Source organism: Lolium perenne, chromosome 7 (genome assembly GCF_019359855.2).
Source record: "Lolium perenne isolate Kyuss_39 chromosome 7, Kyuss_2.0, whole genome shotgun sequence".
NCBI classification, from domain to species: domain Eukaryota; kingdom Viridiplantae; phylum Streptophyta; class Magnoliopsida; order Poales; family Poaceae; genus Lolium; species Lolium perenne.
In genome coordinates this window covers 259,694,036-259,765,713 of record NC_067250.2, presented here as the reverse complement: position 1 = coordinate 259,765,713, position 71,678 = coordinate 259,694,036, and the positions used below count along the sequence as shown (strand labels likewise).

General features: G+C 46.8%; 3 protein-coding genes across 5 annotated transcripts; 1 reads left to right on the top strand and 2 right to left on the bottom strand.

Annotated features, from left to right (window-relative positions):
• The first annotated feature begins 28,812 nt into the window (after positions 1–28,812).
• On the top strand, positions 28,813–33,031 carry LOC127313089 (uncharacterized). The gene is made up of 2 exons (XM_051343629.2): positions 28,813–29,166; positions 30,401–33,031. The coding sequence occupies exon 2, from the start codon at positions 30,700–30,702 to the stop codon at positions 32,614–32,616; it is 1,917 nt and encodes a 638-aa protein (XP_051199589.1). The 5' UTR covers positions 28,813–29,166; positions 30,401–30,699; the 3' UTR covers positions 32,617–33,031.
• Positions 33,032–34,166: 1,135 nt separating this feature from the next.
• On the bottom strand, positions 34,167–37,846 carry LOC127313091 (glucan endo-1,3-beta-glucosidase 14). Its single transcript, XM_051343635.2, has 3 exons — positions 36,967–37,846; positions 35,784–36,820; positions 34,167–34,440 (listed from the first exon to the last, which is right to left on the bottom strand). Exons 1-3 carry the CDS (start codon positions 37,037–37,039, stop codon positions 34,372–34,374), a joined length of 1,179 nt encoding a protein of 392 aa, XP_051199595.1. The 5' UTR covers positions 37,040–37,846; the 3' UTR covers positions 34,167–34,371.
• Positions 37,847–39,693: 1,847 nt separating this feature from the next.
• LOC127313090 (uncharacterized) lies at positions 39,694–48,381 on the bottom strand. 3 transcript variants are annotated; one of them, XM_051343630.2, is made up of 11 exons: positions 48,059–48,380; positions 47,449–47,516; positions 46,785–46,942; positions 46,214–46,397; positions 45,593–45,895; positions 45,419–45,496; positions 45,150–45,227; positions 44,001–44,474; positions 41,324–41,759; positions 41,079–41,167; positions 39,694–39,771 (listed from the first exon to the last, which is right to left on the bottom strand). In XM_051343630.2, exons 1-11 carry the CDS (start codon positions 48,282–48,284, stop codon positions 39,709–39,711), a joined length of 2,157 nt encoding a protein of 718 aa, XP_051199590.1. In that variant the 5' UTR covers positions 48,285–48,380; the 3' UTR covers positions 39,694–39,708. The 3 variants fall into 3 exon arrangements, with proteins under 3 accessions (XP_051199590.1, XP_051199593.1, XP_051199591.1); XM_051343631.2 differs by lacking the exon at positions 39,694–39,771 and adding an exon at positions 40,799–40,967; XM_051343633.2 differs by lacking the exon at positions 45,150–45,227 and having other exon boundaries at positions 48,059–48,381.
• Positions 48,382–71,678: the final 23,297 nt, after the last annotated feature.

Here is a 71,678-nt window from a genome sequence, read left to right as displayed (position 1 = left end):
ATTCATCGGATCCCAACAAACACAACATGTAGCATTACAAATAGATGATCTTGATCATGATAGGCAGCTCACAAGATCTAACATTATAGCACAATGAGGAGAAGACAACCATCTAGCTACTGCTATGGACCCATAGTCCACTCACACATCAATCTGGAGGCGGGCATGATGATGTAGAGCCCTCCGGTGATGATTCCCCTCTCCGGCAGGGTGCCGGAGGCGATCTCCTGAATCCCCCGAGATGGGATTGGCGGCGACGGCATCTCTGGAAGTATTTCCGTATCGTGGCTCTCGGTAATAGGGTTTTCGCGACGGAGAGTTTAAGTAGGCGGAAGGGCAGGGTCGGTGGAGGCACGAGGGCCCCACACCATAGGGCGGCGCGGGCCCCACCCAGGCTGCGCGGCCCTGTGGTCTGGGCGCCTCGTCGCCCCACCTCGTATGCTCTTCGGTCTTCTGGAAGCTCCGTGGAAAAATAAGACCCTGGGCGTTGATTTCGTCCAATTCCGAGAATATTTCCTTTGTAGGATTTCTGAAACCAAAAACAGCAGAAAACAGCAACTGGCTCTTCGGCATCTCGTTAATAGGTTAGTGCCAGAAAATGCATAATAATGATGTAAAGTATGTATAAAACATGTGAGTATTTTCATAAAAGTAGCATGGAACATAAAAAATTATAGATACGTTTGAGACGTATCACTTACCGGCTTAGCATCCTTCCGGACATTTAGAGAGTGCTCAGCCAGCTCCCTCGGAACACCTACCAAGTCATTAGTAGACCAGGCAAAGATATTTCGATTCTCACGGAGGAAGCTGACGAGCGCGCTTTCCTATGCCTCACTTAGGCCAGCACCGATATGAACGGTACGGTCAGGGTATGCCGGATCCAGCACAATGTCCTTTGTTTCCTTGGTTGGCTTCAACGCCGGTGTGCCCAAGTTACCACTCATTGCCGCTAAGCTCAACTGTGAGGACTGAGCCAGCGCAACCGCCGTTTGCATCCTTCTTTTTTCCTCTGCAATCACCAGCGATTCTGCCAGATTTGATCCGGCGGAAGCAGTTTCCAGTGAGATTTTGTAGTTTCTCACCACAGTTAAGGGTCCACGAGGTGCCGGCATCTTCATCTTGAGATACGCCATATGAGTTGTGGCCATAAACGCTGCCAATGCCGGTCTCCCCAGCAGCGCATGGTAAGGACTGTCTAGGTCCACCACTTCGAACTCAATGTTTTCAACCCGGCAATTGTCACGCCCTCCGAATGATACATCCACCCGGACTTTTCCCACTGGCACGCAGGACAGGCCCGGAACGATTCCGTGAAATGTTGTGCGAGTTGGTTGTAGCATTGTAACACCCCAAATTTCAAAACAAAGCCAAAAATGAATTTCCTTTTTCCAAAAATGAGAGCCAACAAAAAACTTTTCTTATATAAGGTATCATGCTTAGTGCTCCTACCTATTACTTGTGTTTTTGCCTTGATGAGTGTAGTATACTTATGTGATAAACCCTAAAACCCTAGAGTGATCATGTGAAGATCACAAACCAAATAAAATTAAAAAGGGAAAGAAATCAAATAAGAAGAACCCTAAACCCTAACCTTTTCGAAAGACATTTGGATCTGTTTTAAGAAACCTAAAATAAAGGAAAAACCATATGTGGGCCTATAGCCCTAATATGTGAAATCTGAACCCTACCTTTTCTTTTTGCTAATGGTGGTGAACCCTTGCAAAACTTATTAAACCCTAAACCTCATCCTTCTTGTCTTTAATCTGTGAGAAATAAAATAAAAAGGAAAAATCTTATTTGAGAAAGAGGCAGATATGCCTATGGCTACTTTGTAAAACTTTCCCTAGGCCTTTCTACTTTATGTAGAGAAATGGGAAAACCTTCTTAAAACTTATCTAGTACTTTTCCAACACAATACCAAGTGGAACAAAAGTTTTTCAAAAAGAAAGTAATAATGCCATAGAGGCATATGAGAGCAAAATATTAACTTTGTGAAATTGAGGATCTTGATCCTAGACTTGAAGTTGAATGGTTGGATCACCCCTATATACAATTTCAACTCTCAACAACATCCTTTGGGTCAAGCCTAGTCAAATTAAAAATCAAATGCCACATATGCATAGAGGCATATGTGATCCATAGCCATTTTCACCAATTCTTGTCCTATGCACTTCTACCTTTACCCAATGGTGTGAAACCATCTCTGAACCCAATCTAACCCTAAATTGACCCTCAACCTTGCCCAAGTAAAGCAAGGAGAGCACCTTACAAGAATAAGAAATCTTGACATATCACCTCCCATGTGTGTTGGCCAATTTTACAAATCTTTGAGCTAGACCTTTTGGAATGGTTTCAATGGTTTGAAATTGTTTCTAAATTAATAGGAATGACATTAGAATCAAGACAAGTCCAATCAAAGGGAGAGAAATCCAAAAGTGGGATAATTCCATTTTCCCTCACATACCCATAGGGCCACTTTATCAAATCTTGACCTAGGCACCAACCTTGTCTCAAAATGGTTGGATCCTTTCATCCAACTTCTTCTAGCACCAAATAAACCTCACTCTTGTCTTCTTGCAACCAAGAGGGATAAAAGAATAAAAGTTAGAATTTTACAAAACCCTCACATTTGGCTTATGCCATTTTTCTAAACTTTGACCCTAGACCACTTTGGCCTTCACCATTAGTTGAATAATGTTACTAAACATTTATTACAACTTTTGGAATCAAAGGGACCCAACTCAAATCAAATTCAAACTCAATTGGGGATCACATGTGATAATGGTCAAATCTGCCATTATTATTCTGGTCACTACTTTGAGCCCCTCTAATTCAAGTTTTTCAAACTAAACTTTCCCAACTCCTTGCATGTCATCCAAGAGGACATCAAGATGAACACTTTTTGTAAAGACCAACTTACCAAAATCCTTCTTGATCAATTGCTATGCTCCTCTAAAGTTGGCACTTTTAATTAAGTGGAACAATCTCCCACTTAGTGAAAATTGCCATATTTTGAAATTCTAAATTCCACCACCCCCTCTCTGTGCCTCTGGTCATTTAGAACCAAACCAAACACACCCTTTTCAAATTTGTCAACCTTTTTAGCTAAATCAATTTTGGGCAAAATTTGATGAAACATAAATAGGGAACAACACACACTATTTAAAATAGTGTTCTATCCTAACTCTAACCAACCCAAACCAACCCTACATGTTTCCTTGCCCCCTCTCTGCCTCACACCACCACAGAAACCCTAGGGAAGGGCAAGACATGGCCTAGCCATGGCCATGCACACACCATGCCGGCCATGCCGTGCTCCCCCTCTCACCCTTGCTCTCCACTTCTGGCCCTGGTGCCCAAACCCGCCACCATGCATCCCTACCCCACCCTAGCTCCTCCAGTGTCGAGGTGAACGACGATCCTCGCCGGAATTGGCGCGCCCTGGTCGATGCCGTGGACGTCGTGGGCGCGTCCACCGCCAACTCTGGCCACGCGCCGTCCTCTCTCTCCACACCTCCCCCGGACCCCCTGGCTACACGTTGAGCATCACCACCGCACCCTGAACCCACTGGACACGCTCCGTTGCTCGCGCGAGGACCACCGCCGTCGACCACCTCGCCGTTCACCCGCTCCCCTGTCGCCGGACATTGCCGTCGCCCGCGCGTAACTGGCCGTCCCCTACCTCGCCATCACGCGCGTTAGCTTCGCCTAGATGTCGCCTACACGACGCTCTCCCTAGTTTGCCCCTTCGAGCGCCGGAGACGCCGCCCTGCTGTCGCCCTCGCCGCACACCATCCGGCCATCCCGCCATTATAAATAGAGCCCTCCACGAGCCTTCACCTCCACACCAAACCTGCTCGCCTCCCTCTCCTCGATCTCCTCATCCAGTCCTCCTCCTCGATTGCTCACCGGAGCCCTCCAATTTCATCGCCGGAGCCCGTAGAGGACCTGAGATCGCAGCCGACGAATCCGAGCACCATCGGCGACACCACCGGTACCAGCGCACTCGCCGTCGTCTACAACGTTGACCTGCATCAACGCCGCCGCTCGCCGACGTCCCAGCTCGCCGCCGACCCCCGTGCCTCGCCGTGCCAGCACCGCCCTCACGTCGTCGATGACGACGACCACCCGCCGTTGGATCTTGATCTAATCGCACGGCCACCACTCGCGCGTACCATTTCGGTAAGCCTCCCCCACTGACTAGTGGGGCCTGTTGTCAGCTGGCCCGCTGCGCGCTGGATGCACTGCTGGGCCGGCCCAACTCTGCCCCGGGCATTTTCAAATCTTTTGGCCCGTTTAGTTTCCCGCCAGCCCGCCTAGTCGATTCTATTTAAATCCAATTCAAACTTCTCCAATACTGCCTCCACTTTGAAATTTAACCATTTCAAATTGGCCAAACCAAATCTAGTGAATTTTATACCGTTGGAAAGCTTAGGAAAAGATCTATCCAATGCCACTGGTCCCATCTCAAGATCTTGTGTAGAATTAATCTGACAAAAATAACAAGACAGGGACTTTTCTGCCTTAGAATAATTCTTAAAAATCAACCAAAATAGATATTGAGTCAATTCCAACTCCTTTAGCTCACATTTGACTTGCACTAATTGTTTATGCAATAAAATGGTGTGGTCACTTTGCATGATCATGCCCTAGTTTAAGTAGTGTGAAATATGGCTAGTTTAACTAGTTGATATTGTCCAAAACTATTAAGTAATTCATATGAAGTCTTATGCTTCATTTAAATCTTGTCTCAAATGAATTCATGTGATGTTTGGACCCCTGGCCCAAACTCACTTATATGAATTACTTAGAGATTTAAATCATATATAGTGTTATTAAATGGTATGAGGTATTTTTACCTCATTTAAATCTATTCCTCAAATGATGTTGAGGAAGGGTTGACTTGGGTCAACATGATTTCATGCAGGATTGTCTGAGAAATTAAATCTTAAGAAGTTTTCAATAAGAGAAAAGTATTTCTCAAGAACCACTGGGAAACTATCACCTACATGTAGGGTGAGGAGATTATTTTCCTCAAGCAACACAACCAATGCACTCTAAGTGTAGTATTGGTGTGAGTGCAAGTATTGTTAGTTTAGCCAATGAATTGTTGAGGATGTGCCAACCCATCAATGATAGTGGTTAACTTGGTTACCACTATGTGTTAATCATATGAGAGGTTTCCTTCTCATTTAAATCTTGTTCTCAAGTAGTTCAACATGAGGTATGGACCATGGTCTATATAATCTCATATTGAGTATTTGGTGACCTTAAATCATTACCCCTTTTAGTATTAAATTGTATGAGGTATGGAACCTCATTTAAATCTTTTCTCAAATGAGGAGTATGAAGAGGTTGACTTTGGTCAACCTAGGTCATATATTGTTCATAAGAGAAATTAAATCTTAGTAAGATATGTGAGGAAATTATTTTCTCTAAGTAATTAAAAGTAACACCTTAGTTAGTATGAGAGGAAATTATTTTTTTCTCAAAGAAGAAGAACACATCCACCCACTTAATCGTAGTGTGAGATGCTAGTTGAAATTGTGTAAAACTTGTGTGTGCTTAGTTAGTATGTAAGTTTGGTATGATGATTGTGCACCCCGTATTCGTATTTTAGACGCTAGTACCGGAGACCATCAGGAAGAGGAGGACTTCTACAACAAGGAGAAAGGAGAAGAAAACTTGGACCCTCACTTCATACCAAGGCAAGCTAACACTGATAGAAACTACCCCTGCAAGCTTTTATCAATGATATTGTTTGCAAGCTACAATACTTAGTTTGCAAGTAATATGCTGATAAAGTGCAAAGCCCCCTTGGGGCAAGGCACCATGGATTTTACCCTTCCCTTACATGAGCCCATCCCCATTTTATACATTACCAGTTTTTACTTGTTTTCTCAACAAGCTGCTTTTATAGTTAACTTTGGTCAAAGTACAAGTTGGTTACTAAAAGTTGTAAAGTTAGCAAGCTACCACCAATGCAAGCTAGCTTGAGGAAAACCATTTTTGGGTTGCACGATAATACTCTTGCAACTTGCTAAGCTCTCTATGAGCAAAGCATTCCCCTGTTTTACTTTAGGCTTATGATCCTAATTTCCAGTTCTTACTTCATAAGCTTTATTTACCTTGGTTTTATCAAGGTACCTTTTTGATTCATGATTTACTTGGTTAGTATGGGATTAGTACAAGAGTATCAAACTTAGCCTAGAAGCAAACCAAATACTTAGCACCCTCATACATAGATGCTAGCGCTGATTTGAAAGTGACTCCTCCATGTGGGAAACTGGGAACTGAAAGGATTTCGAAAACCTTGGAATGACGAGTCATTCGATTGAAAAGATTTTTGAAGGAGTTTTGAAACCTTGGAATGAAGATGCATTCCATTGGATGATTTTTGAAGGTGAATATGACTGGTGAATGACTTGGTGAATTTTACAAAAACAACGATGGTTGGGTTCGGATGCGATACCATTCCAATTTCTTTGTACCCCCACAATACCTGAATCTGGGTAGGGCTTAACTGGAAGTTTGTGTGTCTTAGTATGGGTTCCCTCTAAACAAGCATCATCGGGGTTATGCCGAAAGCTGCCTCTACCACAATAGAAACGATACGATATGATGCGAAATGAGGTGAATGTCCGGCCCAAGCACTATGCAGTTCCCAGGTTGACTGTCTGTCTTCACTGGGAGGCCAAGCTCATGGGGAGAGGTGCCTATACTAGGGTATGTAAATGAAAGGTTATGATTGGTAGTTCGCGTACTGCGTACGATAAATCAGGGCCAGTTACCCCTGACGAGCTATTGCAATTGTTGTGGCACAAGTGTACAACCTCTGCGAGTTAAACCTATTCGAATAGCCGCGTCCTCGGTTATGGACGATTGGAAAGGCCATACTGTTCCGTCATCAGTATTTTTTTGAAAACTATGAATGGTGAAGGGTGACTTAGGATTTTGAGATTGAACAGAGACTTGGACTGGAACCACAACGAGTTGTGGGGATGACACTAATGTTCCCACCTGAGTTAGTTAGCAAGGAAAAAGAGTTGTTTACAAAAATATTTGTGAAATAAAAATTGCTTTATGCAAAATAAACTAGAGCTTAGCACCCCCTTACTAGAATTGTTAGCACTTACCTTAGTATTAGTTTGCGAGTACTTTAAAGTACTCACGGCTGTGTCCCTGGCTATTCAAATGGCCAGATTACGACAGAACAACGGTATGAAGAAGACGACCAGCGGGACGCCCACGACAACTAGGGAGCCTTCGACGTCGGACGTTGGCACGTGGACTAGAGAGTCCCTTCTACGTTACGCTTCCGCTATGAAACTGTGAACCTTGTGTATGTTGATCAATAGATCAACTATTTGTGTAATATGGATCATGAGATCTCTATTTGTAAGACGACTATGGTATGTAATGAATGATGACTTATGATATTCAACTGTTTTGTCTCGCAACAACAATATTCCTGGGATTGCGATGTACGGCATAACAGGCATCTGGACTTAAAAATCCGGGTGTTGACAAGTTGGTATCGAGCCATTGTTTGACCTTAGGAGACCCTAGTTAGAATGGACGTACGAAAAACTTAGTTTCAAAAACAAATGAAGGGAATATTTGTGAAAACTTGTTCTTACTCTTACCCTTGAGATCCTTTTTCAGACAGATGGGAAATCTATAATCTACTCTCTTTGCCAGCCTACATAAAATTTTGCGCACTTGACTACTTCTCTAATTTACTCCTCTTTGCTCACAGATGACGTACCAATGGGAGTCCTATCAGCTTGGTCCCGAAGGCGACCTCAAGTTCGAAAAAGAGTTGAAGCAACTAGTGGATTATCTAGGACACCCGTACCCCAAGTTCTTCGGAATGCCACTCAAGGCTAAGTCAGGAGAACCACCTCAGTGGGACGTTTCTACTGATCTACGAAGGAAGCTTGATGCCCCGGTATGGGAAACCATCTGGATTTGATAACGGGAAACACTTGGAAGGAAGGGCTAGCCAAAGCTATGCAAGAAGCAATCTTTCGTCTGTGTGGACAAAATAAGGACAAGATCAAGAACACTCGCTTCATCTACTACCCAAGACACGACCCCATGGGAAAACCGATGACCATGCCCCCACCCCAGCCAAAGATGAACCCCTATGAAGCACCTCAGGACTTCAGGCAGTACCAAACCCGCAGGGATTTGGACAACGCCCTCGCCTCTCGCCAAGCACCTCACCCGTGAAGAAGAAGATTCCACCCGGAAGAGTAGTATCATTCCAGCACTTAAGTAGGTGTGAGTTGTATCAGGATCCCCATGTATCGTAGAACGAATGAATGGTTCTTCCAACCAACGGTGTGTTAGATTTGTAATGTGTGATGTTTGGTATGAATGAAAAAAGTGTTGCTGGTTTTTACCCCCTCAACACTACTCAAGTTTCAAGTTTTAAATTTTTAAACTTTGACTCAAACAAAACCATAGAAGTTTCCCTCTTACCTTATCATCCACTTTCAATGTTCAGATGGCCCCTCCTACCCGCAACAACTCCCGTGCCCAGGCCAATCAGATACACACTGAGCACGCCAAGATGACTGATGCCATCAACATCCTTGCAATGGAGCGCAAGGCACTTCGCCATCAACACGCCAAGAAGGACTACCTCATTGCTCGCCTCCGCGTGAAGATAGCATCACTGGAACAGCTCATCACAATACCCCACCATGCTCCCAGAGGCAAGTTCAATGTGACTTGCTATGAATGTGGTGTTACTGGTCATTACTCTAACAAGTGCCCGATAAAAGCCGCCAACAATGCCCCAAGGACTGGAAGCAACGCTGTACCCATTACACAAAACGACAAGTCAACGGTAACCTGCTATGCATGTGGAACTATGGGTCATTACTCCAATGAATGCCGCAAGAAGCTTGCCAAGATCGCTGCCAACCCCGCTGCACCTGCACAAAGCATAGCGCCAAGCTTTCGCAACTAGAAGAAATTTTGCTCCAAACTACCCGAACAACCGCAACGGTCGCTACTACAACCTGAAGACCACCGAGGCACAAGAAGCATCTCAGAATATGCCAAGTATGTTTCCTGCTAAATCATATCACCCAATCTCTCTTAGGAACCTAACTCCTCTTAAAATCTCGGGACGAGATTTGTTTAAGGGGGAAGGGTTTGTAACACCCCAAATTTCAAAACAAAGCCAAAAATGAATTTCCTTTTTCCAAAAATGAGAGCCAACAAAAAACTTTTCTTATATAAGGTATCATGCTTAGTGCTCCTACCTATTACTTGTGTTTTTGCCTTGATGAGTGTAGTATACTTATGTGATAAACCCTAAAACCCTAGAGTGATCATGTGAAGATCACAAACCAAATAAAATTAAAAAGGGAAAGAAATCAAATAAGAAGAACCCTAAACCTAACCTTTTCGAAAGACATTTGGTTCTGTTTTAAGAAACCTAAAATAAAGGAAAAACCATATGTGGGCCTATAGCCCTAATATGTGAAATCTGAACCCTACCTTTTCTTTTTGCTAATGGTGGTGAACCCTTGCAAAACTTATTAAACCCTAAACCTCATCCTTCTTGTCTTTAATCTGTGAGAAATAAAATAAAAAGGAAAAATCTTATTTGAGAAAGAGGCAGATATGCCTATGGCTACTTTGTAAAACTTTCCCTAGGCCTTTCTACTTTATGTAGAGAAATGGGAAAACCTTCTTAAAACTTATCTAGTACTTTTCCAACACAATACCAAGTGGAACAAAAGTTTTTCAAAAAGAAAGTAATAATGCCATAGAGGCATATGAGAGCAAAATATTAACTTTGTGAAATTGAGGATCTTGATCCTAGACTTGAAGTTGAATGGTTGGATCACCCCTATATACAATTTCAACTCTCAACAACATCCTTTGGGTCAAGCCTAGTCAAATTAAAAATCAAATGCCACATATGCATAGAGGCATATGTGATCCATAGCCATTTTCACCAATTCTTGTCCTATGCACTTCTACCTTTACCCAATGGTGTGAAACCATCTCTGAACCCAATCTAACCCTAAATTGACCCTCAACCTTGCCCAAGTAAAGCAAGGAGAGCACCTTACAAGAATAAGAAATCTTGACATATCACCTCCCATGTGTGTTGGCCAATTTTACAAATCTTTGAGCTAGACCTTTTGGAATGGTTTCAATGGTTTGAAATTGTTTCTAAATTAATAGGAATGACATTAGAATCAAGACAAGTCCAATCAAAGGGAGAGAAATCCAAAAGTGGGATAATTCCATTTTCCCTCACATACCCATAGGGCCACTTTATCAAATCTTGACCTAGGCACCAACCTTGTCTCAAAATGGTTGGATCCTTTCATCCAACTTCTTCTAGCACCAAATAAACCTCACTCTTGTCTTCTTGCAACCAAGAGGGATAAAAGAATAAAAGTTAGAATTTTACAAAACCCTCACATTTGGCTTATGCCATTTTTCTAAACTTTGACCCTAGACCACTTTGGCCTTCACCATTAGTTGAATAATGTTACTAAACATTTATTACAACTTTTGGAATCAAAGGGACCCAACTCAAATCAAATTCAAACTCAATTGGGGATCACATGTGATAATGGTCAAATCTGCCATTATTATTCTGGTCACTACTTTGAGCCCCTCTAATTCAAGTTTTTCAAACTAAACTTTCCCAACTCCTTGCATGTCATCCAAGAGGACATCAAGATGAACACTTTTGTAAAGACCAACTTACCAAAATCCTTCTTGATCAATTGCTATGCTCCTCTAAAGTTGGCACTTTTAATTAAGTGGAACAATCTCCCACTTAGTGAAAATTGCCATATTTTGAAATTCTAAATTCCACCACCCCCTCTCTGTGCCTCTGGTCATTTAGAACCAAACCAAACACACCCTTTTCAAATTTGTCAACCTTTTTAGCTAAATCAATTTTGGGCAAAATTTGATGAAACATAAATAGGGAACAACACACACTATTTAAAATAGTGTTCTATCCTAACTCTAACCAACCCAAACCAACCCTACATGTTTCCTTGCCCCCTCTCTGCCTCACACCACCACAGAAACCCTAGGGAAGGGCAAGACATGGCCTAGCCATGGCCATGCACACACCATGCCGGCCATGCCGTGCTCCCCCTCTCACCCTTGCTCTCCACTTCTGGCCCTGGTGCCCAAACCCGCCACCATGCATCCCTACCCCACCCTAGCTCCTCCAGTGTCGAGGTGAACGACGATCCTCGCCGGAATTGGCGCGCCCTGGTCGATGCCGTGGACGTCGTGGGCGCGTCCACCGCCAACTGCGGCCACGCGCCGTCCTCTCTCTCCACACCTCCCCGGACCCCACGGCTACACGTTGAGCATCACCACCGCACCACGAACCCACTGGACACGCTCCGTTGCTCGCGCGAGGACCACCGCCGTCGACCACCTCGCCGTTCACCCGCTCCCCTGTCGCCGGACATTGCCGTCGCCCGCGCGTAACTGGCCGTCCCCTACCTCGCCATCACGCGCGTTAGCTTCGCCTAGATGTCGCCTACACGACGCTCTCCCTAGTTTGCCCCTTCGAGCGCCGGAGACGCCGCCCTGCTGTCGCCCTCGCCGCACACCATCCGGCCATCCCGCCATTATAAATAGAGCCCTCCACGAGCCTTCACCTCCACACCAAACCTGCTCGCCTCCCTCTCCTCGATCTCCTCATCCAGTCCTCCTCCTCGATTGCTCACCGGAGCCCTCCAATTTCATCGCCGGAGCCCGTAGAGGACCTGAGATCGCAGCCGACGAATCCGAGCACCATCGGCGACACCACCGGTACCAGCGCACTCGCCGTCGTCTACAACGTTGACCTGCATCAACGCCGCCGCTCGCCGACGTCCCAGCTCGCCGCCGACCCCCGTGCCTCGCCGTGCCAGCACCGCCCTCACGTCGTCGATGACGACGACCACCCGCCGTTGGATCTTGATCTAATCGCACGGCCACCACTCGCGCGTACCATTTCGGTAAGCCTCCCCCACTGACTAGTGGGGCCTGTTGTCAGCTGGCCCGCTGCGCGCTGGATGCACTGCTGGGCCGGCCCAACTCTGCCCCGGGCATTTTCAAATCTTTTGGCCCGTTTAGTTTCCCGCCAGCCCGCCTAGTCGATTCTATTTAAATCCAATTCAAACTTCTCCAATACTGCCTCCACTTTGAAATTTAACCATTTCAAATTGGCCAAACCAAATCTAGTGAATTTTATACCGTTGGAAAGCTTAGGAAAAGATCTATCCAATGCCACTGGTCCCATCTCAAGATCTTGTGTAGAATTAATCTGACAAAAATAACAAGACAGGGACTTTTCTGCCTTAGAATAATTCTTAAAAATCAACCAAAATAGATATTGAGTCAATTCCAACTCCTTTAGCTCACATTTGACTTGCACTAATTGTTTATGCAATAAAATGGTGTGGTCACTTTGCATGATCATGCCCTAGTTTAAGTAGTGTGAAATATGGCTAGTTTAACTAGTTGATATTGTCCAAAACTATTAAGTAATTCATATGAAGTCTTATGCTTCATTTAAATCTTGTCTCAAATGAATTCATGTGATGTTTGGACCCCTGGCCCAAACTCACTTATATGAATTACTTAGAGATTTAAATCATATATAGTGTTATTAAATGGTATGAGGTATTTTTACCTCATTTAAATCTATTCCTCAAATGATGTTGAGGAAGGGTTGACTTGGGTCAACATGATTTCATGCAGGATTGTCTGAGAAATTAAATCTTAAGAAGTTTTCAATAAGAGAAAAGTATTTCTCAAGAACCACTGGGAAACTATCACCTACATGTAGGGTGAGGAGATTATTTTCCTCAAGCAACACAACCAATGCACTCTAAGTGTAGTATTGGTGTGAGTGCAAGTATTGTTAGTTTAGCCAATGAATTGTTGAGGATGTGCCATCCCCTCAATGATAGTGGTTAACTTGGTTACCACTATGTGTTAATCATATGAGAGGTTTCCTTCTCATTTAAATCTTGTTCTCAAGTAGTTCAACATGAGGTATGGACCATGGTCTATATAATCTCATATTGAGTATTTGGTGACCTTAAATCATTACCCCTTTTAGTATTAAATTGTATGAGGTATGGAACCTCATTTAAATCTTTTTCTCAAATGAGGAGTATGAAGAGGTTGACTTTGGTCAACCTAGGTCATATATTGTTCATAAGAGAAATTAAATCTTAGTAAGATATGTGAGGAAATTATTTTCTCTAAGTAATTAAAAGTAACACCTTAGTTAGTATGAGAGGAAATTATTTTTTTCTCAAAGAAGAAGAACACATCCACCCACTTAATCGTAGTGTGAGATGCTAGTTGAAATTGTGTAAAACTTGTGTGTGCTTAGTTAGTATGTAAGTTTGGTATGATGATTGTGCACCCCGCATTCGTATTTTAGACGCTAGTACCGGAGACCATCAGGAAGAGGAGGACTTCTACAACAAGGAGAAAGGAGAAGAAAACTTGGACCCTCACTTCATACCAAGGCAAGCTAACACTGATAGAAACTACCCCTGCAAGCTTTTATCAATGATATTGTTTGCAAGCTACAATACTTAGTTTGCAAGTAATATGCTGATAAAGTGCAAAGCCCCCTTGGGGCAAGGCACCATGGATTTTACCCTTCCCTTACATGAGCCCATCCCCATTTTATACATTACCAGTTTTTACTTGTTTTCTCAACAAGCTGCTTTTATAGTTAACTTTGGTCAAAGTACAAGTTGGTTACTAAAAGTTGTAAAGTTAGCAAGCTACCACCAATGCAAGCTAGCTTGAGGAAAACCATTTTTGGGTTGCACGATAATACTCTTGCAACTTGCTAAGCTCTCTATGAGCAAAGCATTCCCCTGTTTTACTTTAGGCTTATGATCCTAATTTCCAGTTCTTACTTCATAAGCTTTATTTACCTTGGTTTTATCAAGGTACCTTTTTGATTCATGATTTACTTGGTTAGTATGGGATTAGTACAAGAGTATCAAACTTAGCCTAGAAGCAAACCAAATACTTAGAACCCTCATACATAGATGCTAGCGCTGATTTGAAAGTGACTCCTCCATGTGGGAAACTGGGAACTGAAAGGATTTCGAAAACCTTGGAATGACGAGTCATTCGATTGAAAGATTTTTGAAGGAGTTTTGAAACCTTGGAATGAAGATGCATTCCATTGGATGATTTTTGAAGGTGAATATGACTGGTGAATGACTTGGTGAATTTTACAAAAACACTGATGGTTGGGTTCGGATGCGATACCATTCCAATTTTACCGTACCCCCACAATACCTGAATCTGGGTAGGGCTTAACTGGAAGTTTGTGTGTCTTAGTATGGGTTCCCTCTAAACAAGCATCATCGGGGTTATGCCGAAAGCTGCCTCTACCACAATAGAAACGATACGATATGATGCGAAATGAGGTGAATGTCCGGCCCAAGCCCTGTGCAGTTCCCAGGTTGACTGTCTGTCTTCACTGGGAGGCCAAGCTCATGGGGAGAGGTGCCTATACTAGGGTATGTAAATGAAAGGTTATGATTGGTAGTTCGCGTACTGCGTACGATAAATCAGGGCCAGTTACCCCTGACGAGCTATTGCAATTGTTGTGGCACAAGTGTACAACCTCTGCAGAGTTAAACCTATTCGAATAGCCGCGTCCTCGGTTATGGACAGTTGGAAAGGCCATACTGTTCCGTCATCAGTATTTTTTTTGAAAACTATGAATGGTGAAGGGTGACTTAGGATTTTGAGATTGAACAGAGACTTGGACCTGGAACCACAACAGAGTTGTGGGGATGACACTAATGTTCCCACCTGAGTTAGTTAGCAAGGAAAAAGAGTTGTTTACAAAAATGTTTGTGAAATAAAAATTGCTTTATGCAAAATAAACTAGAGCTTAGCACCCCCTTACTAGAATTGTTAGCACTTACCTTAGTATTAGTTTGCGAGTACTTTAAAGTACTCACGGCTGTGTCCCTGGCTATTCAAATGGCCAGATTCTGAAGCAGAACAACAGTATGAAGAAGACGACCAGCAGGACGCCCACGACAACTAGGGAGCCTTCTGACGTCAGACGTTGGCCTGTGGACTAGAGAGTCCCTTCTACGTTACGCTTCCGCTATGAAACTGTGAACCTTGTGTATGTTGATCAATAGATCAACTATTTGTGTAATATGGATCATGAGATCTCTATTTGTAAGACGACTATGGTATGTAATGAATGATGACTTATGATATTCAACTGTTTTGTCTCGCAACAACAATATTCCTGGGATTGCGATGTACGGCATAACAGGCATCTGGACTTAAAAATCCGGGTGTTGACAAGTTGGTATCAGAGCCATTGTTTGACCTTAGGAGACCCTAGTTAGAATGGACGTCTGAAAAACTTAGTTTCAAAAACAAATGAAGGGAATATTTGTGAAAACTTGTTCTTACTCTTACCCTTGAGATCCTTTTTCAGACAGATGGGAAATCTATAATCTACTCTCTTTGCCAGCCTACATAAAATTTTGCGCACTTGACTACTTCTCTAATTTACTCCTCTTTGCTCACAGATGACGTACCAATGGGAGTCCTATCAGCTTGGTCCCGAAGGCGACCTCAAGTTCGAAAAAGAGTTGAAGCAACTAGTGGATTATCTAGGACACCCGTACCCCAAGTTCTTCGGAATGCCACTCAAGGCTAAGTCAGGAGAACCACCTCAGTGGGACGTTTCTACTGATCTACGAAGGAAGCTTGATGCCCCGGTATGGGAAACCATCTGGATTTCGGTAACGGGAAACACTTGGAAGGAAGGGCTAGCCAAAGCTATGCAAGAAGCAATCTTTCGTCTGTGTGGACAAAATAAGGACAAGATCAAGAACACTCGCTTCATCTACTACCCAAGACACGACCCCATGGGAAAACCGATGACCATGCCCCCACCCCAGCCAAAGATGAACCCCTATGAAGCACCTCAGGACTTCAGGCAGTACCAAACCCGCAGGGATTTGGACAACGCCCTCGCCTCTCGCCAAGCACCTCACCCGTGAAGAAGAAGATTCCACCCGGAAGAGTAGTATCATTCCAGCACTTAAGTAGGTGTGAGTTGTATCAGGATCCCCATGTATCGTAGAACGAATGAATGGTTCTTCCAACCAACGGTGTGTTAGATTTGTAATGTGTGATGTTTGGTATGAATGAAAAAAGTGTTGCTGGTTTTTACCCCCTCAACACTACTCAACACTACTCAACCAACGGCATAACAGGCATCTGGACTTAAAAATCCGGGTGTTGACAAGCATGTTTTCTGTTATGCCCAGCGTATGCATGGTGTGCCGGTACATGATATTTATGCTGCTTCCATTGTCTATCAGCACTTTGCTGAACTTGACTCGAGTCGTTGGCCCATGCATGATTGGGTCCACGACAAGAGCGTAACCACCTGGGTTTGGCATGATCTTGGGGTGATCTTTGAATGACCAGGTGATTTCCTGATCTGACCACAGCATGTACTTTGGAACTGCCGGCATCACCGCGTTCACCTCCATGGAACGATGATGCATGCTTTGCCTGTCGGTTGGCTCAGTAACGAACACAACACAGCACAAATGCGGGTCCTTGTAAACGTTCCGGCCTAAAGGTGCCGGCGGTGGCGGTTGGTCATTGCCATCCTCCACCTGATGAACTTGCTGGTGCTGCTGTACCGGTACAGCGTTGGCTCGGGTAAGCGGTGGTGGTGGTAATGGATGTTGCCGCAACATGTCTTGCGAGGGTGGCAGTATCGTAGAACAGCCTTGTGCTTGCGCATCTTTTACCGCACCTTTCAATATCAAGTACTTGGTCCAGGAACAGTCTTTTGTCAGATGGTTTGCCGGCTTTGCCGGATTCGGAGTGTGCCACCGTCAAGGTTGTTCCATTGCCGATTCCATGGTGTATCTCGCATGTTCTTGCCAATTCTTTTTCTCTCCCCATGGTTTCTTTTTAACCCATTGCTTTTTAGGACCCGCCCATGGCTGCGATCCGGTTTTTTTCCTTTGGCTTCCACTGGCGCCAGAATTATCCTGCACCGCGGCTACTTGCTGCGGACCATACCTTCGATCCGGAAAATCTTCCCTTCTTTTGTTGTGCCGGTTATCCCGGTATTGATCTTGGCGCGGTTGGCTTGTTTGCGCCGGATCGGCTTGCACTGCCGGTTGCATTGGGTCTCCCAATGCGTAGCTATCTGCCACATGCATCATCTCTGCTAGAGTTACCGGCATGTTCCGCTGCAGCTTTTGCCACAACGGCGAACCTCTCTGGCATCCATTGCAAAACCAAGCAATGTCTTGCGCCTCTATCACCCCTTCACAGGAGTTTCTTGTGGAATTCCACCGGGTCAGGTAATCCCGGTCTGTTTCATTTGGGCGTTGTACGCACAAAGCGAGCTGCTGTGGCCTGTTCGGCCTCCGGTATGTACTGCTGAAGTTACTCACAAATGCTTCCTCAAAGTCCAACCAACCATTTATGCTTCCTGCCGGCAAGTTGTTTAACCAAATACGTGCCGGTCCTACCAGGAAAGATGGTACAATTCTCACGGCCCAACGCCGGTTTCCTCCGCCAGTTACGGTTCCTCCGCCGCCAGCGACGTACACCGCGGTCACGTAATCCGTGAGCCAGTCTTCCGGCTTAGTGGTGCCATCATATGTTTTTGTGTCACGGGGCAACTGGAAGTTGCGAACCGGCGGTTCTTCTTTCATGATTCGTGGGCCAAAGCATTTTGGGCCTGGAGGACCTTCTGCCTCGATCATTTCAGATAAATACACTCTGTCCAGCCGGTGCCTCGCATCCCGGTCTGTTAAACATCTTTCTCCTACGCGTTCCCCCAATGGGTTCCGGTAGGCTGCTACTCTTTCTGTTGTTGAATCGGCCTCATCGCAGCGTTCCGGTGCCGCGGCCCTTGCCTGCCGGTACCTTTGTGGAGGCATTTCCTCTTCTTCATACGCTGCCCTTGCAGCTCGATAATTTTGCCCGGTTTCATATCTACCGGCATGATTGTTTCCGGCATAGCCTCTTCTGGCGTAGCCTCGATCTGCCCCTTGGCTTTTCCTACCGGCATCGTGTTGCCCGGCTTGTTGTTTTCTGGCAAGAACCGGATCGTACACAGTCAATTGCTGTGCATTCATTTCTTTTTCTCTTCTCCTGTCCGGATGGGGGGACGATGCCTGCCCATGGGACTTGCTTCCGGCATTCTTTGTCGAACGCACAGATTTTGACGCCACAGCTTTGTTTGCCTTAGCCAATTCAGCATTTTGTGCCTCTATCATGTCAAGCAACTCCCTAACACGATCCTGTTGCTTAGCTAAAGCATCTCCGGTAAGCGATTCGCACAACTCTACAGCAGCCCTAGCAACTTTTATGGTTTTATCCGGGCTACTGTATTTAGGTTTCTCTACGATGCTCAAAGATGCAGAGGTACTTTTGCCAGCAAGAACTTCCTTACGCAGATCCTGATCTAGATTGCGAGCCTTAAGCTGGTTTTCTGGCATCCTAGCAGCCTGAGCGCCAACAGAAGCAAAACCATGGGCAGCGTTATACTCACGTAGGGTCAGGTTCAGCTCGCGCTGCGCCCGGATGATGTCCGCGCCTGCGGAGAGCAGCTTCTGTTGTTGCGCCTCCAGCTCCGCCTGAGCCGCTGCCGGATCGATGTTCTGCACCAGGGGCGTCGCCAGCATGTTCATCGCCGCTTGGAGAGGAGTCTCCGGTGGCACTGCAGATGTACCCGCAACCCCTTGGTCACGCTCGGTCGGCGGCTTGGCCGTGCGCGTGGACCTTGCTTGCCCAGCGCCTTCTGCCGCAGTCTCCTTGCCGGTGTCAGCCGCGCCAACCACCAGCACCCCGACGCTGCCGGCGGCGTGGCTGCTGCGAAGCGCAGATCTTGGCGGGTCCGGAGCCACCAGCACCGGCGAGAGGCACAGGCGCTCGGGGATGGTGCCGTAGTAGACGCGAAGGCTCCCGAACTCGATGATGCGGCCGTTCTTGGGGAACTTACCTCCATTGGCGAAGCAGCCCGTGTTGTCGTTGATGAAGTCCATGGAGAGGACGCGGTCGACGAGCGCGGTGACGACATGCTCGCCGGCGATGGTGAGGAGGCCCGCCCGAATATGAACTCCAGCAAGCGCCGCTTCTTGCCCCACGGTGGGCGCCAACTATCGTCGTGGTGAACAGACAGATGCCATAGGATGGCTTAAGTTGGGGCCGAATGGGCGCTAGAGGATTCGGGTGAGGGTTTTGGTAAGGATGGGATGGATCTCCTAAGAACTTGGCCTTGGCCAGAGGTAGAAGAAGAAGAACACAAGAGCTATCCCCTTCAGATCTTTCTATTCATTGATCACTAGAGGTTACAGATCTCTGGATACAAGATTGGTCATGCCCGCGATGGGGTGTGCCTCCTCTCCGTATATAGGGGAGAGGGTGGCTTACAGGGGAAGAAACCCTAAGAAACCCTAATGGCATCTTTGACTAGACAAACTACTTTACAAAGCTTCTTTAGCTACCGGCGTCACCGGTATCTCTTTAATCAGGGAGGCTGACGTCCTCCGGTACCTTTTACGTCATCATCTGCTTTAGCTCCAGAGCTTCGATTAAAGCTAAAGTGCTTCGCTCATCCTTGTACTCTAGCTCTTGAGAGAATCTTTGACCAGTCTTGCCGACGTGCCACAGTGTAGCAGGTACCGGTAATCCGGTACCTTCTTAGCTGATTCCGGTATACCCCTCCTGGGATACCGGTATAGATTTACTTAGCCAAAGGCCTAGCTTCTCATCCCGGAACAACCTTTAAACCGGTATCTTGATGGCTCAAACCATCCGGTTTGGTATGCCTTTGGCATACCGGGGTTCATCCCCCCAACACCAGCACGTGAGCCACCGGACCCGGACGCTTTGTGGTTGTTGTGGCCAGACCAGAACCAGTTATTGCCCTTCGTCATGGCCTCGAGCTCTCCGGCTAGGGTTTTGGGCTTTGGGAAGCTTCGGCAGTGGGGACAAATGGTGAGTGGAGAGTGATTGCGGTCTTCATTTAAGACCAACTGGTGCGTGCACGTGGGCATGGTCCTGCTCTCCTCCCCTCCCTCGGCCACTGACGGATGGGCCCGATGTTTTTCTGAGAGGATGCGCACGGACGTGGTGCCGTCCGTGTCTAGCGCAAACCCATCCCAAAGTTTTCTAGGTTTGGGGCTCTGGCGGACTAGAACTAGGGCAGCATCCATTTACGCCGGGCCGTTGGGCCTCACTTTTGGCCTTCGCTACCACGCTCAACGAATAAAAGTTACTCTAGGAATAACATGCTAATCTTCCCCAAGATTCCACATCGACAAGAAGGTTTGGCACCTCGAAGTCGGTTCTTCGCCACCTAGAGTTGTTGGTGGTTCCAAGAGTTGGGTTGTTTTCCCATAAAATATGTCCCTATACGGGACTCCGTTGGAGATGGCCTTAAGCCCTTGCATAACATTGGTAGTTATGTTTTCAACCTCTTCAACATTTCTGCATTTGCTATTGTTTTATTCAGCTTGATGGTTTCACCACTGTAGTTTCTTTATCCCAAGATAATCAGAAAATTGTCATCTTTTGGATAGAAAAAGAGAAAAAAAGACATTAAGAAATATTTAACATCGTAGTTTTAAAAAGTTTAACTATAAATTTGTTAAACAAAATATACATCATATGTTACAAAAATTACACCATTGAAAACGTCTTTCGAATATCAAACCAATGGTATATGTTTTGTGACATATAATTCGTAATTTGTTGATCAAATTTATGGTTCAACTTCCTCAAACTAGGTGTCTACCTAATAAACTGGTAAGGAGGGAGTACATGCATGCAATCTCTGAGAAAATCACATTCAAATCGGTAGCCGCGAGGGAGAGGCTGCCATCAGCATAGGCCGCTGGGCTCTTTGCCCGGCGGCATGGGCCGCCGGCGGCGTCCATGCCCCTAGCCGCACGCTATGAGGGGAGGCAACAACACGGCTTCTTGGCGGCAGGGTGGCAGAGTGGATGGTGGTGGCGCCGTCCCGGCGTAAATCTGGCCCCTTCGAACGCCATCTTGGTCTGGGCGGGCCATGGCCAGGAGTGGTTGTGCCATCTCCGACGGTCGAAGGAGGGGCTCTAGCTGGGGGTGATCTGGACAGCAGCGCGCCTACTAGAACGCGGCGACGGGAGCTTCACGAACCCCACAGACTCGGTCGGGCTAGGGGGCCTAGTTTGCTCCTGATGATGCGTCCGGTCGGCTACTGCCAATGGTGGTGGAGGTCGTGCCCTCCCGCGTGGCCGTTGTTCAGCCGCTCATCGCTCCCTACTGTCTTGTATCAATATTGCCGGTCTCGCTATGTTGGCCTCTATGAGACGACTGCGGTGATTGCAAGACCGTGGTGGCGCAAGTTGGTGGGTGGCGGGTTTAATGGCCGGAGCGCGATGGAACCTCCGGGGTCGTGGTTTTTTGGGGTTCGGGAAAAATCCATGTTGGATTGTCGGCACCGATGCGATGAGGCCTATGGGCTCCGCCATTCCTTCTTGAAGGGCGTCGGGTGTGCCCCTTCCTCCCGATGCCCCTCCGCTTATCGGGGGAAACTCTAGGACCAGTCTAGGTAGCAGTGTCGTCATCGTGGCATCCCTTCTTGATGGTGATGCTTGATATGCGATGATTTGGAGCGCTAAGAGTGTGGTGAGAATTCTCCGGAGGGCACAACGGTTTCGGGTTATCATCGTTTTGGTATATCCAACGTTGTTTACATTACTTTATTTTTTCTTTCCTTTTTTGTTTTGTTTAAGCTTGATTGTGCTAAGGCCCCAATAGTCGGTTGTATTGTGTGCTTGCTATATTAATATACTGAGGTGAAAACGTGTTTCGGGGAGCTGCGAGGATAGCATTGCCATGGCGCTCCTCCATTTTTTTACCAAGTGATGGAATTAAAGATCTCAAAAAAGTGATGAAATTAAACAACATGCATTGTTTTGAAATGGGGGCAAAACTTTGCCCCAATCTATTAATTAAGATGTTTTACAAGACCATAAAAGGATATAAAGTACAAGAGTCACTCTCCTGGCAACAAATTTCCCAAATGTTTTACACCGGCTAACACCCATAAACACCCATAGTTTAGCCTCTTTCCTAATCCTCTCAAAAACTAGTTGCGCGGGTGCATGTTTGTTGCAGAAAACTCTCGCGTTCCGCTCACACCAAACTTTCCAAGTTATGAGCAAGGTGATCATCGACATGGCCTTGCGGTTTGGGAGATTGCCCACCGCCATTGAATTCTACCACTCATTGATGGTGAGGCCACCCCATTGCGTAGTGTCGATGTCGGGGATTCGAATCCAACTCTTGATGAGACGCCAAAAGCGAGAGGTGAAACAGGAATGGACAAAACGATGATCAATGGATTTCATGCATGCTTACAAAGAGGGCTAAGGTCACAATTAAGCCATCCACGCTTTGCCAACCAGTCGGCCTTCTAAATCCTATTTTGTATGGCAAGCCATGCGAAGAATTTTCCCATGGGCGGCCCCCAAGCCTTCCACGCCGTAGTGTACATATGCTAGGCTTCATCGATCCTAGAAACTGCACATCACAGGGCGTTTTACGGAATATTGGCCATTGAAGCTTAGTCTCCAAATGACGTCAGTCTCCAAATTGCAGACCATCCATTTGCATTGCAGTATCATAGTCGAGGTTCAAATTACCATTAAAAAGTAGGTAATGCGAGGCAAGCTTGAAACCTAAGAGCATCTCCACTCGTCCCCCCGAACAGGCCCCCGGCGAGCGTTTTTTCCATCCGGACGGCGAAATTCGGCCCAGTCGCGCCCCCGGTTCCTCGTTTTCGTCCGGATTTGGGCCTAAATTCATCCGGCGATCCCACGCCCCCCCCCCCCCCCCGGCCCCCCGGGGAGCGCTCGGGGACTCCGGACGAAACGAAAGCGCGCGAAACGGCGAGGAAACTTCCCGCGCGTCTGGTGGCCCCAACTTGTCGGTGAGAGAAACCGATCGTCGTCCTCATCGCATCGTCTTCCGCGCGCTGTAAAAGCCTGCCGCCGGTCTGCATTCGCCGGCCACGCGGCGGGTTAATGTCGTCGTCTTCCGCGCGCTGTAAAAGCCTGCCGCCGGCATGCATTCGCCGGCCACGCGGTCGTCTTCCGCGCACGCATCGTCTTCCGCGCGCACTAAAGGCTGCCGCCGGTCAGCTCGCCGCGATCCACGCGGCATTTAATCCCCGCGCCAGCCACGCCTATATACGCCGGTCCGCTCGCCGCGAGGCGTACCCCGTGCTCTACTCTCCCTCCATTCTCCCTCTACTCTCAAGATGGCGTTCTACGACGACGACGGCGCAGCCAACAACGGCTTCGCCCGCCGGTCTCTCCACGCGTGGGAGGGGCACCTCCTCCACCAGGCGGGGTACCCCTGCCCGCCGGACACGAGGCCTCCCGGAGGCGGCTGGCGGCTAAGTGCTGGCGGCGTTCCAATCCCGCCGCCGCCGCGGGGCCATGCCCTCGACGTCGCCATCGAGGAGGCGAGGATGACGATGACCGACGAGGAGCGCGCCGACCCGCGCCACCACCCCGACAACTACACGCGGTGGAACTCCTACTTCCTCCAGCGGTGGGAGCGGGAGCTGGCGGCCTACGACGGCCCGCCGCCTCCGCCTGCGCGCAACAACGCCGCGGGCCGCCGACGGTGGTGGGCGCGCCGGGCCGGACACTCGAGGCCGTCATCGAGCACATCGAGGGCGGCAACTCCTCGGTGCTCACGATGCCCCCTCTATCGGCATCGAGGGCATCGGCGAGCCGCCGTCGGGGAAGCGTCGCAGCCACGGCGCATGGCTGCCAGCTCGTCGTCTTCCGGATCGGCGTCAAGGTCATCCTTGGCGCCGGTGAAGAGGAGGAGGCGACGTCGCCTTCGACGCCGGTGCGCGTCAAGAAGGAGCCGGCGTCTCCGCCGGCGACCGAAGGCGCAGCAGCGGCGCCCTCGTCATCCGAGAACAGCCTTCCGCGCCGCAGCGGCCGGAAGAAGACGAAGAAAGAGGCCGCCGCAAGCCAGCTCGCCGAGGAGGAGGCGAAGCGCGCGGAGGAGGCCGCGATGGCGGAGGCGATCGCCGGGTCGCTTGCCGACATGGAGGAGGAGAAGCGCGCGGACGACGCCGCACCGGACTGGGCCAGCGCGGCGGCAGCGCCAGGAGGCGGAGCAGCCGGCGGCCGCGGACACGGCCGCCGCACGCCAACTCGCCGCCCGCGCCGCTCCAACCGCCAACGACGATGTCGCGCGGTACCGCCGTCCTGCGACACCTCCATCCGGCGTCGCTGTCCCCGTCGTCGACCTCGAGTCCTCCGACGACGACTGGTACAAGCCATCCCCGGGGTGGGGAGACGCCGGCCAGGGCAGCAGCAGCCAGGCCGCGCAGCCGAAGGTGCCGAAGGTCGAGGACGACGGCTCCGACGACGGCGGCGACGACTACACGGTGTTCTACCGCCGTATGGGCATGTAGAGCGCCGTGTTTTAAAATTAGCGTTTGAATTCCCCTAGCCGAATTCGAAATATAGTCGAATTCGGCCTCTATGTATGAACTCCGCCCGTTTTAGTCTAAATATCATTAAATTTAGTCTATATTCACCCGAATTTTAGCCGAAGTTTGTCAAGTTTCCGTTTTTTAAATTCGCATCGTCGACTTCGCCTGGGCACGCGGCTGGGAAACTAGCGCTCCCCACGCCAAAACTTCATCCAATCCGGACGAAAATTTCGCCGGATTTGGGCGTGGGGAGCGCCAACGAGTGGGGATGCTCTAACGACGGGCTTTGTTGGCTTGGAGACTTTGATTAAAAATGGTAGCATCGTGTCCATTGACTTGAGGTCTTTGCAACACAACAAAAAAAATTGTTAACTTAGAGGTGAAAGCTAGCTAGTCGTTCACGCCGCTAATTTTATATTGACTGATGGTCCGCCTAGGATGTCATCATCTTTATTTAAAAGCTTAATCTTAATCACATATAGAAAAGACGCCGCGAAGTTGAACACGTAATCCAAGCCTACAACGACTGAATAGTAAATCCTGAATTCTTTCCGGCGGCCGCGTGCCAAATCAATGTTCTGGGCGGACGCAACACCACGCGATAGCTCCATGCGTCCAGCTGTCACATAAATGGTAGGCTAGCTCATATTATGTGTTGTTTTTTAAAAAGCTGTAACTTTTAAATCGTGCGGCGAAATTACAATCCGTTTTCACTTCTAGAATCCCCACAACGAGAGCTTCGAAATTAGACCACATTTTCATATGTTTTGACGAATTTTTTTAAATAGCAACTTTGATGTGCGACCGAGCAACTTTGTTGTGTAGTAAAACAACTTTCGTGTGCCGCAAAGCAACTTTTGTGTGCAACGAACATGTACATTTTGTGGTACATGAAAGCACAACTTTGATGCTCGACAACAATTTTGGTGTCCATTGGAGCAATTTCAATGTGTGACGAGTGGTGCCCGATGACATAACTTTGGTGCCGACATAGCAATTTTGGTGCGCGGGGACACAACTTTGGTGCCGACACAGGAACTATCATGCGCGAACGAGCAACTTTGGCGCCCGAACGAGCAATTTTAGTGTCCTGAGCAACTTTGGTACTCGACAGAGCAAATTTGGTTTGTGACGGTCCAATTTTGGCATCCATCGAAGCAACTTTGGTGCCCACCGAAATAAATTTTGATGGATGGCTGAGCAACTTTGGTGTCCAGCGATGCAACTTTCGTTGTGAATGTAGATTTACGTTGTGCAGCAAAGTTGCTTCGCCCCACACTAAAGTTGCATCGTCTCGCATTATAATTGCTTTGTCGCACGTAGAAGTTGCTTTAGAAAAAACTTTATCAAAATACATAGAAATGAGATCTAGTTTTGAAGAGCTCACCGCAAGTAATTCAAAAATGAAAGCGGATCCTAATTTCGATATCTGGTGCAAAAGTTACATGATTTTAAATATTTGAAAAGGAAAATTAATGTGCATGCAGTCATTGTTGAAGCGGTGTTGATTTTCCTTTTCTGTCAGGCTAATTACTTCCTAAATTGGTGGACGCTTGGGCAGGGAACTTGAGGCTAATTCCTTTTTTGGGTTGACCGCTCAGATGGACTACCGAGCATGCGGCCGCCCGCTAGACCGACCCTAAAGCTAACCATCATTTTGTTCGCTGCTGATTCCTAGTTGATGATCATGGTTAATTTCTTTTCTCCTGGCAATAAAAATTACTGATAAAACACGCTTTGGTTTGACAGCCGGACAAGTATTGTCATGCCTGAACCGGTCACATTCTGCGTATAGCAAGAAACAACCGTCCAACAAAGATACTTTGCGATCCTCCACGCAAGAGACAGAAATGTTACCTGTGGAAAATCGTATTACCTCACGTACTGGATATGGGGGAAGCTTTTTTCTCCGGCAGGTTTGGTCTCGATGTTATGGCCCTGTTTGGGCTGTTAAGCTAAATAAAAACTCCGCTTGGGAGCTTTATGTGAGGCGTTCTCAATTAGGTAACATTTTTTAATTAGATCAGATTACTTAAAATTAGATGCTGTTTTTCACAGCAGTCTGTTCATTTTTGGTCATGGTATCTTTGCTTTGATTTTCTTTTTCGGAGGCATTTGACATGGATCTAGAACCTTGTTTCAAAATGTTTTTGCACAATACCGATTGTTTTACCATGCAAGTTTTGAGCATTTATGTATGCACTAACCTAGCATATATAGTTGCAGACAATGTGAAACTAGTGTATAAAAGCATCACAACTCATATTTCATAGTCAAACTTGGAACAAAACTTAGATGATTTCACACACATAAGCCCATATACATTTTTTCAATGGTGGTGTTACAAAGTTTGAAATAACAGTTTGAAAAAATTAAAAGGCAGAAGAGCGATACTGAACAATTTTCCTATATGTATTTTTTAATGGTTCGGTACTCCTAGGTTTACGACTCCCATGTTCAATATACCACATGTAAGAGTCAATTATACCTTTTTATCATTTTAAATATACTTCATTATATATATTTGATTTAATTCAGAAGCACGTCAAGCCATCATATCTCTACTCCCTCTGTTCCGGTTTCTAGGTCCTGCATGTATCTCTAGTCGTAAATTTGATCGATGTAATACATACTAACTGTATATGTCGTTAGAAAATTTAGATGTTCTATTTTATGATGATATAATTTATGTGTTGTATAATTTATATTATGTTGACCAAATTGACGATCTAGGAATGTGTGCATGCCCTATAAACCGAGATAGAGAGAGTAATTTATTTCAACAATTGAAGAAGCACACATCAAGCCATCATATCTCTAAGATGTTTCAACAATTGAAGAAATCTTTCATCGGAACTTTAATGGCATCAATAAGCTTGTATATAACCATAGAAATGAAAAATTATCATCAAAATCTTATCTTCTACCCGGAAAAGGCCACGATAATGGAGTTGTACTGTGGTGGCATGGTTGGAAATAGAAATCGAGTCACCCGTTAGGGAAAAACGTATATAAGGGATGGTCCCTTGGAGTAACGAGGCCAAACGGGGAAGAGGGGCGACATTGGTGAAGCGGGGCGACATTGGTGAAGCGCATGATCATTGTTGTATTCTTTCCTCTCAAACGGGGCATTCTGTAATATGTGAAATTTCGTTTTGCGTGTAGCAGGCGGCCATCAAGCGAGAGAAAAGCAAGTACAATGAATCAAAAGAGTAAGATTATCGAGCCTCTTTGATTCTCAAGATTCTAAGAACACAAGAAAAGAAGAAGGCACATGACTGTAATGACATGCCCATTCAAATCATATGGGGTTTTTTTAGCTCAAAGTTTGTTTGATTAGAAAATAATGGTTTCTTTTGATGAGGTTACAGTCGTTAGATAATTCTTATACAATATAATGAAATGGAATCATTGTAAGAATCATTGACGAGTTGAGAACTGGGTGCTATCTCAGTGGCAAGGCTTGCGAGTGTGTATACAGCCCACTCGGGTTAGATTCCCAAGGGGACCGAATTAAATGGGGTGTTATCCAGCTCGTATAAATTCACCGTTGGAGATGTCTCACCATTTATATCTAATAATGTATAGCAAAAGGAGAAAATCTTCCTCCGTTAATCAACGTTTAAGAATCATTGACGAGTCAATCCTAGAAATTAAATAACTAAATAGAAAATGTTCCTGATGATTCTAATCCTCCAAAATTTCTATGAAAATTCCTTGACAAAGAGATACAAATAACCATCGTTTCTCATTTTCTTATCTATCTTTTGTGTTTTGCACTCCGATGTTTCAACTAGACTTCAGATAGACATGAGAACAATTTTATTCACTTATATTCAGCATCTCCAGATCGTATGATTGAGAAAACATATGAACAAACAACATGGAATTGATTGGAATGCAAGTGTAAAGCAGAGCATTGCGAAACGAAAAATGCATGAGTTCATTATGTTGGATCACTGGGGGGAAAACAGAAAAATATCGTAATCGTACGCGGATAAATGTAAGAAAGAAGATTGGAGAGGATTTTGAAATTTCTATGGTCATTCTTTGATCCAGAGGATATCCTAAAGTTTGGAATCCAAATATCCCATTAGCAGCTTGTACGGATGCGGAATCGTGGTGCAAGCCCTTTTGTTTTCAACTCTTCAATTTTTTAGATAAATGAAGGAGTGCAAACTAATTAGAAGTAGCTACAAGGACCTGTATGACAAAGCTTCAAACAAAGATACTCTGCCACTCCCCACATGTCTCGCTTCCCATCACACGCTTCGCAGGAAACAAAACAAAACAGAAGAGGAAAGGGACTCGTTTTGATATGATTTTGTGCGGCGTCGTCCACAACGCCAATCCTCTCCGCCGCGGTTGATCTACACCTCACCATAATATAAAGCGGCTCCTCTCCGCCATCCTCTCCCTTTCCTCTCCTGTCCACAGCCGCCGCCGTGCTGTAGCTTAGCGTCTGTTTAGGGTGTTGGAAGGGAGCCAGCCAAAGAAGGGGGGCTTTTTTTGCCCAGGCGCAAGAACAGGGGGGGTGATAATCAATTCTCCTGGTCTCGCGTCCCTGCTGTTACCGCCGTCCGCAATCTTGGACATTGGGTTTTGAGGTACGAGCTTTTTCAGTCATCCAGCGGTTGCTTCAGACCAAACTAACCTCTAAAACAAATTTTGGGCATGGGCACCGTCTAGATCCACCCCTGTCCTAGAGAGGGGCTGTAGCGGTTTGATATGTCTAGTAGTAGTTGTTTGTTTATTATTTTAGTGAGCTAATATTCTCTCAGCACCTTTGTTGAAACTACAAAAATTTGCGTACAAGTGAAAACTCGTTTTGGATTCCTATTCTTTTTAAATGGTTTTTTGTTGGGAATATCTTTGCAATGTTTTGCTGGTGATATGCCATCCTTAAGACAGAAAATAATAGGTGTAAACGATATTCTTGGAATAAGAACATCTATGTAAAGAGATTAAAAGCAAGCTTTTGCAAATAGGTATGGAGCATAAACATTTAGACATGTTCTCTTTGCAGTGTTTTTTTCTGTTTCGAGATGAATCTAAGTAACATAGATTTGACCGTTCTCAATGAATGAATCTTCAAACAGTCCTCAATTTGAGCTTCCAAAGTGATTAGTGTGCAGAATTTATTTAGTCTTGAGTCTTGACTAGTAGTTGAGACCAAATTCCAGTTTGCTCGTTGGGGTGAGAAGAATGTGGAATATCCTTGTCCTATACATTTTGCAGGTGCCTTAGACATAAAGTATCCCAACCTAGTACAACTGTGCAGTTGCATCAAGCCATCCCTAGCAGATATATGCTCGTTCTCGCCTTTTCTCAGTGATTAAGACATGATGCTAATATTCTTGTTCCTGTTATGAAGTGCATACCAGCAATAGACTGCTTCCCATACTGAACAGATTGATTTTGTGTTTTATATTACGCTATTCGATGACTAGATGGTTGCTGTATCATTTAACTGTTTCATATAGTACCATTTCACTTCAGTCGATGAATTTTCATTTCTGGTTTCTATTTTATGACACAACTGGAATTTCTCTATGGTGTTAATATGCTTGCTATACAGTAAGAGGGGTCATACATTTGATGCCTGAGTAGTAGACTAAATTTTAGAAACAAGCAATCAAGTTGTTCTGTTGTCCTTATCCTACTACATCAAAAGTTGAGATTATGTTTCAGGTGGTTGTGCTACATAACTGAACCATACCCTAAAGGACTCCAAATATCTTTCGGCTGTATTATGTATCCCAAATTTCTTGTGTCGGTTAAATCTGTGCATTATCTCAACTCATGAGCATTGATTAACCTGTGTCCTTTCCTTCTCTGCAGACCATAATTTACTTGGTCAGATGAATACTGGCTGATTCCTCCCTCTGAAGTTTAGCATTGTTGCTGCTTTGACAAGAAATAACTTTATCTCTACATAGAGCACTGGAAAATGGATCGTGAAGATACTTCAGGGTTTGTCAGTGGAGGTTGCAAAGATGAAATATACTGGTAAATGCTCTAGGTTTTCTAACTTGGTAGTTCTGATGACCACTGTTTAATCCGGAAGTAAAGCGAGCTTGCACTTTCCCTTAGAGTTGTCTGAGCTTGAGCTCCTAAGATATTCACTGCCACTGAAGACAATGGACCCCGGGCTTGGGCGATCAGCATTTACTATAAATTTCTCAAATCCAAAGGCCTGTGTGAAGGAGTTCCATATCATTCACCCCACAGACAGTTCTAGTCAACTTGATGTACTATCTCGGGGTAATTCATACAACCTGCCTAGAGGGGCCAAGAGAAAGTTTGATGGCTTGTCACTAGGTCTGGGCAACTCATCAAACTCAGATTTCAGCAAGCAAAGTATGCGTAATGGCTGCACCATATCCTCTCCTATGGGTAGCGATGATGGTTCTTGTATTGATCTGGGCTTAAACAATTTTACACTAGGCAATGAAGGTACTTCTAGGCTGGATAATCAGGCTAGTGATGTTAGGACAACTTCGGCAAAGGCTGGGCTGGATCTTGAGCTATCTTTGTCTGTTGGACCATGCCAATCTGCTATCACTGGGCCAGACCTAACGGTAGCAGCCAAACAGAACAACACATTTCTGCAGCCATTCATTATGAACTTAGTCCCAACAGTTGATGAAGGATCCACATCTCTTCGCCGGCCATCTGGCGGTCAGGTCCTTTCATTCCTTAATAAGACTGCAATGATGACTGAGTTTTCTCCAAGGCAAGCTTTCTTGGCTAGCTCTAACCAGACTCAGGGTCCAGCTTCACTGCCAACATCGTTCCAAGTACAAGAAAGTCCAGCAACCTGTACCTCCGGGTTTGTCAATCCGCAACATCGCACCAGTAGTGCAAAAGTTTGTTCGTATCCAGGATGTAGAACAGGAGGCAGAGGTTCATCAGGGCGCTGCATTGCACATGGTGGAGGCAAAAGGTGCCACAAAGAGGGCTGCAGGAAAGGAGCTGAGGGCAAGACCATCTTCTGTAAGGCCCATGGAGGAGGGAAGCGATGCGAGCACTTCGGATGCACCAAGAGCGCTGAAGGCCGTACGGAGTTCTGCATAGGCCATGGCGGTGGTCGACGCTGTATCCATGAAGGCTGCGCAAGAGCAGCTAGAGGGAAATCTGGCCGTTGCATTAAACATGGCGGTGGAAAAAGGTGTCAACAGGAGAACTGCACAAAGAGCGCAGAGGGGCGTTCGGGTTTATGCATCGCGCATGGAGGTGGACCTCGCTGTCAGCATACTGGCTGCAACAAGGGTGCCCAGGGCGCTACGGATTTCTGCAAATCCCATGGTGGTGGCAAAAGATGCACGCACCCCGACTGTGCGAAGGGTGCCGAGGGAAGCACTCCATTCTGCAAAAGCCATGGAGGAGGAAAACGCTGTTCAGCCCAAGGTTGCACAAAAAGTGTGCATGGAGGTACACAATCATGTGTTAAGCATGGAGGCGGCAAGAGGTGCGTGTTTGAAGGATGCACCAAGAGCGCTAGAGGCCGTACTGATCGCTGTGTCGGTCATGGTGGGGGCAAGAGATGCATACATGCTGGCTGTGACAAGAGCGCGCAGGGAAGCACCGATCTTTGCAAGGCTCACGGAGGGGGCAAACGTTGCTCATGGGGCCGTCCAGGGTCCAGCCTTGAAGTTGGCAGCCCTCCTTGTGACCGTCTTGCCAGAGGCAAGAAAGGCATGTGTGTTCATCACAACCCGCTTCTGGATGATGACCGTATCCATGGTGGTCAAACACTGGGTGCTTTCAGTATTATTACAAACAGTGCCACTGATCGTGCGGACCACCCTTCAAACACCGAAACTAGCAGGCACAGCATTTTCATGCTTCCAGTGGAGGCTCCTTCTTGTCATGAGCCGGTACCTGTTCCCGAGGGCCGAGTCCATGGCGGTAACATCGCAGCAATGCTTGCTAATGGCCTGAGTCTTGGAGAGAAATCCACCAACTACACGGAGGCTAGTTCCTCGGCGCCTCGCAACTTCAAGCCCGCTAATCAATTGGAGCCCAGCACCTCTTGTCGCGGCAACTGGCTCTAGTGCCTGAAAATTCTGCCTGCCCTCTGTTTCGGCATGATTTGTTCCATCTGGCAAATATCTTCTGCTCCTGCCCTCTGTTGTGAAGGCCCTGGTGCGATTGTGTGATCTATTGTCTTGTGGATTTGTATTAACCACCCCTGTATGAGATAAATAAATGGGGAAAGGTAACATTATCAGTGGTCAAGTGTTAATGTTAGGTCTTGTGTTGAAGGTGTTCAGTACAGTGATATCGAATCATATTATTTGAAGTAGATATGTATGTTGCTGCTGTTGTAGTACGGTGATCTTCAGTTATACCAGTTATATTATTTGCAGTAAATATGTATGTTGATGCTGTTGTATAAAACATATGTTGTGTTCTGAAGTTTGTTTTCTCCATCTGATTATAAGGAAGTTATGATGTATTCCAGTGTTACAGATTGTGTGTTGTTTACTAGTCGACTGACATAGCTGTATGTCTTTATCCTCTGTGTTCACTGTTTCCTTGCCAAAAATTCATGTAAGGACTAGCGATTTGATTCTGCATTATGCTTCTTCTTTCAAGGCGGTTGTTCAATGTTTTACTTATCAGGGGGTATTTCATAATAATACTGAGATGTAGACATGGTTCTGTCTGAGAGAGAGGAATCAAAAGGAACAAAAAGTCTCTATTCTGAGGATGGTAGGCTCATGGCTCAATGGCATGGTCTATTCAAGATGTGAAGATGATACGATCGCTTGAAACATGGGCAGTCCTGGAGTATTGCTAGATTTCGGTAGCGTAAGGAATTCTGTGACTGATATCATGTCACCTCTTGTTCTCTACTTCCAGAAATTGCCATATAGTATGCTGGTGCTGAGGTACCTTTGTCCCTTTGCTCAAGTGCATCACAGCACAACCGCATCAAAGTCGTTAAGGTAAATATCATTATTAATCACAGCGCCATACTTCTCTTTATTTGCTTATACGAGTGCCATCATGAACTATCAATCACTGGCAGAAGTACGACGATACTGCACGTCCAAAGCGTATCCATCATGCCAAAGGTTGAAAGGCCAGTGCCTTGTCGCAATAAAATAATGATAATCTAACCAAACCTCACATCATCATCACATGACAATGCGGTGGGATCCAATGCTCAATGCCAACCGATTGGAAAAATTAAATGGAGTTAGCATATCCTAAAAGTTCTACTTCTCTTTTTTCCTATGATATATTCTTTACAAAAAGATAAAAAGTTGCAAGAGAAAAAAAAAGGACAGCTAGAGAATAAAGGACTGACCACTACAGAAGTAGGCATGCTTGGTTTACAGAGATGATGAGTAAAAAAGATTGTTTAAGATATGATGGCTTCAGCAACAACTGATATGCTTACAAGGTGGATTCAAAAGGACGCCGACCAATTCAGTAAATCAATTGAACACACTGGTCTGTTTCCTTCTGCCGTCCCTCTTAGTTCAGTGCAACATGTGATGTGCCTGAGATACACTACGTACTAGGGAAGAAACGTCAATGATTTGGTAATCCTGTCAGCAAGGCACCACCATGCCATCAGAAAATAATAAGCATCTTCCTTCTAAAGCTAAAATAAATATATATGCAGTGAAAATTCAGAACAGTGTTCTTTCCACAAGGAAGTGAAGGGAACACAAACTGGTGTACAGGGGACCATTATTTGAATTTTCAGTGTAAATTTCCCAGTACAAGCATTCTAACTCCTCTAATTTTTACTATGCCCTTAACAGATGTGCTATTCTATAACTGAGTCACTAAGGCTAAAAGAAGAAGATAGATAGAATAACTGCAGCTGAACAGTGTACAATCCACTCCCCAGCACGCATTTTCTGCAAACAGAAATCGCAATGGCAGGTCAGGTTAGGGTATATGGTAACGATTTGGCATCAGAAATTGAAGGTGAGCAAGAAATAGGTAGTACTTGAATCCATCAGAATAAATTGATTACATAAAGTAGAAATCATCTATTAGGTTGGGGGTCATTACTTTATTACACAATACGCAGAACAAAAATTATTTTAATGAAAATGTGGCCAATTATTATTCTGCTATCAGGGTAAAGCACATGAAGCCTGAATTCGGCAATAAAACCCACCAAAGCTTTTCTAGGAAGTTCGATCAAAAAATACCATATGTTATTTGTATGGAAAATGCAGAGAATTTAGATCATGGACTTGAATACCTCTATTAATTATTAACTGCACTACTAACAATAAGTTAGTTTCAGGAAAGGAATTGACAAAGTCATCCATATTGTTCTGAGTTATTTACTAGAGCGAGGAAATATGCATAGCCCAACTAGACAAATAGATTTCAATATAATATAAATGTAAAGAGAAACTATTGTCATTTAAATAGTTTACAAAGCCGTCAGCTAATTTCTCATCATTAATTACTTTATTGAGGATCTCAGTATTGACTGCTCAGCCCATGCCATTTATATTTGAGTAAAATGGAAACAAAAAAGTGTCAAAACCAAAAATATGCCAATTATCTGAGGGCGCAGGTGAAGGCACAAGAACCAGCCCAATAGCCATCATCCTTATCGAGATGATCTTACGTACAGCTTTCTAATGCTTGCCAAGGATAAAAGGTACAAAACTTGGGACTAAACATAACATATGTTGCACTCAACAAGACTTATCTGATAAGATGCTCCCCATATCAGTTGAGGCACCAACTAGTTATAATTTGATCAATTACCGAATCCTAATTTCGAATATTGCTCAATAACAGGACACTCAATACTCATTTCGGAGGTTTGCTTCACACTCCTCTTGAAGTAAAAGTTTACAGATTTCAAAACAATTTAGTTAAGGATAAACTTGTACTTTCATCGTGAATTAGACACACAAAAAAAGGTATCGAAACCTAATGACAAATACCAATACGATGTAAAAGCACTTTTGGAAAATGGTGGAACCAATCCAGCTTGTGAAAGAGCATGTTCATGTTCATCGACAACACCTACCCTTTTGAGTGACAAGTAATAGTTCTGGTTAGGAACTTTTTATTTCCACCTCTAATCTGCTTTGGAGTTTATAAATGTTGAGGAAGAGGGGTACTGAAGCAAAGCCCTGACTTACATAAAAGCCAATAGCCATCCAACGAGAAAACCAATAAAAGAAGACTAATGGGCATTCAAGCAAATGGATGACCAGTAAATGCTTACCTTCATTGGCAACAAGGATGAGGATGCAGACGAAGGTAATAGACCTGAGTAACCAATATCATACGAAATCCTTCCATCAGCATTGAAGAGCCCATAGTGCTTCTCAGAAGCAGGTCCAGGCTTGGAGTTCTCATTGAACAATGCAAAGATGTATGCTTTGACGGGTGTCTTCGGCTTGAGAGGAGTTCCCTTCCTCAGAAAGAGCCTCTTCCGGAGGTTGAAATTGTAAGTCCTCGCATTCTCAACTGATGCCCCTACTTCATTTTGATCCCCACTAGAAGCCCAGCCAGTCTCCGCTACCCGGACTTCCATGTCTCTATAGCCAGCAGCCTGCAGAGCAGCATAAGCCGCATCCACCTGAGCATCAAACATGTTGTCATAGTGCAGGCTCGTATTCGGATCAAGTATCCCAGGGTTGGGCTGAAAGAGTGCGTAGTTAATGTCGATGTGGTCCGGGTCACTGATGTAAGCCAGAAAGGGATACGCATTGACATAGAACGGCGAGCCGATCCGCTGAAAGAAGTCCAGCAGCGGCTTCATATACACCATGACGTCCTCCTTGAAAACGCACGCCGAGGGCGGGTACGAGGTGGCGAAAACCGCCTCCGAGTGCGGCGAAAACAGCTCAATCCTGTCCTCCAGACCCAGCTTCTTGAGACCGCTGTACACGTTCTTGATCGCCCCGACGAGCGGCTCGGCCAGGCTCGGGTCGCCCCCCAGCACCTCGTTCCCCACCGTGATCCCGACGATGCGCGTCTGGGGCAGGTACGGCTTCACGTTGCCGTTCAGCCAGTCCAGCGCCGCGCTCTCGTTCGCCGCGAAGTCCTTGAGCAGCCCGTTGTTGACGGCGACGACGAGGTTGAGGCCTGTGCCTCGGAACGCGTCCAGCACGCCGTGGTCCGCGTCGTATATCTTGACGTTCCGTATCTTGGAGCTTTGAAGGAGCGCCACCACCTTGTCGGGAGATGGGATGTTGTTCGCGATCCTCCCGTAGTTTATCCCGTACGCGCCCACGAATGATTCGGCGGGTCGATGGCCTGGTCGAGAGCGAGCAGCAAGAATCAGATTTCAGTTTGTCGAGGGTTAAGTTGGGTATTTTAGTGTTGCAGGACAAGTGAGCTTCGGTAGTTGATCAGGACAAGAAAGATAAATTGGATCGGGGAAATAGTGTCAGTACAATTACCGTGCGAGGGGAACGCGAGGAGGAGGGTGCAGAGGAGCAGCACCATCCAGCGAGCATACTGGCGCGGACCCATCACAGCAGGCCCGCCGCAACTCGCCGGTCCGGAGCAAGAACGAAGCAGCAGACCGGCGCCGGGGGCAGCAGCAGGGTCAGAAGGGCAGGAGCGGCGCGCCTTGTCGGTTCCAGGCCGGGGCGTGGGGCCGGGGCGGCAGCTTCCATAGACGGGCCAGAGCGGGCGCTCCGAGGCCGGGCACGCGCGGCTGCTCCCCGCGCGGCTCCGAGCAATCTTGGCCGATGTCTCCACACCGCCACCAGTGTTGTCGCTGTATCAGAGGAGCAGGGGGGCGGATTTGCCGAGAACGGAGGAGGAATCCGCGGGTATGGACCAGGCAGGCAACCACCAATCGATCCAAGAAGTGGGGGAATCTTGGTCGCTGGCTGGCCTCCTAGCTACCGCCGCTCCGCCCCACCGGCTACTAGCGTACAGCGACCGCTCTGGCTCCGCTCTGCTAGCGGCACCGGGCAGTGGCGGAGTGCTGATCGGCGCAGAGTGGCGAGGGCTTTGTAGGCTAATATATCTCCGATTCGGTCGGGGGAGTTTAACTGAGGGTTTGCTTAGCGACAGGGAGATTGGGAAAAGGTTGGGGCCGAGGAGGGATGCGGGGAGAGGTGGATTGGCGGCCCGACGAAGGGGACGCGGCGGCGGCGGCGGCGGAGGAGGAGGATCACGGCGCGCGACCGCCCCGCGCTCGCTGCTTCCACTCCGGATTCGCCACCGCAACGGCAGGCAGGGAGGGGAAAAGCTCGGGCTTTGGAGAGGGTTCGAGGTGGGGGTTTGATTTTTGAAACGGAAAGGGACGAGGAGAGGGGTGAACCGGGGCCGGTGCTCTGTGCGTGGTGGACGGCGGATGGCTTTTAGCGGGTTTTTGCAGATCGCACCCTCAGATATTTCTAGTCTTGCATTTCTCTGTACTGCCTGCCACCCTAATAGCAGTAGGGATGCAGACAGCTAAAAAAAAGTCTTTCTACAGTGTTTCGATCCTTATAGCATCAACACAAATGCCACCAAGCCAACACCTGAAGTTCAAATTCTCCAGCAATGATATTTTTAAGAAGAAAATATTGCACAAGCGTCGTCGCCGCCCGAATTTACAGTAGCCTAGTGTTCGCCATGGATCAAAGAGGCACTCATCCTCATAGGAGTATTTTGCATGGGTATGTGGTTATGATTGGTACCGCCTACATTTGGGTTTATAAGTCCCCTTCAAATTTTGAACCCAACTCTAACCTTAAATTTAACTACTCCCTCTAATTCAAATTAATTCACCCAACTTTGTCTAAATACAGATGTACCTAGACGCATTTATTGACTAGATACATGTGTGTCTATACTAAGTTGAGTCAATTAATCGGACCGAGTAAGAGAATATAAGCTACATGACATAAAAGTGTATTGTTGGATTTTTATTCAGAAGAATTTTTCATTATATAATGTTTGTGTCGAATAACTCATGAATTCTTAGTCAAAATCATGCTCAAAGTTTAACAAAAAAGTGATTGGGGACTTTATAAACCCACACATGGTAGCACATTTCTGCCCCCACAATATTAGTTGTAATAACATCTTATATTATGAAACGGATGAAGTATATATGTTCAAGGTGCTACAAAAATATAGAAATATTGCAAGATGTATACAAAATTTTGCTATCCCCTAGTTGACCAGTAGATATTAAGAATTTGGTCAGTTGAAAGATATTTCCTACATGGATTCTTGATTTCTAGAAGAGTAAATTACACTTTTTACCCTCTAATTATGCATTTGTGACACTAATTACCCCATCGAATGAAAATATGTGTAGATTAGCCATTATAAAAGCTTTGGACCCTTGTTTTCTTATGTGTGTTCATTAGGAAAGGTGTTAGGTGATGACCGGGGTGCAAAAATATCAAAACGATAGTGAGGAATGGAACATATGGATTAAAGAAGTATGACATAATCATCCATGATACGCTCCGATATTTACATATTTCGTCACTCCACATTGACATATCATGCCTATCCTATCTAACAATAACAAGCAAAATGCTAAATTAGAGCTAAACCGTGCTTAAAGCCTCCTAAAATGTGATATTTTGATAGAAGTTCCACTAAATGGGGTAATATGTGTCACAAATACACAAGTATTGGGTAAAAAGTGGAATTCACTCTTTCTAGAATTAAACCGTAAGGGGATGCTTTCTAAGGATTCATCTGCACTACATTCTATGGAAAAATTCCATACACTCAGAATTGGCTAGAAGAAATATTTTTGGGCTGAATCAAACAAGCTGTGTTGTAAACATAATCCTGTCAAAATCAAGTGACACCAATAGTATAAATATGCATATTTTTTTCTATCCCCGCAGTTCGTGAGAAAGTTGTTTGTCCAACAATCACCTTCATTAGTGGGGCCCAACATGTTGTGGCTTTCAAATCTAGTTGGACCCGTGTATGTAATGGCTTTCCATCATTTTTGTGACGATGGTATACAATGTGAAAAGTGTTGAAACGTGGCAACATGGTTGCAATACATCTGTACGGTTTCTTGAACTCCACTGTGTTTTGATCAACTAAAGGCTACTGCAATTATATGGTCTAGTACCATGTATTCTATTTGCTTGGTGGATGCACTTTTTTTAGCTATAGATGCCATGTCGTGGTGAGGGGTGGTGGTGCTTTAAGTTGTGGGCTTGTGGTCATCACACACTTATTAAAAGCTCCTTTTGAACAAGTGGCTTTGTAACCGAAGACTTCCCCATTGACTGAAAATTATAAACGGGAAACATCAAATATACCATGAGACATATGATAAAAAAAAAATCTGCATATTCTTGCATTTCTGATTCACGCAAAACTGGGAGAACTGAGGGACTAGAACATAAAATCCAGCACGCGTTTTCCTCTCCTGGACTGGAGGCTGTATGCCGACCAGCGTGGCTGCGTGCGTCAGCGGTCGCCGAACCCTAGTCGGATGGCCGGCTGGGCCGGTGACGCGGAGCTTTCGCCACACGGAGGGCCCAGGTGTGATGTGACGCGATCACGTTGGAATCAGCAGTAGCATGGCATGGGTGCCCAGCAAATTATGCTACCGCCCTTTTTACGTCGATCCGGACCCAGCTGAGAAAGGGATTTTGGGGTCGTCCTCGGCTGTTATTGCGAAAGGTACACGATATCATCGCGTGATAACGAAAGGGATTTCGTGTCCTCTGCGGTAACAGAGAAAAGTGTAGGAATCGCATCTCAGAACAAAAGGTTAATGGGAATCATCACAAGATCATGATGGTATCTCAAAACTGAAATCGACACTGCAAGTGAATTTCACTGTCCTGCTATAGTGCTATTCGAGCAAGAGTTTAAGACTTTCAGCAGAGTTGGGGGTGAAAATCTAGCTCGACATCGCCGCTCCCCAGGAAAAACTGAAAGCGCGTGTAAGCGCAATTTCTGCCGGAGCACACTTTGTAGTCTTGGGCACCTACTTTTTGTAGTCTTGGGCATCTGCTTTTGGTAGGTGCTTGAAACTTGTGTGCAATCTCCAAAATGGGCATGGAACTAACCAGACAAACAAGTGTCATTAGTCGTTGGGACTTAACATCATCTACCCATAATCGCTCCAATCACACCTGCCGGGCCAGTGACATGACAATAATGGCACGGCCAAGATTCCCCTTTCTCCAGGTCACAACGCAAATGCCACGGCGGCGACGCCCCTCTCCCTACCCAAACCAGCTCTTCCCACCCCTCAAAGCTAAAACTTTTTAAACGACGCGGTTATCTCAAAAAGATTATTTTACTACCCGTTATGTTCAAAGGCACCATATATTCCCTCATGCTTAGTTTAGAAGGTAGCACCAGTCCAGCGTGCAAAAGCAATCAGTCAAATGCCTTTCTGCATCAGCCAGTCACTCTCATTACTCAGACTCTACTCCTGTCTTTGGTAACCAGATCATCCTCCTTGTTTCTTTTGGTTTTCAAAGTTGGTTGACACGTCAAAATACAGAGGATCGGACACGGTTCCACAGAGGAAACAAGGCTCTTCTCAACAGATTAGAATAGATCGTCAGAGGCTTACCTTGGTCCAAAAAGGTATGGCTTTATTGGCTGATGCCCCAACGACTCCAGGCAAAAATGGTTGATAACCACAGGGGAAAGAAAGGGATCCTGCAAATGGCACAGGGCTCAGGAACATACAAAATTTTAGAAAACACCGGTACACAAGACCGGTATTTTCTCATATAGGTCAAGTATCGTGCGTTACAAATGGTGCTGTTAATCCAGCAAATAGCAGAGGCTTCCCGTCTCAAATGCAAACTGCACCTTTGCCAGCTACATCGAAGGACAGCTCACGCTTCTTTTCAGACCCAAAACTGAAGGTTGGCGCCACCTCATCTGCACCAGCAGAGCCGCTCGCTGGATCGACAGTGAAAATGAGATTATCAGCAGAACCTGATGAGCCAAAGGTAAACTTGGGGATATCTTCAACATCAGCTGGCAGGCTCCTTTTTGGCGGTGAGAAGAAACTAGGCGTAGGTGGCGGTTCTGGAAGTGAAACCGAGGTCTTGGTGACAGGAAACGAGAACATGAAACCATTGTTTGTGCTTTTCTCCAAGACCATTGCAGCTGGTGCAGTTGTCAAGTTGGTTTTTGACGGATGCTGTGAACTGGTCACTTCAGCGACTTCTGAGTTGACCACGTGGCTCTGGATCTTCGGAGCAGGCACCTCACAATTGGAGCTGCTTGGAGGTTCCTGAACCTAAGCAGAAGTACACACAACTATCGGAGTAAATAACTGTTCATAATACGATGCTGCCAAATAAAATATTAAAAAATAATCAATTGTAAATGACTAGCAGACACTCTTTAGTTGCAAGAGAATAGAAAGATAAACATAATCCCACAACTTCCGCAAAACAGACAGAGATGCCCCACAACTTAAAAAACGGGCATATAATCCCCTCAACTATCCAAAACAAGACACAAGACCCCCTAGCAGGCTAGCACCTTCTGAAGCTGCTTAGATTGGTAGTTTTTCCCACATGGGATGGGATTGTGGCAGGGTGGTATCCACAGGGCGCTGCCATTTTCTGTGGGACACAAGCATCAGCACAGGACCTGGGCGAGCTTCGCGGCCGACGAGGGCCTTGCCGACGCCAAGGCTATGGTGGCTGCCGAGAGGGGTGAACGGAGCTGCTGTGCAAGGCTGATGCGCTCACAGATTTGGCAGCAGCATCAGAATCGTCTCTGTTTCCGTCCGGCGCCACAGCCTTTGATTCCTGTAGTGATTGATTGACTGTGCTGACGTTGCCAGCAGCGAACGCTATCCTGTAGTTGAGCGCGGAACTCCAGTCCGTCCCACCGCGATGCCGAAGGCATAGGCCGCGCGAACACAAAGAACGAAGCTTTCCCTCCAATCAGCCTGATCTCTGATGAACTGTACGTGGACGAGCTCAGATTTTTGGATGCATGACTAAAGCCACTCCAATCAGCCCGGTCCCTGATGAATTGATGCACGGCTGCTGTTACTCCAATTTGGTGGGTGCGCACCCTATTTTTCAGGGAAGATGAGAAGTGGATGCTTGAAGTGCTGCGGCCAAACGTGGGATCACGCCACCGCCCTCCACTACTAGTTCTGGATGATGCCGGAATCAGAGACGAAGACCCCGGTGACGCTCGAGGACGACAGAACTCGGGGCGACGCCCTAGCCTAGGCCTGACCTTGTTGCTCCCATGGCGGCAGCCGCCGGAGTTAGTTGGACAGGGAGGTGGTGACAGAGATTCGAGAAGAGATGGAGTGGGTCAGAGACGAGGAAAACACTTAGAGCATTTCCACTCGTCCCCCCGACGAGGCCCCCGAGCGACGTTTTTCCCATCCGGACGGCGAAATTCGGCCCAGTCGCGCCCCCGGTTCCTCGTTTTCGTCCGGATTTGGCCCTTCATCCATCCGGCGAGCCCACACCATCCCCGGCCCCCCGGGGACCTATCGGGGACTCCGGACGAGTGAAAAGCGGGGAAGGGCCCGATCTGTCGGTGACTCGACGCACGAACCCCACCGCCACGTCGCTCAAAATCTCCCCCACCCCTCGTATCTCTCTCGCCGCCGGCACCACCCCGCCAACGCCAACGCCAACTAGTCTGTCTTAATTTGTTTGAAAAATTGTGAAATTGTGTGCTTCATTTGTTTCAGCACTTGTTAAACATTGTACTGATTATCGCCGAATTTGTTTCAGCAATTTTCGTACTCTTGGTCGCCGAACTTGTTAAATTTTATGTTAAATTTGTTTGAAATATGTCAAATGGTCGAGGTTGGGGGTTTCCTGCCGGGGGGCGGCTGGAACTTCGGCGCTCCCCACGCCAAATCTTCCTCCAATCCGGACGAAAATTTCGCCGGATTTGGGCGTGGGGAGTGCCAACGAGTGGGGATGCTCTTACTCCCTCCATTCACTAATAAAGGATGTTTTAGCTTTTAGTAGATTCATCTATTTTGGTATGTATCTAGTCTACTTTTACTGTGTAGATTCAATCATTATGGTGTATATCTAGTTCACTTTGAAGTGTCTAAAACGTCTTATATTTGTGAACAGAGGGAGTAGATAGAAGGAATATTTTAACCACACCGACACATGGGTCCAACAATGACTTCGCGTGGGTCATGCTGTCATGTGTGCAAAATAGTTCTAGAAAACAGCTCAAAACTGGGTCAGGGGGTCCTTTGTCTGGTTTTATAAACTTGTGGGGGTTATGTGCAAAATAATTAAGTTGAGGGGGTTCTCTGTCCCTTTTGCGAAAGTTATGGGGGATATGTATACCTCTTTCCAAGAGAACACTATTCAGTCGTATTCTACTACCATAATTCTCTGTGTTCTGCATCTTTTAATAGCAATTGACTATATAAACATTAGCCACTGGCTGCTGACAAATACAAACCTTGAACTGAAAATTTGGTAGATGCATTTAGCAGTTTATTGCGCTAGGAAAAAACATACGAGAAATATACCTTCACATCTGAAATTGCCTGGTAAGCACTGCCACGCTCGTTAACACTGCTCTGTCTAGGACCATTACCAGTAATGGAATCAGGAAATTTATACGGGCTGCTGATGACAACAGGAGTAGTTTTCTTTGCAGTTCGCCTTAGGTCTAATGGCTTTGCTGTAGGGGAAGGAATTGTCCTCTCGAGATGCTGGAGTATTTTCTGAGCTGTTTGGCTTGACTTGGGATGAACAGATAGAGCAGCACGCCTGGAATTGTCTACCGCTGGTATACGTCCAATAGCTGAGCCACTATCTATGGTGCCTTTACCATGAGGTCTCTCTAAGCTGAATGTAGGATTCTTCATAGCAGCAGAACCATCTCTGGGGAAGAAGGGAGTATTAGTGCCATCAGTATCTGCACATGCTCTTTCCGAGGATGTTGATGGTTGCACTCCAAGAACGTCATCGGTTGTTGTCGTTCTATCCTCTAGTATTGCCTACATTTTGGGAAGGGGGTCAGAATAGATGAAGCAGACATGAATTATGCACGCACATTATGAGTTGCAAGATAATAAAAATGTGTTGATATTTCAGCTGTCAGCTACAGGTTCTAAAGATTGCAACAATGTTGTAGCATGCTTTCAGTTGTGAATCACAGTTCAAAGTTGCGATTATATATGGCATGAACTACAGGAATGTAAAACTACTCAGGTTTCAGCTTCCATATTAAACATGATGCCACACAATTCATAAGAGTAATAGTTTGATACAGTCATCTTAGCTGTGGTACTTCTCAAAATAGCTCCAATCTGATATGATCACCTTGCTAACAGTATTCCCAACAATGAATACAGCTCATCTGGATCATACGGTTTGAAGAATTTAGTTTGAGTGGACTGATCTATATCAGACAATCCTAACTTCAACCTAGCCTTCTTGTTAGGTTAAGCAATGGAAACAGTTGTTATCAATTCCCTATCACACATGGCTAAAATGACAATAGAAGATAAAGAAAATGTCAACCCATGCCACAAAAATGAAGGGTATGGACCAATCTATCCTAGATGTGCCTATTCCTCAAAAACTGAATATCAATAAACTTATGAAGGAAAAGAGAATGTTATATAATGGTGACATTGACAATGGATAAAAAATGGGTAATAAAGCAATACCTTACTTCCAACAGAAAAAGGTGTTGAAAGTTGTGGCCGGACAGATGAGTTACTGTATGTATCAAGATTTCCTGTTCTCTGTAATGACATACAGGTAAACATACATAGTTATAGACCCGAAATATTAATTGACACAAAAATTAAGGATATGGACCAATCTATCCTAGATGTGCCTATTCCTCAAAAACTGAATATCAATGAACTTATGAAGGAAAAGAGAATGCTATATAATGGCGACAATGGATAAAAAATGGGTAATAAAGCAATACCTTACTTCCAACAGAAAAAGGTGTTGAAAGTTGTGGCTGGACAGATGAGTTACTGTACGTATCAAGATTTCCTGTTCTCTGTAATGACATAGAGGTAAACATATGTAATTATAGCCCCGAAATATTAATTGACACAAGCCAGAGTTCACATGAAAATCAGAAGCTGACATATACCTTGACAGATTTTCGGAAAACTGGGCCAGAATAAGGTGAGCGAGATGAAGCCGGAGGAAGGGCCCTTCTTTTATTACTTTGTGGTGTAAGATAGTTTGTATGGTCTCTGACAACTGAACCTGGCCACCCTACAGTAGAGTCTACAGCTACTTTAGGGAATAGTTTTGATGCTGAATTGTCAATTTCAACTCCATGACTCAAAGCTCTGAATTTCCTCTTTTGGGACTCATGTACAGTTGCTGATGTCTGTGCTTCCATATAAGCTCTTGCAAGTTCAACGGGTGAAGTACCAACATCATGCACCTAGAAAGCCAATGAAATGCATGAGATCGAATCAACAAGAGTCAAGCAGGAATGGAGGGTATAATCTGGTATTCCTTGGGTAAAAAAAAATTGCTCCCGCACAGTGTAGCAATCTACTATTAAATATATTGCAGTTGGAGTTTTTTTTACACTTGTAGAAGTAACTACTATACACATGTATACAAACTTGATATTCATATAAGCCAACATCCGGTATTTAGAGTTCTTCGGATATATTTTTAGCCTTGGCATATATTAAGAACAAACATTGCACATAAATAATTAGGAAAAGAAGTTGCAGAGTTAAGATTATCTTACAATTGGTGGTGCAAAGACATCAATCCCCCAATTTTGAGCATCTGGTTTTGCAGCTGTCACCAGTTTGTTTGAAAATTGTGTAGCTTCACTATCTTTTGCAAAATGTTTTAGAGCTCGTTGATCTTCATCGTGAAGATCAGGAGTCCTCATACGCAAGATCTCTATTAGGCGTTCTGTTTCATCCCTGTAGGCAAAAAGGTTTTCCTTCAGCTAAAATTTCAAATTTCAATGAACAAAAGCAAAACTAAAGTGCTTTCAGTCAATAAGAATTAAGAAAAACAGCAGATAACCAACTTGTATGTGCTACGAAACTCGTGGAAATCTCAAGAGAGTAGGAGAAAGATGGTTTTTAAATGATGTGTGCTTATTCTATTGTTTCCCATCTTACACTTATAAGAGGATACTTACCTCTGGATCAAAAAGTATATATGTTTTAGGTTGCCTACATTGAAGATGTACTCAAGGATCCAGCAAACTCTATTTGAATTTTTTTCTGCAGAAAGGTCTAAAACTAACACACACACACACACACACACACACACACACACACACACACACACACAAAACCTGCCTGGAAAATTGATTCTGTTTGATGATCTTCTCGATTTCACTGAGCACACTGCCACCATTTTGATGTATGTGGTCGCCACTAGGCAGTAGATTGACTTTATTTACAAGCGCCGGAGCCACATTGGTTATAGCATCGGTGTTTGGTTCCGTTGACTTACTCTGCATTTAAGGTAGAGATAGTACATAACAGTAAGTCACTAACAGATACATCTTGATTGGAAATCAAATGTAATACCCATGACCAATCAAAAGGTAAGAGGTTGACTTTGTATCTCTCAAACAATACTTCAGCTTAAAATTAAATATGGTTATCATATTTCAGTTCCAGCAGTATACGCGCTTGAAAGGATTAAGTAACTAGAACTTTAACCTGATGATGGAAATGTAAACAGACTCTTCCAATGATATAGAAAACGTATCTGAACATTGAATTCCTCTACTATAAACTGAACAGAAAACATCTACGCCATGTATATTGTACTAGCTCCTTTGCCACTAACTGGATAGAACACCTTGCACATTACTTAACATGAACTACTCTTTATTATAACTGAGCCAGCATTGCGTTTTGAGACAATGTAAGAGGCTCTATATGTAGCACGTCCATAAGTTATGCAAATCAGTAGTATGGAAATTATGCATTCATCAAAATGTACTCTGCTTACTCCATGTGTTAAACTGCTGGCTTCATGTGTTACGTCCATCGACTCACGCTGATCCACCCGATTATCGTCTGCGGACATTAAAAGAAGCAACAAGGGATCCACATCAAAAGTTGGGCATATATTTAGCAGAAAGATGTAAAGGATTCTAGTATTATCCAACAAACATATCAGAGAACCCTAATTTCAGGATCACATTATAGATGGCTTCAGTGCCCAGACCAAACAAGAAACCGCTTCACTGATTACACAAAATGCAGGCAATGGTGAACAGCAACTTGTGGAAACTACTTTACTTACAGCAGAAAATCTACTACAAATCTACAATACTGGTTGGTCACTGCTGCAAGTGCGCATCCTTGTATGTGACTACAGCAACGATTCCTGCTCATACGTCTGTGAACCCATGTAGACTCCGGAGTCCGGACCAGAAATAATGCCCGTTCCAAAGAGCAAAATCATACGATTCCGAACAGCGTCAAATAACTCTAATTAAAATGAACTTATCAGTCCTAAACATCGGTTCAACTGGATCGGATCGGCAGGTGCTTAGAACCCTAGGCTAGCGCCAATCACCGAACAAAACCAACGGGAGTGGGAGAGAGGGGGATACCGGCGGCGGCGCGGTCGAGGGACACGGCGGGGAAGATCCTAGAAGCCACCGGAGCCTTCGGGAGCCACCGCCGCGGGCCGACCCCGTAGGGCGACGCGCGGTGCACCCCGCGGCGCGGCGGCCGCCTCGAGGGCCCACCTCCGCCGCCGCCGCCCGCGTCCTCCTCCGCCGCCTCGGCTGCCGCGGCGGCCGCCGCCGGGGACTGCCACCGCCGCGCATCCATCATTCCCCGCGCCGCCGGTCGGTCGCTGTGGTTTGGGCTGTGTGCGGCGGCTGGGGCGAGGGAGAGGGACCGGACTGGAGTAGAGCTAGTGGACTCTTGTTGCTTTTACAGCTTTTTGTTATTTTAGTTTAGGAATGGAATTACGAAATGGAAGTGTGTGTTAGGGCTTCGCAATCTTTTTTTTTTTCTTAAACATGGTACAAACTAGCTCATATACACGCGCATACACTCACGTGTATAAACCTACACATATCCTATCTCTATGAACATATTCGGAAGACTGAGTCGTCGTGTTGGATCTTAAAATTGACGAAATCACCACAAGCGTCACGTTGTCGACAAAAACATCGTTTCCATTGAACGAATATTTCTCCTTATGAGATACATAGATGTCAAACCTGAGGTTTGAATTCTAATGGCCGGGGTACAACCACCTAACCTCAGGTTGGTTCTCTAGGGTTTCGCGATCGACTATGCAACAGTTAACATAGGACCAAACTATACACTATAATATATACTTCCTCCAGTCAAATTAATTTGACGAGGGCTCAGACATCAAATATACACGCATTGGTATTGTCTCGCGTTGATTAATTTCGAACGGAGGTAGTACACAACATGTAGATCTAACAATCTAATCTTAACATAGAACATAACATATTAACATATTAGTAGCTTACACGTCAGATCACAAAACGCTCAGCCTAAGAATATTCTAATGAACCAGACATTGCTAACTATGCTAATGAATAAAAAGATAAACTAATTGGATGAATATGGCCTTGCTGATTTTGTTACATATTAGATCTGTAGTCTACTTCGGGCTAGGGATGGCACCCGCAGGGTATGGGTACGGGTAAAGTCATCCTATACCCGTACCCGTCACATTCAATCTTACCCGTCACCCGTACCCATATTCGTTAATGGGTAAAAGTTTTACGTCGGTAGTGCGCTCTGCCACTAGTCAGCCAGCAACATCTTCAGAAGTCACGCTTTTCTCCTACTGGTCGAGCAAACGTTGGTTTCGTACTGAGGGAAAACTTGTTGTTGTGCTCATCACACCTTCCTCTTCAGGTTTCCCAACCGCTTCCACAACAACTACCAACAAGATTGTCTGGCGCCATCACCGGAGCACCATCAAGGTTTCACTCTAAAAAATAATAGAAAATCACCCTCCCACTTGTTTCTTTATTTTGTTGGAATAGCTCTTTTCGTCCTATTTCCAACAAAATTGGTTTCATCTCATTTGGATTTTCCTATCTCAAGATATTCGTGTTTTATTATTGCCTTCGTTTGATTTTTAAAGAAAAAAAGGGGGAAGTTGGGCTACCATGTGCAGGCTGGTAGTACCGCCTGAGCTAGGCCGGTAGTACCGCCCGAGCACGGCCGGTAGTACCGCCCTGGGTACCGCCCAGGGTACCGGAAAAATGGCCAAGCTGCCAGTAGCCTTGCGACTGCGGGCAGTACCATGGCCGGTACCAACGTCGAAGGTACCGGCCCAGCCTGGCCGGTAGTACCGGTCACCAAGGGCCGGTAGTACCGGCCTTCCCAGGCCGCGCACATCTCGCCTGGCTTTTGCCCCGTGGTACAGCCCGCACGCGGCCGGTAGTACCAGCCACCACCCACCGGTACTACCGGCCCAGTCGAAAATTTCCAAACGGGCAAAAATCTGGAAACTACTATTTAAGCCCCACTTCTTTCTCTCTATTGTTGACTCTTCTTCCTCCTCTCTCTCTCTCAAGCCTCTCTCCTCCATTGTTGTTGACCTCTTGAGCTTGAGATCTTTCTCCCCATCCCATGATTCTTGCATCTATTTGAGAGAAAGATTGAGGAGATCTAGATCCACACTTTGACCAAACCAAATCATCTCTTTGTGAGTAAATCTTTGGGATCAAGATCTTGGAGAATTTTGTGTTCTCCTTTTTGTTCTTCCTATATTATTCCCACAATAGCTTTAGTAGCTTTGTTGGAATTTGAGAGTGAAGGATTGAAGCATCTTTGTGGTCTTCTTGCCATTGTATTTGGTGCATCGGTTTGATTTCTCCGCAGTGATACATGGAGGTGAAAGTTCGTGAGATAATCTCTTCGAGAGCTTGTTCTCGGAGCTTGTTCCTCTTGGGTCTTTGGATCCTATACGGCTTAGTTGTCTTCGTGGTGTTCTTGGGGTCTCCAATTAAGTTCTGGAGATTGCTCAAGTTTGTAGCTTTGTGACTTAGTGGTGTTCTTAGGGTCTCCAATTAAGTTGTGGAGATTCCTCAAGTGCAAGGCCTTTGTGGCCGAATATTGGGAGCCTCCAATTAAGTTGTGGAGTTAGCCCAAGCTTTGTGCGGTGATGTCTACGCACGCTTCTATTCCTGTAGATAATGTTGGGCCTCCAAGAGCAGAGGTTTGTAGAACAGCAGCAAGTTTCCCTTAAGTGAATCACCCAAGGTTTATCGAACTCAGGGAGGTAGAGGTCAAAGATATCCCTCTCAAGCAACCCTGCAATTCCGATACAAGAAGTCTCTTGTGTCCCCAACACACCTAGTACACTTGTCAGATGTATAGGTGCACTAGTTCGGCGAAGAGATAGTGAAATACAAGTAATATGAATGAATATGAGTGGTAATAACAATCTGAAATAAATAGGGCAGCGAGTAAACATGTAGCAGAACAGTAAATAAACGGAGATTCGATGTTTGGAAACAAGGCCTAGGGATCATACTTTCACTAGTGGACACTCTCAATATTGCAATCATAATTGAATATAAATATAAGCACTTCACTATGCTATTCTGAATTACTCTCTGGCAGGATAACGAACACTAATTCATCATGTAGGCAAACCTTAAAGATGTATTCCCAAGTACTAATAAACACCCTGTTGGCGTCCGAAACCCACCGGCGAGTAGCGACGGGCAACACGTAGAGCCGGGAGGCTCCCAGAACTACGGTAGGCCCTGGTCCCTCGTGCGACGGCCCGCAAAGCTCCGGCACGCACGTCCGATGCTGGTGCAAGGGCGTGCCACCTGACCTATACCTGGTCAGGAAGGTGATGGATTGCTTCGCTTAGTTTCCTGCATGGCATACACGTAAACATTAAATACGAGTCTCGATCGGCTCTCAGGTTGTCCTGTGAATCGGCTCAGGGAGCCGATCCACCCATGATTCGTATGAGGTCTACGATAACATGGTGGTCCTGCTTGATCGATATAAAGCTAAAACGATCTACGACGATTTAGGGTTTTCACCACATAATCGGAACATCCTACACGTGATTGAGCCTGGCAGCCACGCAAGGTGATAATAAACCAGCCCTAGATAAGGCCTAAAAACCAACATGAAGTTGATTCCCGGAACATCTTATCTAGGGCTAGCGAACTACACCCTACGTGCTACTGGATCCTTCAACCCATTTGCAAGGCCTAACTATGTAGATATTAAACTAATCCTTGAAGAACAAGGAGCAACCATAACGGATCGGATCTACTAAACAAGGATCAAGCAAGGTGCTGCCCTTACACCTAAGATAGATGTAAAGGCAGCTAGATGTCTAAGGGCAGCATGGACAAAAGCATATATCGTGGTAAAACAATGCTAACCCTAACACATCTACGATAACTACGTTGCTCGCCATCAACAAGGCTTCAGCACGAGCAACGCATGAACAACGAATAAACGTATACTACCTAGATCGCAAGATGCGATCTAGGCAGCATGATGCCTACCCGGAAGAACCCTCGAAACACGGGGTTGGCGATGCGCCTAGATTGGTTTGTTGTGAACGTGATTGTTGTCTTTCTCAATAACCCTAGATACATATTTATAGTCCGTAGACTTTCTAACGTGGGAATAATCCCAACCGTGTACGAGCCAAATTCTACCTAACCGACACGTATCCTACTATATTTACAGATACATGAGCAAACTAGCCCAAACTTCGTGTACAAGGCCGATTCATGTATATCTTCCGTGCATATTCTCCAAGCCCATCTTAATCACGGCCCACCTCTGATCCGGTCAAATTCTGGTGATAACACATGCCCCCCTGGTTTTGGAAATGATAATTCCAAAACCACTCTGCCTTTTCTTCGTTGGGTCACGTCGTGGCAGGGTAAAACCGCCGCAGTATCCTTCATCATGATGCCTTGCCTTCTCAACTTCTCCGCGTGATTTGATAGTTGTTTTTTTTTCTTTTGGCACCACTTCCTCGGAAACTGCTGTGGCATTAAATCCACTACACCCCCTTTCATTTAACCGCGCCGAACAGTTCGCCTCTTCATCCCCTTGCTCTGTTCTAGCCATCGGCACCCAAAAATTCCCCATCTCCTGTAGCAATGTCTTCCTCTTCTTCCTCCTCCGCCTCGTCGGATCTTTCTTCCCAGTCCTTCTCCTCTTCGTCCTCCTCCACCTCGTCGGATATTTCCTCCCAATCCTCTTCATCTCGTGAGCCGACGCCGGAGTGGGGCTCGCTGGCGGCGCACGACATCCTCGCCCCACCGGAGTGGGACAAGGAGGACCACGAGCCCTTCGTCTGGTCCGAGGACGACAAGTCCTTGACCAGCGGCGACGATGACCTCCAGTTCCTTGCCGATGGGGAACTGGAGGCGACGAGTGAGGACGACTCGTTCTCCTGGGACGGCTACACTTCCTCTGAGGAGGAGGAAGAAGAAGACGACGATGACTCCCTCGAGGACTATCCGCCGGCGAAGCGCTTCCACGCCGGATCGGATGACGACGACGATGACGAGGAGGAGGAGGAAGCTCCCATAGAGGGCTATGGGAGCAGCGACGAGGAGCCCACCGGCAGCAGCACCGACGAGAGCTCCGATGGCGACGACGAGGGCAGCGACGGCCCGTAGGGTAGCATCTACTAGTATAGGTCTAGTAGTAGTAGCAGATTGGTCAATAGAACTTTCTTTTGTTCTTCCTTCCTCGAGCAATCGGCTCTTCCTTTGTAAGAAATCCCCTTTATTAATGAAGAAAATATTCCTCTATTGATTTTGCTTTTTGTCAATTTTTGCCGATTGCCAAACGAAGTCAACGCGCAAAGAGCCGATGGCAGGGCATCGGCTTTTGCTCAAAAACGCGATTTAAGGCCACAACAGGTCCAATCCGTGTCCACGCCATCCTCCAATCTCAAACGCACAGATTCAACTCCTCAGCAGATCCAATGGGAGAATCATCTCAAATGTCATGGACTCTGGCCTGAAACTGATTTGTTAACCTGCTCAACTGAGCTTGTTCCTCTAGAGTTGATGAACATGCATCGGCTTTTTCATTATTCTAAAGTCGATGTCCGAGCATCGGCTGTACTGGTATCCATGTTCCTAAAGTCGATGTCTGTGCATCGGCTGTGATTTGCATATAAAAAAAATTTTACTGGCCGATTTTATACATCGGCCCCCATGTTTCACTGTCCATCGTTCCACATGCTTGGGAAATATTTCTTGAGGTGTTGACCATTGACGGCTACTGGGAATTTAACACCGTCCAGCTGCTCGAGCATGTATGCATTGCCCTTCAATACCTGATCGACTTTGTACGGACCGTGCCAATTAGGAGACCATTTGCCATATGCTTTATCCTTAGTTCCTAATGGTAACACGGCTTCCCATACTAGATCACCAACCTGAAACTCCTTTGGTCTCACCTTCTTATTGTATGCGCGAGCTACCCTGGCTTTGTTCTCTTTAATCTTCTCCAAGGACCAAAGTCTAAGTTACGTTGCATCCTCAATAGTATCACTAATCAGGGCTGCATATTCTTCAGCTGTTAGATCATTCTGAAACGTGACACGTCTCGATCCAGCCGTAATTTCCCAAGGCAATACGGCTTCCTGCCCATAGACGAGCTGGTATGGCGAAGTTTTTATAGCTCCATGGCATGACATGCGATAGGCCCACAAAGCTTCTGACAATGTTTCATGCCAAACCCTAGGGTTCTCGTCAATTTTCCTCTTAATCAGCTTGATCAGGCTCTGATTGGACGCTTCAGCTTGTCCGTTGGCTTGAGCATAGTATGGAGATGATCGGATCAGCTTAATTCCCATGTCATCGCAGAACTTTCTGAATTCTTTAGAGATGAAGACCGAACCTCCATCGGTCGTGATGGTTTGAGGAATCCCGAACCTATGAATGACATGTTCTTTCACAAATTTGATAACATCTTCTGATTTTACCTTCTTCATAGGGACGGCCTCCACCCATTTAGTGAAGTAATCTGTAATGGCCAAAATCCACTCGTGGCCTTTGCTCGACGCAGGATGGATCTTGCCGATCATATCCATGCCCCAACCTCGAAATGGCCAAGGCTTGATGATGGGGTTCATTGCTGATGCGGGTACCATCTGAATCTTCCCGAACATCTAACACGCTTGGCATCCTTTGTAGTACTTGAAGCAGTCCTCAAGCATGGTGGGCCAATAAAACCCTGATCGCCTGATCAGCCACTTTATCTTATGAGCCGATTGGTGAGTTCCACAGGCGCCTTCATGCACCTCATGTAAGAGCCGATTAGACTCAGTTGGTCCCAGGCATTTGAGTAATAACCCTTCCAACGTCCTGTAGAACATGTCATCTCCTATAAGGACATATTTCATGGCCTTGTACCTTATCCGTTTAGGTGCCCCCCGAGCCGAATCCTTCAAGTAATTGAAGATATCGGCTCTCCAGTCATCTGTTCCAGGAGGCGCACCTGAACTTCCGACCCGTCTGTTATGTCCTTGTAGCCTGACGCCATCTGTGCGAGATCGTTGGCCTCGGTATTTTGAGATCTTGGGACCCAATTGAAGTTGATGTACCGAAATTGTGCCATCAACTCGCGGCATTCCATCCAATATGGGAAGAGTGACTCACTTTCGCACTTATATTCGTCCGTGAGCTGGGAGATCACCAACTTTGAGTCTCCAAAAAGTTCCACCGCTTCTGCCCCGGCTTCCAAAAGCAACTCCATTCCCTTGCGTATCGCCTCATACTCAGCGACATTGTTGGTGCAAGGGGTAGATAGCCTGATGGAGAAGGAATATGTTGCCCCCCGAGGCGACACGAGCAGAATGCCGATGCCACAACCATCGTCACAAGCCGATCCATCGAAGAACATAGCCCATGCACGTACAGATAGTGCTGCTATATTAGTATTGATCCATTCAGCTATGAGATCGGCCAACGCTTGTCCCTTGACTGCTTTCGCAGGCTGATACCGGAGATCGAATTCCGATAACGCAAACATCCACTTACCAAGTCGGCCTTTCAAAATAGGAGCCGACAGCATGTGCTTGACAACGTCTGACTTGCATATGATGATGATTTCGGCCGTCAAAAGGATGTGATGAAGCTTGGTGCAGGTGAAGAATAGGCAGAGGCATAACTTCTCGACCTCAGGGTTTCTTGTCTCTGCATCCAACATCCTTCTGCTGAGGTAGAAAACGACATTTTCAACACCCTCATAGAGTTGCACCACCACTGAAGCGATGGACGTGTCAGCTATTGATAAGTAGATATAGAACGGCCTGTCTTGCTGAGGTGGAACTAGCACAGGCGGCGTTGTTAGATACCGCTTAATCTCGTCAAACGCTCGCTGCTGTTCTGCCCCCCCAGTGAAACTCGTCATCAGATTTGATCTTCACCAACGCCATGAACGGCTCAATTCGTCCTGACAGATTAGAGATGAACCGTCGGACGAAGTTGATCTTGCCGATAAGACGTTGGAGTTCCTTCTTCGTGGTAGGCGGCTGCATGGTACGTACTGCCTCCTGACTTTTCAGGCCGATCTCAATTCCTCGTTCATGAACCAAAAAACCTAGGAACTGACCGGCCGTCACACCAAAGGCACACTTCTTTGGATTCATTCTCAGCCCGAATTTTCGAGTTCGGTCTAGGATGCGTCGCAAATCATCCAAGTGTCCTTCCATGGAGACAGACTTGATCACCACGTCGTCGATGTAAATTTCCACCAACTTGCCGATCAGATCATGAAAAATGTAATTCATGGCTCGTTGGTATGTTGCACCGGCATTCTCTAGCCCAAAAGTCATGACCACATATTCAAACAAGCCCACCGATCCTGGTACTCTGAATGCAGTCTTGTGTATATCTTCTGGAGCCATGAAGATTTGGTTGTAGCCGGCATTGCCATCCATGAAGCTTAACACCTTGTGGCCAGCAGCTGCATTGATCAATGTTTCTGCCACAGGCATTGGATATTCATCCTTTGGAGTGGCTCTGTTGAGATCTCGGAAATCTATGGCCACACGCCATCGACCGTCCTTTTTCTCTACAGGTACGATACTGGAGATCCATTCAGCATACCTGCATGGCCTGATGAACCCGGCGGCCAACATTTTCTCGATCTCTTTCTTGACTTCTTCCAGAATTTCGGCCTTCATCTGACGTGCTCGTTGTTGGAATGGCCGAAATCCTTTCTTGAGAGGGAGCCGATGCTCAATGATGCTCCTGTCTAACCCAGGCATCTCTGTGTAATCCCATGCAAAGCAATCTGGGTATTCTTTTAACAGAGCTATCATCTGGCTCCTGAGATGTGGATCTAACTTTTTGCTGATGAAAGTTGGTCGTGGCTTATCCCCAGGATCAATGTCGACTTCTTCTAGCTCATCAGCCGATGTAAACCCATACCCTAGCTTTCCGTCACCTGTTAGATCGACGCTGAACACAGGCAAAACGTATGGCGAGGATAGTATGGGACGATTGCTGGAATCGGCCCCCATTTTGATTGCATTGCTCAATGAAGGTTTACATCTTGTTTGCGCTTTACTACGACTACGTGACATGCTTGAGACAAGATCATCACTTTTTATTTTTTGGGGCCGATCGCAGGGATCGGCCTTGCCACGTACGTCCATAGCCTTTGCTCTTGTTACACGGTCAGGCCGGTGGATAAGACCAGCCTCACCCCATTTTTTGTCACGTCGATGCGCTCACAGTCGTCCAAAGTGATGCCGGAGAGTGGCTCTTGGCCTGCCGTCTCCCAAACGTTCATGCCAGCCGTTGAGATCTCGGCTGAGTCATCTGCGTGGACGATCTCTACTTCATCTCCATCCCACTGTATTAAGCATTGATGCATCGTGGATGGAATGCAGCAGTTGGCGTGGATCCAATCTCTCCCTAGCAGGACAGCATAGGTGCTCTTGCTGTCGACGATGAAGAATGTCGTAGGGATGGTTTTCCTTCCTACGGTCAGATCCACGTTCAGAACACCTTGTGCTTCTGATGCTTGGCCGTTGAAATCGCTCAATGTGACGTTGGTCTTGATCAGATCCGAGCTAGAGCGTCCCAGACGACGTAGCATGGAGTATGGCATGATGTTGATTGCCGCTCCGGTGTCGACCAGCATCTTGTTGACCGGCTGCCCATTGATATAACCTCGTAAGTACAGGGCCTTCAGGTGTCTGTAACTTCTTTCTCGTGGCTTCTCAAAGATAACCGGCCTTGGGCCGCAGTCAAGTTGTGCCACAGGTGCCTCTTCGGTTCTAGGAGCACAAAACTCCGCCGGAAGAATGAACACCATGTTTGTGCCAGCCGATGTCTCATCATCGGCTTTCTTCTGTTTGGGGCGCCACTCTTTCTTCTGTGGTCGACCCTCCTCGTCTAGAGTTCGCTGAATTTTCGCGGCCAGATCAGGCCGCGCTTTCCTCAACGTATGCAGGTATAACCTTTCGGCTTCCTCCAAGCAACGTAGTCGCTGAACTCTATGCTTTTGAGAGTGGCTGAGTCCATCAGGGCACCACCTTGGACGGTGGTATTTATCTTCTTCTTCTTCCTCTAACTCCTCGAGATCTTCCACCCGAGAGGACTCAGCTTGCTTGTTCCGAGATGGGAGAGGTCCTAGGCGCTTGAATACTGACACGTCTCCCGTGCCCTTCTTCTTCTGTCTACATTCTGGGCAGTTGCCGATTGTGGGCAATCGGCTCATTCCTGAATCCCAGCAGTGTTTGAAGAAGGGACAGTCCCAGTGCCTGTCCACGTCGTCCTGCTCTCTTGACTTTTCCTTGGCATGGCGCTCATATCTTTCATCGTCTCTATCATGCCGACGATATTTCCTGTTGTCCCTGCTAGACCGACGATCTCTTTCGTCGTTGTCGTTGTATCGCCGGCGTTGGTCATACTGACGCTCATATTTGTTGAGGATATGATCAGAGAGAGGTCGCTGATATCGCACATTCTTCACTTCTCCCTCTGTGATGTAGCGCTTGCCATCGTGTCGGGACCGATCGCGTGGAACGGCCTCCTCTTTGTCCTTACCACGAGAGCGGCTGCCCTCGTCTCTGTCCTTACCAGGGTGGTGCACAGGCCCGACCATGTTAATGCTGAACGAGAAACCTGGTTGGCACCTCCCGGGGTAAGTGTACTCCACCATATTAACGGCAGGAAAGGGGTGCGTGTCGACCTTCATGGCGTACTGGCTGAAAATTAGACGCCCTTGTTCTATCGCCATTTGGATCTGCTGACGCCACACCCTGCAGTCGTTGGTGGTATGGGTGAACGTGTTATGCCACTTGCAGTATGGCTTTCCGTTCAGCTCCTGTGCCGTGGGGATCTTGTGGCCTTCGGGTAACTTTAGCTGCTTCTCCTTGAGTAAGAGGTTGAAAATTTGCTCAGCTTTGGTCACGTCGAAGTCAAACCCTCTTGGAGGACCTTGTGGCTTAACCCACTTGCAGGACACGGGGCTTGCCCCCCGAGCCCATTCAGCCACTGCTACCTCTTGATCTCCTGCAGAGCTTTCATCTTCCTCTGTCTCTACCAGGACTACCGCACGCTTGAACTTGTCCTGGTACAACTCTAGGTGGCGCTGTTCATATAATGACAGTTTCTGAACCATATGCGCCAATGAAGCGTACTCTGCTTGGGAAGCCATATCCTTGATCGGCGATGCGAGACCCACCACCGCCAACTTGACTGCTTCTTTTTCAGTCAAACGAGCCGAATAGCATCGGTTCCTGATGGTCCTGAAGCGCTGGATGTATTCTGACACTGTTTCTCCGCGCTTCTGTCGTACTTGTGCTAGATCGGCAATGCCAGCCTCGGAAGCCTCTGAGTGATACTGCATGTGGAACTGCTCTTCCATCTGCTTCCAAGTCCGGATTGAATCTGGTGGCAGCGAGGTGTACCACCCGAAAGCCGATCCTGTGAGGGATTGTGCGAAGAACCTCACGCGTAGTGCGTCTGATGCTGAGATCGTGCCCAACTGCGCCAAATATCGGCTCATATGCTCGATTGAACTGGAGCCATCTGACCCACTAAACTTGGAGAATTCAGGGAGCCGATATTTGGGTGGTAGTGGGATCAAATCGTACTCGTTGGGGTACGGCTTGTAATAGCCGATTGCCCTCCTTTTCGGCACCATGCCGAACTGGTCTCTCAAGATTGTACTGATCTGATCCGCGGTGCTAGCTGTAGGAGTCGAGCTTTGAAGATTCGCTGGAGTGGCATACTTGTCTAGCCACGCTTGCTTCTCAAGATCTGAGCTAGCTGCGGGAGTTGAGCTTTGAAGGTTCGTTGGAGTGGCATACTTAGCTAGCCACGCCTACTTTTCAAGATCTGATCCAGAAGCCCCTCCTGCTGTTCCAGAAGTCCCTGCTATTGCAGTCTGGTTTGTACGTGCCCAGCTACTGTAGTCTGGCACATATGCGCACATGTATCCGTGCGGGACCTCCTTAGGCGCTTCATACAAGAACTGGTAATCACTAGGATCGCCACTGATCTTGTAAACGACGAATGCCGGTGTACTCGGCACTTCTGGTGCTGCCAGCGCGAATGGCAGTGGTGGTCTAGTCTGGAGTGGTATCTCTCCTTGGTGAGTCCCTAGAGCAGGTCCTGATGGAGAATACTGATGCTTCATGATTTCCTGGACCACGCGAAGCGCGACACGCTCCAAGGCGTTCACCAGGCTCTCAGAATGGCGGTGTAGCGAATGAGCTACCATGTGATTAACCTCCTGACGCAGAGACCTGGTGCGTTCTTCTGAAGGGGTAGACAGATCCACTCCATCGAGTGCGCCTTCAGGTGAGAACCCTTTCCACCTGATGCCGTGTGAGCGGGTCCTCTGGAAAGAGCCGATGAGGTCGGCTTCGAAGATAGCTTTGACATCGTCATACTTCTTCTTGAGCTCCTCAGTCAGATCTTCGTACGTAACTGGATCTTCCGCCATCTCAGATGCAGATGGCGATGCAGTTGATGTCGAAGACTGTCCCACCGGGCGTGCCAGAATGTGTTGGCGTCCGAAACCCACCGGCGAGTAGCGACGGGCAACACGTAGAGCCGGGAGGCTCCCAGAACTGCGGTAGGCCCTGGTCCCTCGTGCGACGGCCCGCAAAGCTCCGGCACGCACGTCCGATGCTGGTGCAAGGGCGTGCCACCTGACCTATACCTGGTCAGGAAGGTGATGGATTGCTTCGCTTAGTTTCCTGCATGGCATATCCTCGATCGGCTCTCAGGTTGTCCTGTGAATCGGCTCAGGGAGCCGATCCACCCATGATTCGTATGAGGTCTACGATAACATGGTGGTCCTGCTTGATCGATATAAAGCTAAAACGATCTACGACGATTTAGGGTTTTCACCACATAATCGGAACATCCTACACGTGATTGAGCCTGGCAGCCACGCAAGGTGATAATAAACCAGCCCTAGATAAGGCCTAAAAACCAACATGAAGTTGATTCCCGGAACATCTTATCTAGGGCTAGCGAACTACACCCTACGTGCTACTGGATCCTTCAACCCGTTTGCAAGGCCTAACTATGTAGATATTAAACTAATCCTTGAAGAACAAGGAGCAACCATAACAGATCGGATCTACTAAACAAGGATCAAGCAAGGTGCTACCCTTACACCTAAGATAGATGTAAAGGCAGCTAGATGTCTAAGGGCAGCATGGACAAAAGCATATATCGTGGTAAAACAATGCTAACCCTAACACATCTACGATAACTACGTTGCTCGCCATCAACAAGGCTTCAGCACGAGCAACGCATGAACAACGAATAAACGTATACTGCCTAGATCGCAAGATGCGATCTAGGCAGCATGATGCCTACCCGGAAGAAACCCTCGAAACAAGGGGTTGGCGATGCGCCTAGATTGGTTTGTTGTGAACGTGATTGTTGTCTTTCTCAATAACCCTAGATACATATTTATAGTCCGTAGACTTTCTAACGTGGGAATAATCCCAACCGTGTACGAGCCAAATTCTACCTAACCGACACGTATCCTACTATATTTACAGATACACGGGCAAACTAGCCCAAACTTTGTGTACAAGGCCGATTCATGTATATCTTCTGTGCATATTCTCCAAGCCCATCTTAATCATGGCCCACCTCTGATCCGGCCAAATTCTGGTGATATCACACCCCACGCTGTCACTGTGAGCATTCATAGGAGGTACTAACACACCACAATTTCATAGAGACATCCGACTCAAATCATAACTCAGTGACAAGTATTCTGTGAAATATAGCCTAAGAGACCCACACGGTGCACACACTGTCACCTTTACACACGTGGGACAAGGAGTCTCCGGAGATCACATAAGTAAAATCCACTTGAATAGCATAACGACATCTAGATTACAAAGCTCATCATATGGATCTCAATCATGTAAGGCAGCTCATGAGATCATTGTATTGAAGTACATGGGAGAGAGATTAACCACATAGCTACCGGTACGGCCATTAGCCTCGAGGGAGAACTACTCCCTCCTCATCATAGGAGACAGCAGCGGCGATGAAGATGGCGGTGGTGTCGATGGAGATGCCTTCCGGGGGCACTTCCCCGTCCCGGCGGCGTGCCGGAACAGAGACTTCTGTCCCCCAAATCTTGGCTTCGTGATGGCGGCGGCTCTGAAAGGTTTTCCGTATCGTGGCTTATTGGTGTCGAAGTTTTAGGTCACCAGGGCTTAAATAGGCAAAGAGGCGGAGTCGGAGGAGGCCTGGGGGTCCCACATAGTAGGGGGCGCCCCCCCTTGGTCGCGCCGCCTTGTGGGGTGGGGCCCCCTGGCTCCCCTCTGGCCCCTCTTCGGTGCTCTGGAAGCTTCCGTGAAATATAAGATCGTGGGCCTTGATTTCGTCCAATTCCGGGAATATTTTCTGTGTAAGATTTCTGAAACCAAAAACACCAGAAAACAGGAACTGACACTTCGGCATCTTGTTAATAGGTTAGTTCCGGAAAATGCATCAAAACGATATAAAGTGTGAACAAAACATGTAAGTATTGTCATAAAACAAGCATGGAACATCAGAAATTATAGATACATTGGAGACGTATCAGCATCCCCAAGCTTAGTTCCTACTCGCCCTCGAGTAGGTAAACGATAAAAAGGATAATTTCTGAAGTGACATGCTATCATAATCTTGATCAATACTATTGTAAGCATATGAGATGAATGCAGTGATTCGAAGCAATGGTAAAGACAATGAGTAAACAAGCTGAACCATATAGCAAAGACTTTTCATGAATAGTACTTTCAAGACAAGCATCAATAAGACTTGCATAAGAGTTAACTCATAAAGCAATAGATTCAAAGTAAAGGCATTGAAGCAACACAAAGGAAGATTAAGTTTCAGCAATTGCTTTCAACTTTCAACATGCATATCTCATGGATAATTGTCAACACAAAGTAATATGATGAATGCAAATAAGCAAGTATGTAAGAATCAATGCACACAGTTGACACAAGTGTTTGCTTCTAAGATTCTGTAAAAAAAAGTGTTTGCTTCTAAGATGGAAGGAAGTAGGTAAACTGACTCAACATAAAGTAAAAGAATGGCCCTTCGCAGAGGGAAGCATGGATTACTATTTTTGTGCTAGAGCTTTTATTTTGAAAACATAGAAACAATTTTGTCAATGGTAGTAATAAAGCATATGTGTTATGTATAAGACATCCTATAAGTTGCAAGCCTCATGCATAGATTACCAATAGTGCCCGCACCTTGTCCTAATTAGCTTGGATTTACATGGATTATCATTGCATAACATATGTTTCAACCAAGTGTCACAAAGGGGTACCTCTATGCCGCCTGTACAAAGGTCTAAGGAGAAAGCTCGCATTGGATTTCTCGCTTTTGATTATTCTCAACTTAGACATCCATACCGGGACAACATAGACAACAGATAATGGACTCCTCTTTAATGCATAAGCATTCAACAACAGATAATATTCTCATAAGAGATTGAGGATTGTTGTCCAAACTGAAACTTCCACCATGGATCATGGCTTTAGTTAGCGGCCCGATGTTCTTCTCTAACAATTTGCATACTCAAACCATTGGATCATGATAAATCACCCTTACTTCAGACAAGACAAACATGCATAGCAACTCACATGATATTCAACAAAGATGAAATAGTTGATGGCGTCCCCAGGAACATGGTTACCGCTCAATGATGACCCACAAGTATAGGGGATCGCAACAGTCTTCGCGGGAAGTAAAACCCAATTTATTGATTCGACACAAGGGGAGACAAAGAATACTTGAAAGCCTTAACAGCGGAGTTGTCAATTCAGCTGCACCTGGAAACAGACTTGCTCGCAAGAGTTTATCAGTAGTAACAGTTTTATAGCAGTAGCAGTAGTGAAATATCAGCAGCAGTGTAACAAAGACAGCAGTAGTGATTATAGTAAACAGCAGGATTAAAATACTGTAGGCACAGGGATGGATGACGGGCGTTGCATGGATGAGAGAAACTCATGTAACAATCAAAGCAGGGCATTTTCAGATAATAATAAAACGGTGTCCAAGTACTAAGCAATCCATAGGCATGTGTTCCGTATATAGTCGTACGTGCTCGCAATGAGAAACTTGCACAACATCTTTTGTCCTACCAGCCGGTGGCAGACGGGCCTCTAGGGAATCTATTGGAAATTAAGGTACTCCTTTTAATAGAGTACCGGAGCAAAGAATTAACACTCCGTGAACACATGTGATCCTCACATCACTGCCTTCCCCTCCGGTTGTCCCAATTTCTGTCACTTTGGGGCCTCGGGTTCCGGACAGCGACATGTGTATACAACTTGCAGGTGTTGGCGTCCGAAACCCACCGGCGAGCAACGGCTGGCAACACGAAGAGCCGGGAACAACCTAGAGCTCCGGCTGGCCCTGGTCCCTCCGAGCGACGGCCCGCAAAGCTCCTGGTACACACGTCCCGATGCTGGTGCAAGGGCGTGCCACCTGACCTATACAGTCGGGGAAGGTGATGGATTTGCTTCGCTTAGTTTCCTGCATGGCATACACGTAAACATTAAATACGAGCCTCGATCGGCTCTCAGGTTGTCCTGTGAATCGGCTCAAGGAGCCGATCCACCCATGGTTCGTATGAGGTCTACGATCACATGGTGGTCCTGCTTGATCGATATAAAGCTAAAGCAACCTACGACGATTTAGGGTTTTCACCACATAATCAGAACATCCTACGCGTGATTGAGCCTGGCAGCCACGCACGGTGATAATAAACCAACCCTAGACAAGGCCTAAAAACCAACATGAAGTTGATCCCCGGAACATCTTATCTAGGGCTAGCAAACTACACCCTACGTGCTACTGGATCCTTCAACCCGTTTGCAAGGCCTAACTATGCAGATATTAAACTAATCCTTGAAGAACAAGGAGCGATCATAATAGATCGGATCTACTAAACATGGATCAAGCAAGGTGTCGCCCTTACACCTAAGATAGGTGTAAGGGCGGCTAGACGTCTAAGGGTTACATGGACAAAAGCATGTATCGTGGTAAAACAATGCTAACCCTAACACATCTATGATAACTACGTTGCTCGCCATCAACAAGGCTTCAGCATGAGCAACGCATGAACGACGAATAAACGTGTACTGCCTAGATCGCAAGATGCGATCTAGGCAGCATGATGCTTACCCGGAAGAAACCCTCGAAACAAAGGGGTTGGCGATGCGCCTAGATTGGTTTGTGATGAACGTGATTGTTGTTTTTCTCAATAACCCTAGATACATATTTATAGTCCGTAGACTTTCTAACGTGGGAATAATCCCAACCGTGCACGAGCCAAATTCTACCTAACCGACACGTATCCTACTATATTTACAAATACAAGGGCAAATTAGCCCAAACTTCGTGTACAAGGCCGCTTCATGTATATCTTCCATGTATATTCTTCAAGCCCATCTAAATTACGGCCCACCTCTGATCCGGTCAAATTCTGGTGATAACACATGCCCCCTGGTTTTGGAATTGATAATTTCAAAATCACTCTGCTTTTTTCTTCGTCGGGTCATGTCGTGGCAGAGCAGAACCGTCGCAGTATTCTTCATCATGATGCCTTGCCTTCTCAACTCCTCTGCAAGATTTGATAGCCTTAGCATCACTTCCTCGGAAATTGTAATGGCATTAAATTTCCACTATGCTCCCCTTATTTAACTGTGCCGAACGATTCGCCTCTTCATCCCCTTGCTCTGTTCTAACCATCGGCACCAAAAAACCCTCTTTCCCTGTAGCAATGTCTTCCTCTTCCTCCGTCTCATCAGGCCTCTCTTTCCAATCTTCTTCCTCGAGTGAGCCAGAGTGGGACTTCGACTTCGTGCCAGATGGCCCACCCGAGGCCCTCGTTGGGTCAGATGGTGACTTGCCCCTGACTGATGGGGAGGACGACCTCCAGTTCCTCATCGAAGGGGAGCTAGAGAGCGAGAGCGAGGACGACCTCCACTCCTGGGCGAACCCCACCTCCTCCGACAAGGAGGAGGAAGAAGAAGAAGAGGAGGAAGAGGAGGAACAAGAGGAAGAAGAGGAGGATGATTCCTCCTTCTCCGCTGGATATCCGCCGGCGAAGCGCTTCCGCGCTTGGGCGGACAGCGAAGACGATGATGATGACGAGGAGGAGGAAGCTCCGGCCGAGGGCTGGGGCAGCAGCGACGAGGAACTCTCCGGAAGCAGCGCCGGCGGCAGCTACGATGCCGACGACGAGGCCAGCGAGGATTAGTAGTGTAGGATTAGTAGTTCCTGAGCAATCGGCTCTTCTTTTGTTCCTCCCTTCTTGAGCAATCGGCTCTTCATTGTAAGAATCCCCTTTTATTAATGAAGAAGTGTTCCCAATCAATTTTTTGCCGATAGTCAAAGTCAAACAACCCCCAAAAGAGCCGATGGCATCGCATCGGCCTCTACCATAAAACGCGAGTAAGGCCAATCCAGTTGCCCCTCCAAACGGTAATCTGCGACCTCCGTCTGAGAAAACAAACTCAGATCCCCAAATCGCCGCCCGAGCAGTTCCAACTCACGACCACCCGCATCTAAGATCTCGACCGCGCCGTCCCAACTCCACAGCGCATCCAATGGCGGAATCATCCAAGGCCAACGCCATGGTCTCCGGTCTGAAGGTAATCCTTAACCGCCTCTCGCCATTCGAATCAACGTTAGGATTAACAGCAAACACCTGAATTAATGTCCTATTCCGTTATTAATTTTAGGTTTCAGACATCCTGCTGCCACATCCTTCTCTCGCAAATTCTATGTGTCTTGGTCCCCGTTCTTCCGAGAGTCCCGCTCTCTTAATCTCATGCGAGGCTAACAGAATCCCCTTCGTGAACCAGAACTTAGATCTGTCTTCCTGGGCCGACTGCCTGCGAGCCTGGCCTAATCCTCCTGAGGGTTGGGTGGCATGGTACAATAGAGTGTCAAAAACCCATTATGCCACCTGGGAAACTATAGGGATAGCCGATGCCTTGTCATTATCATTGTCTCCCCTTGAAAAGAATGAAAATATTCTGAAAACCATCGGCTACTTCTGGTCTGATGCACTGAACTGCTTCATGTTTGGCCACGGCCCTATGACACCAACTCTGCTGGACGTGGCCATGATCACAGGCCTAGACATTGCATCCCCAAGCCCCTCTGCGTTTAAACTGCCAAAGGTCCCTTTCACCCTTTCCTCTAAAAAAGAGTGTACCAGCTGGGGTGCCTACCTCAATCGTTATATGAAAACCAAAGGCCCTGTGACAGAGAGAGAACACACAGCCTTCCTGAACTTCTGGTTGGAGCACTTCATATTCTGTGGCCCATCACTCGCCCCAACCAAGAATTACCTTTCCCTGGCCTATGAACTTGCCAAAGGCACTCAACTTGGCCTTGGCAAACTGTTTCTTGGAGAGGTCTATCGATCTCTTCAACTGATGTCTGTCAAACTTTTCTCTCAAAAGACAGTTAAAACCGGAGGCCCTGGTGGTTTATTCAGTTATGGGCTCAGTTGTACTTTCAGAACCAGATCCCAGACTTCCCACCTTTGGCCACCTACACCTTCCCAGATGCTAATGGAAAGGAGATCCGATGCACTAGCTACGGCCAAGCTTTGTATAGTCTCCCGAGCGACAGGTGATCCCTAAGGAAGCAGCAGGGTGGTTCAAGATTTTCTTCCAAGGCTTGGACAACCCCCTGTTCTTTCCTTATACTGAATCGGAGAACTTTGAGAACCCAGTCTCCTTCCGGTTGGATAACTTTGCCGATGACGCTAGCACCCGGCACTTGTACTCTATCATGATTCGTCCTTGCTTTCTCCCAGTTGGCATGAGTACCTCAAACCGGATCATCAAGCCTGGTTATGAGTCTTACCAACCGGTAGTAGTAGCCCGGCAGCTTGGTCTCGGGCAGGTGCCCCCACACTTCTTTCTCCACCACCTGACAACAAGCAGAGCTGAACTACCTGACATCCTTACTGGCCAAAGGTGCTATACCTTCTTTGACGCTCTGGCCATTCCAATTCCCCACAACCTCCGTTTCACCACCACTACCGATGGTTTCGAGACTTGGTGGTCCATGTGGAAGACCCATGCCTTCAGAAGAGCTCTGGGACCGTTGCTGAGGCAACTCGATGCCGAATATGATGTCCCTGCATACCAGGTACCATTACTTATCAATTTCTCGCACTGGCTTATGATAATTGTCTGTAACCTGGCTCTATCTCTTGACAGCAACAAGATGGCCCAGAGCCCATGCAAGCCGATGGCTCCCCCTTCAAATTCCTTCCACCAGCCCCGGTGGTTCTCTTCTGCCAGAGCTCGCCATCCCTGAAGAAGGTCATAATGGAGAGCCAGCCGATTTCACCGAAATCGGCTCCCAAGAGTAAAGCATCCTCGGGGCCAGTTGCCCCCCGAGCCCCAATCCTGGCGAGGAAGGCGGTGAAGAAAGTAGCTGCTAGAAAGACCCTGAAGCGCAAAGCTCCTGCCCAAGAAAGCTTGCACGTAAGCTGACTCGTGCCTTGGCTAAATTTATCTGTCCTCCCAGTCCTTTGCAACATGCTTGTACTTCTTTTTACAGACTTCCACCGAAGAAAACTCCAGCGGGGAGGCACAGTCCAGCCACAGGGACTCGAGCCCGGGCAACTCCGGGAGATCCACCACACAGAGCCAGACGGACTCGCCAGCGTCGGCTTCCAAGAAAAGGTCAATTCCCGAGCCTGCTTCCTTTCAAGCTCCGATCAGAACAGGGTCACGCGTGAAGCGTCGATGCGTCAAGAGGGCTCGCAAAGACCCACGAGCTTCTCCATCAAGCCAGGAGGTTTCAAATGTAATTACCTCCCTGGTTTATATTTCATGCTAACCCATTGCCACTCGGATCGGCTAATCATTTCCTTTTGTAGACCAATGATACCTCTAGCGGAGACGTCGAAGAGGTACTGATGCCGTCCGCCACGCTAGACCTAGCCACCTCGACGAGCGTGGCTGACCAAGTGGCTAACCTAGCCAAGTCCACGGAAAAGCCGATTATCACAACATCGGCTGCTCCTCCTACCTTGGGAGAGGTACACTCCACTCCCTTGGCTCTATCCTCTTCTTTGTTGTATACTAATACCGCTCTTGTTCGTCTTGTCAGGGTTGTGATCTTTTAAGCTTGCTGACGTTCGATCCTGAATCCATCGAACCAGCTACTTCCAAGGCAGGTGAAGAGCCAAGTCCTAGCACGGTCCATGGTCCACTCCAGCGTCTCAAGGCTTTGCTCTCCTCCTCAGTTGAGACCCTGGTTGAAAACCCCGAGGAAGTCAAGGGTATCCTCGAAGACATCCAGCCCCATCTCCCGGTGACACTGCAGGTGAAGCTTTGGCCAGCTGTGACTCTGTCGGTTTTCAGGTCAAGGGTGCAATCGGCTCGTCAAAGAATTATCCTTCGTCACACCCAGCTACCGTTGAGAGCCGATATTGCAGACAAGTGTCAACGGCTCAACGAGAGAAAGGCTGCCTTAGACGCCAAAACTGACACTTCTGCCAATAGTGCCGAACTCGAGACCCTGCATAAGGAACTGGAGAACCTTGAAGAGAGGGTCAGGGTGACCAAGCAGCTTATCCAAGACAAGGAAGCCCTTATTACCCGCCGTCAAGAGGAAGCAAAGGGTCTCACAGCCGATCTGAAGACCGATCTGGCTGAAATTCGTGCCCTGAGCAGTCAGCTGGTGACGGGCAAAGACGAGGACGACGAGGCTGAGATTGCCGAGGTGGATCGTATCCGTGCTGACGCCCTTCACGCCCTCAACGCGTTTCTTCAGTAGAGCCTCTCTGTGTAAACTGACAAATGTTTTGCTGAACTTGTACCTTTAAAGTCGATGACTGTGCATCGGCTTTTTTTATTCTGAAGTCGATGTCTTTGCATCGCCTGTACTTGTATGCTGTTGTCTTCGCATATTTCCTCAATTCGATGTTTGTGCATCGGCTATGACTTGGATCATTTTTTTTACTGGCCGATTTTTCTATCGGCCCTTCACATTTCACTGCCCATGTATCACACATGTTCCTCTGATTAGGTGCCCCCCGAGCCGAATCTGTCAGGTAACTGCAGATATCGGCTCTGTAGTTAGCCAAGGAACTGTACTTGCTTATCGGCTCCATAAGGACCAATGTTGACTTCTTCTAGCTCATCAGCCGATGTAAACCCATACCCTAGCTTTCCGTCACCTGTTAGATCGACACTGAACACAGGAAAAACGTGTGGTAAGGATAATACGGGCCGATTGCTGGAATCGGCCCCCATTTCGATTGCATTGCTCAATGAAGGTTTACATCGTGGTCTGGCTTTACTATGACTACGTGACATGCTTGAGACCAGATCATCACTTTTTATTTTTTGGGGCCGATCAGAAGGATCGGCCTTGCCACGTACATCTATAGCCTTTGCTCTTGTTACACGGTCAGGCCGGTGGATAAGACCAGCCTCACCCCGTTTTTTGTCACGTCGATGTGCTCGCAGTCGTCCAAAGTGATGCCTGAGAGTGGCTCTTGGCCTGCCGTCTCCCAAACGTTCATGCCAGCCGTTGAAATCTCGGCTGAGTCATCTGCGTGGACGACCTCTACTTCATCTCCATCCAACTGTATTAAGCATTGATGCATCGTGGATGGAATGCAACAGTTGGCGTGGATCCAATCTCTCCCTAGCAGGACAGCATAGGTGCTCTTGCTATCGACAATGAAGAATGTCGTAGGGATGGTTTTCCTCCCTACGGTCAGATCCACGTTCAGAACACCTTGTGCTTCAGATGCTTGGCCGTTGAAATCGCTCAGTGTAACGTTGGTCTTGATCAGATCCGAGCTAGAGCGTCCCAACCGACGTAGCATGGAGTATGGCATGATGTTGGCTGCCGCTCCGGTGTCCACCAGCATCTTGTTGACAGGCTGCCCATTGATGTAACCTCGTACGTACAGGGCCTTCAGGTGCCTGTAGCTTCTTTCTCGTGGCTTCTCGAAGATAACTGGCCGTGGGCCGCAGTCAAGTTGTGCCACAGGTGCTTCGTCTGATCCTGGAGCACAAAACTCCGCTGGAAGGATGAACACCATGTTTGTACCAGCCGATGTCTCATCATCGGCTTTCCTTTGCTTGGGGCGCCACTCCATCTTTTGTGGTCGACCCTCTTCGTCCAGGGTTCGTTGAATTTTCGCGGCCAGATCGGGCCGCGTCTTCCTTAACGTGTGCAGGTATAACCTTTCGGCTTCCTCCAAGCCACGCAGTCGCTGAACCCTACGCTTTTGGGAACGACTGAGTCCATCAGGGCACCACCTTGGCCGGTGGTACTTATCTTCTTCTTCTTCATCGTCATCTTCTAACTCCTCGAGATCTTCTACCCGAGAGGACTCAGCTTGCTTGTTCCGAGATGGGAGAGGTCCCAGACGCTTGAACACTGACACATCTCCTGTGCTCTTCTTCTTCTGTCTACATTCTGGGCAGTTGCCGATTGTAGGCAATCGGCTCATTCCTGAATCCCAGCAGTGTTTGAAGAAGGGACAGTCCCAGTGCTTGTCCACGTCGTCTTGCTCTCTTGACTTTTCCTTGGCATGGCGCTCATCTCTTTCCTCGTCACGATCGTGCCGACGATGTCTCCTGGCGTCCCTGCTAGCCAGACGATCTCCTTTGTCACCGTCGTCGTATCGTCGGCGTCGGTCGCACTGACTCACATATTTGTTGAG

Bases quoted from the DNA above. Each gene is read 5' to 3' on its own strand.
- LOC127313089 (XM_051343629.2), top strand. From the start codon at position 30,700: ATGGACCCCGGGCTTGGGCGATCAGCATTTACTATAAATTTCTCAAAT.
- LOC127313090 (XM_051343630.2), bottom strand. From the start codon at position 48,284: ATGATGGATGCGCGGCGGTGGCAGTCCCCGGCGGCGGCCGCCGCGGCA. The intron at 45,228-45,418 runs GTATTGCTTTAT...ATGTCATTACAG, and splicing joins CTTTTTCTGTTGGAAGTAAG to AGAACAGGAAATCTTGATAC. The intron at 41,168-41,323 runs GTGCAGTTTGCA...TGCCATTTGCAG, and splicing joins CTTCGATGTAGCTGGCAAAG to GATCCCTTTCTTTCCCCTGT.
- LOC127313091 (XM_051343635.2), bottom strand. From the start codon at position 37,039: ATGGGTCCGCGCCAGTATGCTCGCTGGATGGTGCTGCTCCTCTGCACC. The intron at 36,821-36,966 runs GTAATTGTACTG...GCTCTCGACCAG, and splicing joins CCTCGCGTTCCCCTCGCACG to GCCATCGACCCGCCGAATCA. The intron at 34,441-35,783 runs GTAAGCATTTAC...TTCTGTTTGCAG, and splicing joins CATCCTTGTTGCCAATGAAG to AAAATGCGTGCTGGGGAGTG.